This window comes from Helianthus annuus, chromosome 16, assembly GCF_002127325.2.
Source record: "Helianthus annuus cultivar XRQ/B chromosome 16, HanXRQr2.0-SUNRISE, whole genome shotgun sequence".
In the NCBI taxonomy this organism is placed as follows: domain Eukaryota; kingdom Viridiplantae; phylum Streptophyta; class Magnoliopsida; order Asterales; family Asteraceae; genus Helianthus; species Helianthus annuus.
Genome location: NC_035448.2, coordinates 30,835,902 through 30,907,990, shown reverse-complemented (window position 1 = coordinate 30,907,990; position 72,089 = coordinate 30,835,902). Strand labels below are relative to the sequence as shown.

General features: G+C 39.7%; 3 protein-coding genes and 1 non-coding gene across 25 annotated transcripts; 3 read left to right on the top strand and 1 right to left on the bottom strand.

The window, feature by feature from the left end:
• Positions 1-26,600: 26,600 nt before the first annotated feature.
• LOC110919172 lies at positions 26,601-28,097 on the bottom strand. Its single transcript, XM_022163449.1, has one exon. The coding sequence runs from the start codon at positions 28,095-28,097 to the stop codon at positions 26,601-26,603; it is 1,497 nt and encodes a 498-aa protein (XP_022019141.1).
• A 17,568-nt stretch (positions 28,098-45,665) lies between these two features.
• LOC110915562 (CSC1-like protein At3g21620) lies at positions 45,666-54,981 on the top strand. 2 transcript variants are annotated; one of them, XM_022160285.2, is made up of 13 exons: positions 45,666-45,918; positions 46,086-46,131; positions 46,794-47,135; positions 47,510-47,656; positions 47,752-47,887; positions 48,501-48,602; positions 48,691-48,813; positions 48,933-49,013; positions 50,542-50,882; positions 52,107-52,352; positions 52,941-53,265; positions 54,110-54,343; positions 54,442-54,981. In XM_022160285.2, exons 3-13 carry the CDS (start codon positions 46,822-46,824, stop codon positions 54,709-54,711), a joined length of 2,319 nt encoding a protein of 772 aa, XP_022015977.1. In that variant the 5' UTR covers positions 45,666-45,918; positions 46,086-46,131; positions 46,794-46,821; the 3' UTR covers positions 54,712-54,981. The 2 variants fall into 2 exon arrangements, with proteins under 2 accessions (XP_022015977.1, XP_022015976.1); XM_022160284.2 differs by lacking the exon at positions 46,086-46,131.
• Positions 54,982-56,455: 1,474 nt separating this feature from the next.
• Positions 56,456-62,103, top strand: LOC110918157 (uncharacterized membrane protein YuiD). Of its 21 annotated transcripts, none has more exons than XR_004884307.1 (11): positions 56,457-56,849; positions 57,505-57,661; positions 57,757-57,807; positions 57,973-58,065; positions 58,299-58,417; positions 58,897-59,155; positions 59,720-59,821; positions 59,903-59,985; positions 60,813-60,964; positions 61,037-61,195; positions 61,269-62,082. XR_004884307.1 is itself a non-coding variant. In XM_022162516.2 (5 exons), exons 1-5 carry the CDS (start codon positions 56,692-56,694, stop codon positions 58,356-58,358), a joined length of 519 nt encoding a protein of 172 aa, XP_022018208.1. In that variant the 5' UTR covers positions 56,457-56,691; the 3' UTR covers positions 58,359-58,654. The 21 variants fall into 21 exon arrangements, 1 of the variants encoding a protein (XP_022018208.1); XR_002581107.2 differs by adding an exon at positions 60,083-60,120 and having other exon boundaries at positions 60,813-61,195; XR_002581106.2 differs by adding an exon at positions 60,083-60,160 and having other exon boundaries at positions 60,813-61,195.
• A 726-nt stretch (positions 62,104-62,829) lies between these two features.
• Positions 62,830-62,911, top strand: TRNAS-GCU. Its single transcript has one exon. It is a non-coding gene; the product is annotated as a tRNA-Ser (tRNA).
• The last annotated feature ends 9,178 nt before the right edge of the window (positions 62,912-72,089 follow it).

The window sequence follows — 72,089 nt, the reverse complement described above, 5'->3', positions numbered from 1 at the left end:
TTGAAAACCTTTTTGATCATTTCAAATCTAACACTTCTTATTGGGAACTCTTTGTCAGAATATAATTTGTCAGAATCATTCAAAGTATATGCTACTTCGAATGTTTCATCATTCAAATTCGATTTTGATAACAAAAACTCTTTACTGTAAGCCCGTTTAACGGACGGTTTTGGACTGTTGACTGACGAACTTGAACCTCCAGACTCAGACTTAGACTCAGACTCCTCATCTGTATCCAACACCTGATCGACCACCTTTTTTATTAACTCAGACTCAAGATCAGTGTCAGACGATGTGAAAGTGACGTCAATGTTTTCTGGTAATTCATCGGTTATATCAGACTTCAGTGACTGCCTTTTGGACTTGCTCCTCATTTGGTTTTCTGGGAGGATAACCTTCCTAGATCGGAGGCGGACACTTGTTATAGCTAACACTTAGTTTCTTACCAGTATCCTTCTTCTTTAGCATTTCATCCTGAAATGCTTCGAAACCTGCAATAGTTGGATAAATTCGATCAATAAGATAATCAGAACTAGAATAACTTTGTAACAAGCGTCTGATTCTCTCATTCTCAATTTTCTCAGTCTCCAACTCTTGTTTCAGCTTTGCACATTCTTCAATGTAATAGTTTATAGCTTTTTGCTTCGTCATCATTGTTGCATTCATCTTTCTCAAAGCGTCTTCTCTCTCAGAATTTGTCTTTTCGAAGACCAGTTACTGTTCTATTCAATACATCATAAGATTCCTTCACATAATTGAGATTGAACAATAATTGTTCCTTCATCTTCTCAATCTCAGCCAACTTCTCGTCTTTTGCTACACATTCCTTGCAAGATTCTAGACACTTAGAGCAAGGCTTGATGACTTCCATAATTTTTTCTATTTCAATAATTTTTTCAGATTCAACAACTTTTTCAGCTTCAACATTTGCTTTTGTTTCAACAATCTCCTCAGCAACACTTTTAACTTCATCATTTTGTACAGTCTCATCTTCTTGAACAACACTTTCAGACTTCATTTGCTTTTGTTCTTTTGCTGCTCGTCTCTCCTTCAGCTTCTCCAAGCGATCTGCAAAATAAAAATGAAAACTTTCAGGAGATAGATGAGTTTTTGCAACATTAATATGGTTTTCTTCTTCATCATCACCACTGTCATCAGTTGGTGATTGATCAAACTCTATTGACTTCTCAGAACTATCATCTGAAAAACTAGAATCAGATGGTGTTTGATCAAAAACAGTTTCTCTTTCTGAACTTTCATCTGAACTTTGTGAGCTTTCGTTTGATGAAACAAACTTTTCTTCTTCATTCTTCACACTAACACCAATAGCTTTCATCCACTCGGTAAACATATTTGGTTCTTTCACAATTTTAGCAATGAAAGCTTTAAACTCTCCTTTCTCATCCACAAACATATCCCAACTAAAACCTTCAGGTAACCTTTCATCTTCCTGATTGATTAGGCATGCTTTGCTGTCAGATGAAATGTATTTTTCCCAGCTAAAATTATCTTGATTCACTAAACATACTCTCTTTGAATCCTCTATCACTTTTCTACCATGAGCCACTTGTGATTCTTGTTGTTGTTGTTGGCCAACTTGTTGATATATGGCTTTCCGGTAGTAGTCATCTTTAACTAATGGATTCTTTGTTTCGTTTGCTTCTCTATTCTTGCATTCCCTCTTGAAATGACCTTTCTCCCTGCATCGAAAACAAGTAACTTTAGATTTATCAAAACCTAAAGTAGAAACATGTGCATCAAGAAAATCATTTCTTCCAGTAATCATCTTAAACTTTTCAGCTCTTCTCAGGACACTAGCTAGACACCATTTGATGTCCATTAGTTCCAATTCTTCAGCGTCTATCTGATCGTAATCCTCTTTAGTAAGCATAGGATTCCCAATCCTCCCTGCAACCAGACCTTCATAGGATTCCAGCACAGTTGCAAGTAAAGACATATGATCTTTGGCAATTTCTTCAGAAAAACTTTGACCCTCTGGAAGATTTAATGCAATGTTGCACTGTATCACACAACCATTTCCACTTTTTGAGTTTTGAGTATGGAAACTTGATGATGAACTCTTTGGATTGACACTTGGGTATGAAGAGAAGCCACTGCTGCTGTTAGAATTTTGATCAGCATTTTCAGATGAGTTTCCACCACTAAACGCAGTTTGTATTTTCGGACTTCTTTCAACCTCTTGAACACTGCCTTTGTAATACATTTTCACGTCTTGTTGACCACTCAGATTATTCATCCTTGCAATCTTTTGCTGTTCAAGATCTTGACTCTCAATCTTCTCAATAAACTGAGAAATCGTTAGGCCATCATACTATTCGGTGTTCTTTAAGATCATCAAAAATGTACCCCACTCTTTCTGAGGTAACGCATCAGCAAGTTTGTCTACCCATTCTTCTCTATCTTTGGTTATGCTTAACAACGACATAGAACGCACTAAATGGCAATATCTTTCAATCAGCTTCTTTGTATCTTCCCCTGGCAGAATAGTGAAAAGATCAAATTCTTTCTTAAGAAGTGCCTTTTTACTCTTAATCATCTTCTCACTTCCCTCAAATTTGACTTTAAGAGCATCCCAAATTGATTTTGAAGTTTTGTCATGTTGAAGCAATACAAAGATGTCTTCTTTAATAGCTTGCTGAAGTAAACTGATCATCATTTTTCAGCTCTGTACATTTCTCGTTCTTTGTCATTAAACTTAGAGATTTGTTTTTCAGTTTGCAGTTCAGTAAATGGTAAAACATATCTCTTCAAAATACACTCCCGCGATCTTAGATGGTTAGCTTGAACCCAGTTTTCAAATCGATCTTTCCATCCATAATACTCTTCAATGCTCATTAGCTTCGGGGGTTTTTGTGTAGTTCCAGTTTCATTTTCCAATTGATCAATGGAAGCCGGAGTAATCGAAGATGTGGCAAACGCATTGTAAAACTCTTCACTCATGATTCGGTAACACGTTTTTCAAAAACAGACAATTTCAAGCGGAACACCGTCTTCAAGCGGAATCACCTGAAATAACCACTTTAAGCGAGATCAAAGTTTCAAGCGGAATAAGAATTTTAAACGAAATCACTTGATTTCGCTTGAATTTCAAGCGGAATAACGATTGAAGCGAAATCACTGATTTCGCTTGAAACTTTCAAGCGGAATAACGCTATTTCGAGTGGAATCACTGATTTCGCTTGAAAAACTCAAGCGGAATAGCACACTGAAGCGGAATCAGTCAAGTGAAATCTCCAATTCGAGCAGAATCACAGTTGTTCGTTCAAGCGGAATCACAACTTAGGTCCATTTTTATCATTTTTAATTCGAATTTTGTTTTGATTCTTTCAAGGCTTTGTTAAAATGCAGTTTTACACAGTATATGAGAAAATTGGCCGATTTTAACCGTAAAAACTTGTTCAATTTAAGAAAGAAGGTGTAGAAGTAAGAAAACACAATGAAATCAAGCTGAAATCTGCAGAACTCCTCCTCCTGAGCTCTGATACCAGTTGTGGGATCGTGTGATGACCCGAATGAGTCGTTCAGAGGAGTTTTGATCTGTTTCAGATGCGGAAAATAAGAAACAGACTTCTAAACAGCTTGCAATTCACTTTAAACACGTTTCTGATTAATATAACAACGAGTACAATCACTGGAAAAACCGGCAGCACCTCGGTATCCAAGTTCACAACTGTTACTTATGATTTCGCTCGAATGGTATTTATAGAGATGAGATTTCGCTTGAAACCGCTTCAAGCGAAATCAGAAATGTTGTTGATTCCGCTTGAAAGTGACAAATGTCATTTCAAGCGGAATAGCTTCCTTCAAGCGAAATCACATATAATTCAACTATCTCGAACTATTTTCTCGTACAACGTGCCCTAATCTAACATATCTAGAACAAGACTCGATACAAGACGAAGTCGACAGATGCATGCACTAACAAGATTCAACCGGTACGGTGACACTTACATTGTTTGATCATGAGGCGTTGAAGTTTGTTGGTAAAACCGCAAAGGAACTTATACAAATTCAGGACTAGGTAAATATAATAGTTTGTTACATTTTTTTAAAATATTTTTTACATATATATCCTGACCACACATGAGATATTTTCAATATAGATACTCAAGACCAATGAGATTCCAAGAGCGTATCCTATTGAGTTTGAGACATTGCTTAACCTCAAGTGTGCTTTCGTTATTAGAGTAACAGACTTTAATATTACAAATGCTGTTGAGAATTATGGTATATCAGTTGTTACCAATGATGCTGATATCTTGGATCAGCTAAACAAAAAATGGAAAATTGATCAAGTAAGGGATTGTTATATTAAATGCGTTTCACCTTTTTATTCCTTTAAATGATCCTTATAGAAATTGTATTTTAATTTCCATTTTTTTACAGCTTGATGCCTCTGATTTGTTTGCTATGAGTCAGTATGATTTCCAAGATGCTGGCGGTGAAACTGCAAAGGTTTGACCTTTTAAAAACTATAATGATATAAAATTAAAAATACTTTGGTTTTCATTTTTTCTTTTTTTATAAAGGATGGTGTTTCTTACACTGGAGATAACTCTACACCTGTTTCAAAGGATTCTGTTGCTGACTTGAATCAATCATCAACTGATTTGAAGCGTAACCTTGGTGATGTTTATGCGATTGAAGACGGACTGGGATCGTCGGCAAGTAAACCTTGCATAAGTGGTGGTAGCATTTGTTCTGATGAAGATATTGCCAAGAATTGATAAATGAACTAAGTGATTATTACAATAAGAAACATTTGGTCCTTTATGTTTGACAGTTTGCTTTGAATTCTTTTTTTTTTTTTTTTGTGGTGCTTTAAAACATTTATATGGTTTGCGTATTTAATATGACATCTTTAGTTATCTATTGTGTCGTTTGGTTATAAATGATGTTTACTTATGTTTCTTATTGAATTAGATTACATTATTTATTTTTTCATGGTTGGTCGAATGTTGTCATACATTTAACACTCAAAAAAGGATGTTTGGTAGTATTCAATCCTGTAGATTATACTACATTCAAACTAACATATTTCATTGATGGTGTGAGTCGTGTATCTTTCTGGACATCTCTGGTATCTACAACATCTAACCTTATTATAAGATTACTTTTTACTTTCATTTTATTTATGTTAATATTTTTACGTTTTATGAACTGATTACAAAACTAACATTTTTATTATTTTTGTTATTATTCCTACAGGTCATTCCCGAGTCTATCCTGCCCAAGTTCTATGATTATACATCAAATGATATAATTTCCATTATAGATATAGGCAACAAAATCTTTCACGTCAAGATTGAAACGCTTGATGGTAAAGTCGGTTTTTCCATTGGTATTGATGTAATTGTTAGTCTGTTTCAATTGGAGGCCGATTGTTATTTGTTATTCACAAGAGGTATTGGGAATTATTTCCATTTAAGAATTCTTGGTAAAAACGGTGTTTAAATTAATTTTGCTGATGTAGAAGTTGATGAGGTAACTATACATTTGCTTGCTTCTTTATATATTTAATTACTATATTTTTATTCTAATAAATGTTACATGTGATTTTCAGCCTGTAGTTGCACCTATTGATTCAGTTGCAGAGCCAGCTATTGATGAACAACAAGATGGTCGTCTTTATAAGTTTGTTCGTATGGCTTCTACAGATTTCATAAGTTTTAATATTATTTTTGAAACTACTAAATATTAAATATTACATATTTTTTATTCACATAAAAATACATTATTCTTTTTATATTCTTCTTCTTATTAATTTTATTTTAAAAACAATACAGAGGCTGCCTGATAATGTTTCAAGGATGTCTAAACTTGATTCTGATTTAAAACCTATCACCGTCAGACTTCTGCATCTGACTCAGCAAGAGGAGTTTACCAACCGTACCAGATGTGAAAAGAAAGAAAAAGGTTTTCGTTATGCGTTATGCAGATGGTCGAGATTCATGAAACGTGTTGGCATTAAGGTGGGTGACACGGTTCACTTTTCTTTTGATGAAACTCATCAAGTGTTGAATGTTGAATTGGTTGTACCTCACATCAGGCGTACTGATTAGTTCTTTTACATTTAGCTTTGGATATTTGGTTTTCATAGAAATACTTTCATTTTTTAATGTTATTAGTTTTTAACATGGTTAATGGTTTTGAATTTTAAGTTACTACATCTTATCATATCTTAGTTTACTATTAGTGTTCCTTTTAATGGATAACTCAATTTTGACATTATTCACTGTGCAAACTTTGTCGATAATTGTTTCGACTTCGAATGCAGTTTTTGTTATGATATCGATTCATATAATCAGCCACAGACGGTTTTATCATTTATTCATCCACCTTATTCACCATGCAATTTTTCGTTTATTAATATATATATATATATGTATATATTTATTTGTTTAGAAAGATAGATAAACAACCTGTGAGTATTCACGGGTTATAACCTAGTTATCTATATATTAAAAACAATGGTTGGTGCACAATCGTTTGTCCTGGTCTGACCCCTTTTACTTTCTACTTTAGACTTTCAACCCTTATGAACTACAACTTTCCACGTGTTCCCTTTGGTTGTTTTCTTTGAATACCTATTACACACACACAAAACATTTGAAGGAGAAAGCGAGATGGGAATTCTAGTGTCTCCTCCTACGACCGGCAACGGCCTAGTCCGGGCCGTACACAACCCACGACTACAGAAGGGAGATTGGTGAATCTAACGGTGGTGTTCTTACGGTTTAGTGAGTCACGTCGATGGTTTTAATGGAGCAAACAGCTGCGGCAGCTAGGGTTTCTTAATCATTGACGACGACGGTTGATCAACTTAGGGTTAGGCCATATTATTGCAGAAATGGTGGTGGTTTGCTCATGCCCGGCATCTGTGTCGGCGTATCCAATGATGGTGACGGTGGTGTTTCTGGTTTCACTCTAAGAAGTGCATATAAGAGAACTGCTTTTGTTTATCCAAACACTCAAAAGTCCTTACCTAGACAAGCAATTGAAATAAGCAAAAACTAAACATTCCTCATGACTTAAGTGTTAGGAGGATGCTTCACTGCAGAAAAATTTTCCACTTATTTTACTCTAAAAGTTCTAAATAATATTAATGAGCCAATGTTGGGATATCTCCAAAAATACAATCTTTTCTCCTATATTTTAGAACCCGTTATACTGATATTCTAGAATCTTTAGACGACATTGATTTTTGGTTTATCTTTAAAATCTTTAACATGAGTTCATTAGAATCTTTTTTTAATAAATTTTGGTCTTGTTTATTGTATCTTTTCCTGTTCATAGCTATATGACACACTAAATATATATATATGAATTTCTCATTTCCTAATTACCTTTTAGGCAGAGCAACAAATGGAAGAAAATATGTATATGCTGGCAGAGGAATTTCTTTTAATCATGTTCTAGAAGCTGTACCATTTGAGGCTAACGCCGAGTAACGGAGATACTGATCTTTATATTTCCTAGACATCCATTCTTGGTTCCAAAAACCCAACAACATGGACGGTCTAGCCATGATGTGGGTTCAAAGTATTTGGTTCCAGGCTCAAGGGACCACAAAATTCCATGTTGTAGTTCTGTCTGGGCGTCTACGGATTCAAAGGAACCACAAAATTCCATGTTGTAGTTACATTTCAAGATATTTCTAAGTCAAACGTTGGTCAACAAGACAACAACCCATACCATCTTCTTCAAACCATTGGCGAAGCTTCCCCCGGGGCGGAAACGTATATACCTGATGAAACAATGGTTAACCGGGCAGGGTTAACTCACTGGTCTCGTCAAGAAGGGTTAATCCTTTCCTCTCGAGGATCGCTGGCTGGATCACCAGTGGGTTGATCTCCTGCACAAGGAAACAAACCGTGACTCGTAACAAGGAGGATGGGGTGGGGGGTGCTCCTTGTTACCACTCTCCAGCGTGAGAATCAGTAGTCTGCTTGGGAAGCAAAGTATGATAGTAGTAGTAGTGAGAGAGTTGTGAAGAGATACCTCAAACCTAGTTTGGGGTTGGTATTTATAGCCGAGGAATGAAGGAGGAGGTGGATGGATAGACTGACGGCATGCTGCACCTTTGCAGGTGTGTCAGGCATGTCGGTTGTGGAGGTGATGCCACGTCAGTCTGTCGCTTACGTAGACCTGACAGGCGGCTGCCATTGGTGCTACTTGCTCTGTGGTGTCAGTCCCACTTGCTGAGTGTACAGGATGCGGTGCGGGCCGCATCGCTGTTTGCGGTAACTGTAGACGTTCCGGCTTCTCACTCTTTGATCAAGAAATACGCGAGATGCGGTGCCAAGCCGCATCGTCGTCCGTGGTGACTGTTGCTGTTATCCAGCTCCCTTGTATTGATAGAAGTGTTCACTGGATGCGGTGCTAGGCCGCATCGCTGTGGACGCTTCCGTTTTCATACACCAGATGCGGTGCCATGCCGCATCACTATGCCGTTCTCATATTCCACGTAAGTCCTCCTCCATCATTGGGCAGATTGGATTCAACCACTGTGTCGGTGCGTCCCCACATGGACACAGGTAGGTTGTTAGCTAGTGGGGGTTTTGATAAGGGTAATGGTCACTCGCGGTCGATGCTGACGCGAGATCAGGGACCATACCCCATCAAGTCCCCCCCAGTCTAGTGTTGCTGCCATATGCAAGTTGCATGTGCGAGGAGTACTGGACTATGGTGTCTAGAAGGTAGTTTGGAGTCTGGAGAAGATCCTAGGCCATGTAGATGGTCTTTGCTCTTTGTAAATCAAGCTGGAGATCTGGAAGGGTCATGTGATGCCTCTTCCGTACCGGTGAGAATGTTTCGTCTGATGCGAAATTCTCAGCCTCGGGTTGGGTGCCACCTGTTGGTGTGTCGAACCAACCTTGAGATCTTGCTAGGGATGTGCACAAACTTCGAACCAACCTCTGAGACGGTGGTTGAAGATGTGCACAAACTTCGAACCAAGCTTTGAGGTGGTGAATGAAGAAGAGAGTGGTCTTCCGCAATAATTGGACATCTAATGATGATCCCTTTTGTGGGGTGTTCATGTTCTTCCAATTAGCTCTCTAGTAACCGTACGTCCTTTGTGGTTACCTCGTTGCTTGACATTGTTGGCCACGGTTGGGTGAACAATGTTGGATACTTGCGTCATTGTTGGCCATGTTTGGTCGAACAATGTGAATCTGGATAATGGTCAAATAAACATGGTCATAGGCATGGTAATGCCCACCATTGTTTATTCTATCCGTCTTACAAGTAGGGTAACAAAGTCATAAGCAGACTTGTTACCGCTGTTCGGCCGCTTGTTGTTCGACGAGATCTCGTATGAGCATTGGGGATCTCGTCCGCATCTCTTCCTTAGCCACTTTCCTTCACGCTCCAATACCGAGGAGTTTTCCTTGAAGTAGCTTCGTTCATCTGTGTGATGACTTAGTTGTGGCTCTTCCGTAGCAACCATTTGCGGAGCTATGGGTGTGTCCGCAGCGACTCATGAGTGTCTGCGGTTTTGTCACCCCATACTCGCTTGAAACGGGTGTGTTGCTCGGATGTGGCTCTTGAAGGATCAGGAGTCAGGGTTGCTGATGTGCGTGCGCGTACATTCCCCTCCTTCTTTTTGTTGAAGAAGTTGTTTATGCACCCTTTGTGGTTGTGACCCGGACAGGAGGGATTTTAAGCTTGAAGAGAATGAAGGCAATATGGATTACCTGTTTCTGAGATGCGGTTCAGTCCAAAGAACAACGCTGGTTCTGAGTATCTGACACACCTATACGGGCTCGTGTGTGTCATCTCCGCATATTCCACGTGTGCCCGTGGGTATGTGCGGACATGTTTATACCCCCTTAACCATGGAAAGATATAATTTTTTGGCTATTTTATGGGGTATGTAAAAAACGACATGCGGTATGGGTTATGGTGCGGTACACCAGAGAAACCGCATGCCGCTTGTGTTTGGATAATGTTGTCGCTTTTTGTTGTATACGTGGCTGAGCGCACGTGTGAGTTGGTGGAAGTTGGTGAGATTTTCTGGCATGTGCTGAAATGAAAGGAGATTTGCACTGCCCGAGGTCATTAAATGCACTGTAGCAGGAGTGTAAACGTCTCTTTTGTCAGGCGCATGGGCGGCCACGCGCGCGTGGTAACCGTCAGCGGAAACGTCGCTTGACACGTGGTGCCGCATAATTCGCTCTTTTTGGACGTGATGATTCAGTTTCCATGCTGCATTTATTGCGATGAGTATATAAGGGGAAACCGTTCGTGGTTTCCCCTCACTTGTTCGAAATTTCAAAATTTTTCCGGTGAGAGAAACAATTCCTTTGTCTTCTCCGAAAAGATTTTCTGAACTTCCGGTGAGGTTATTTTGAGTTTTTCCACTCACGTTCTTCCCTTCGTCCATATTTCTGATGGATGAACCATCAAATGTACACAATGTGGAGGGTGAAAACCCCGAGCAGCCACTGGGAGGGGCTGAAGAAGATGAAGATGATGATGGTGGTGCCGTCGGTGGTGGTCTACCGGTATTGAAGTGTTCGAAGGGTGGTTTTAAAACCCTGATGACCACTATTCAGATGGCCGACGAGTGGAAAGCCACTTACCCACAAGAGGGTGATACTGGTGCCAATGCTCCGGCCGGCTATATCACCCTGTGGGCTGATTTTTTAACCGAGGGCAACCTTCGATTGCCGGTGACGGTGTTCGTTGCTGAGGTGTTAGAATACTATCATCTCCATATTTCCCAACTAAGTCCATTTGGGATGTTCCGGATTAGGAACTTTGAGTACACCTTTCGTGCCCATGGTTTGGACATTACCGTTGAGAATTTCTGGCGATTTTACCAGTTAACGGTGAACACCGGATTTTTCTCCTTTAATCAACGACATGGGAGTTTGAAGTTGATGACGCCTCCCAAGGGTGTCTCAAAGTGGAAGACGAAGTTTTTTTACGTTAAAGCCTGTGCGGTCTACGCCCACATGACTTTCCGGAACGTAAATGTGGGTGTTACCAATGAGGATATTCCTGTTGCCACCGCGAAGACTGTGGAATGGTTCTCTAGGCTGCGGCCTATTGAACTCAAGAAGTTAGACAACAACCAGCTGTGGGTGTTGCGGATGATGCTTTCCAGGCCGGATAGGAGGGCAATGCCCGTTTTACGGGAAAAGAGTGGTGGTAAGCCCTTTACTCTTGTGTGTTTCCTTGCTTCTTTACACTCTTTATTAATTTGCATGTGTTTTATCAGAGAAAGCGGTTGGCCTGTGGAGGATGTTTGAGCCAGATTTTGAAGGGAGGGTTGATTTGGTTGCATGCGGGCAACTGGAAGGTTTCAATTTAGAGATTGTTGGTAATTTCCGCATTCCCACGCGTGAGATATTGAATGCACCTGTGCGGGGAAACGAAGGTATCTTCTGAGATCTTGTCTTTGCTTAAGAGTTCTCCTTATTAATTTGCTTGCCTGATTATTCAAATGCAGGCACCCTTGGGGATTTAGGGAAGTTTGAAGTTAAAGCTGGCCCTAAAAAGCATGTGGGGAAGAAGCAAGTGAAGAAATCCGCGCGGGGTCGCGGTAAGGAGAAAACTGAGGGTTCTACCGCCCCTCCGTTGGTGTCTCAAGCCGCAGGTACCTATCGTTCTTGTTACCGCAGATATACCGATTACGTGGTAGTATCTGACACCCTTGAGGGTTTGGGTGTTCCAGGTGGTGGTGCGGCCGTAGGTGGGACTGCTGCGGGTTCCACCGTTGCCGGTGAAAAAAGAAAACCGGAGCAGGCAGGTGCTGTTGATGGTGAATTGAAACGTCGGAAGCTGCAGTCTAAAAGGACTGGTCCGACACAAAAGAAACCTGCGGTTACTGCTGGTAAGTGTACAACTTTTGCAAGTGTTTTTGTATGCACAACTTGTTTTCTGATAGTTGGTGCTTTCTTTGTATTGCAGAACCACAAGATGCAGGATTTTCTTTCTTTGATGCTCCCTTGTCTCCCTCACATACCATAGCTGCGGGTGCGGGGTTACCAAAGGAACCCGCGGCACCTTTTGTTAAGGTGGTTCCTGATCCAACCGTACAGGCGGAGAGGACCGTGGAGAAGGTCGCGACCCAGATTTTCGATACCGCTGATTCTTCCAACAATCTGATCTCTCCAAATGATGGTGATAATTTGGATCTACGGTTTTCGGATGCTGGGAAGGAGAAATCGGATGCTGAGCCGCAGAAATCTCCTGCTGGTGAGAAGGTTACTGGTTCTTCTTCTGGTGGCGCGGGTTATGATGGGCCTCCTATTCAGCCTGGGGAGTCTGAATTGGAGTATTATTACCGCACTTACACCCCGGATCGGAGCACGAGTTATCATCGACCCCCCTGGACTGTTATGCAGGGGGATGATATTTCTAATGATCCTTCTGCATGCAAGGAGATTCTGGGTGGTCTGGGCACCCCATTTGAAACTGATCGTGCCCGTTCCGCACCCCGTGAACTGCGCATCAACCAACTTTCCACCATGTTAGTGGGAAGTTCCATAGTGGCCAATGCCATTCTGGAAGATTACAAGGTGCTAGGCCGCAGGGAGGAGGAAGCTGCTCGCTTGCGGGACGAAGCGGAAGAGTTGGTGAAGGCTGCTCGTGCGGGTGCGGAGCAGCTTGAAGAGGATAGGGCTGCTTTCGAGAAGCAGAAACAGACCGCGGAGTGGGCTGCGACTGCTGAGCTGAAACAGGTTCGTACTCTTGCTAAGTTACTTTCTGATGAACGCAAGAATTGGAACGAAAAACTTTCCAATGAGCGCAAGACATGGAAAGAATCTTGGGCTAAACAGAATGAAAATCTGTTTCGTGCTCGTCAGGAGCTGACGAATGCCAAGGCAGCGAATGCTGTTTTGGGCAAGGAGAAGGTTGCGGCTAAGGTGATTGTGGTTAAAGCCCAACAGGCGGAGGCCCGGGCTGTAAAGGCTCTTGAAGAGGCCAAAGAAGTGGGGGCTCGTGCTGCAAAGGCCCTTGAAGAGGCCAAAGAGAGGGAGAGCCGTGCTTCTAAGGCTCTTGAAGAGGCGAATGCTGAGCGCACCCGTTTGAATCAGGTTGTTGGCAGCCTTCAGGTATGATTTGTTTTTCCTGTTTTATCTTTCCTTCTGCCTTTCGAGAATGTTTACTAACTTTGTGCAAACTGCTTCTTGCTTTTGAAAGGTTGAGGTTCAGACTTGCGAGGCTAAGCTCGCAGACACTACTGCCCACGTGACTGTAGCGGAAGAACGGGCAAATGCGGCAGTCGAGGCCAGAGATGCCTTGACCTCTTCGTTTAACCAGCTTGAGGCTGACCGTGAGTGGATGCGGAGTCACGGTATTGCACATATAAGTATTCTGTGCCTTTGTATCAAATGTTTAGCACGTGATGACCTTATTATTCTTGTGTTGCAGATTGTTCAGTCTATCATGGATGCTCCTGAAACCGCAACTGGTTTAGACTTGGTCAAGCAGCGTGCCCGCGATGCTGGTTTTAAAGCTGGTTATAGCCGCTGTATCGGTCATATAAACGTTATGTCTAAAGGCGGTTATACTGAAGAATGGTCCGGGTTTCGTGACGTGGACACCGAAGCTCTTCTTGAGGCGGCCGTTGCATCCTTTTATGATACGTCTCTCTCTTGTGTGGAGAAGCTTGATGAATGCTTAGAGGCCGCGGATTATGTAGACCGGTTGCAGATGTTATATGTCGACGCGGAAGAGGAAAATCCTGCTGGTGCCGGCCAAGATGGTGCGGGTACCAGTGGTACAAAATAGGACTTTGGTTGGCCTGTGTGCCCCCTTTTTTGTTTTCCTCTTGTACATGTTGGAACTTTATGTAAATCCATTGTGCACCGCGTGGGTGCCTGAATTTTTTGAATATAAAGTTTGTTGCTCAATTTGTACAAGTGTTTTTACTTCTTGTATGTTTGAACGTGTGTATGCGGGACTCTACCCATTGTGAATGGGGTTGAGTATACTCCATACCGTTGTCGTATGAGTATGCGTCAATTCCATTGCTTGCCTTGTTAGGTTTTAGGAACTGTGTAAGTGTTGTAAAAACTTGTCCGGAACTCTACCCATTGTGAATGGGGTTGAGTATACTCGATACCTTTGTCGTATGAGTACGAGTCAATTCCATTGTTTGCCTTATTAGGGTTCAGGAATTGTGTTAAGTTTTGTAAAAACTTGTCTATCCGGCCGGATAGACACTTAATATTCTGCCTTTTGCTGGCCTATTACAATATTTGTGTGTGGTTAGCACTTTGTGTGGGTATCGCGAATGAAGATTTTGCCAATCTGTTTTTGCGGATACCGCAAAGTGGAACACGCATTTGTAATAGTAGTAACAAACAATATTGCATTGAATTGCTCGTTTATTTATTTGTAAATGGCCTGCGGCCCGATAGGTTACATGAAAATGTAAAAACATGGCTTACATGTAACAGCGTCGAAGCTGTTGTGCATTCCATGTACGTGCGATAGGTTCGCCTTCTAACGTTTGTAACTTATACGCGCCTTTGCCCAAGACCTCATTGATGAGGTAGGGTCCTTCCCACTTAGGGGCAAGTTTTCCTGGGCGTTCAGCGTTAGATGCTTCGTTGTCGCGGAGGACGTAGTCTCCCGGGTTGAAAGTACAAACGCGGACGCGTGAGTTGTAGTACTTTTCAAGTTTGGATTTGTACTTGGCCTCGTTGATGGCAGCATTTTCACGCCTTTCTTCCAAGAGGTCTAAGTCAATCCTGCGTTCCATACAGTTGTCTATTTTTTCAATAGCCAACATTTTGGGTAAAGGGAGGCCTACTTCCGCGGGGATCACCGCTTCTGAGCCATAAACTAGGCTGAAAGGTGTCTCCCCATTGCTCGTTTTTGGGGTTGTGCGGTGAGCCCATAAGATGCTTGGGAGTTCATCGACCCAGCCACGCCTGGCTGTTCCCAACCTTGCTTTGATGCCTTCGACTAGACTTTTGTTGATACTCTCAACCTGGCCATTCCCTTGCGGATGCGCCACAGATGAGAATATGTGTTCAATGTGTAGTTCTTCTAGCCATTTTTGAAATTCGTCGGCAGCAAAGTTGGTGCTGTTATCGGTAACGGTGCACATTGGTAGACCGAAACGGCAGACGATGTGTTCCCAAATGAATTTCCTTGTTATCATAGCAGGGGTTGAGGCGAGCGGTTTCGCCTCTACCCATTTTGTGAAGTAATCAACCGCTACTATGATAAATTTGACCGCACCTGGTGCGTCTGGGAAGGGTCCGGCCATGTCGATTGCCCATTTCTGAAAGGGCCATGCGGTGGTGACCGGGACCAAGTTGTTCTTGGGGCGCAAAGTTTTTGGAGCATGTCGTTGACAGTTAATACATTTGCGCAACTCTTTGACGGCGTCCAGGTGCATGCCGGGCCAGTAATACCCAGCATTCATGATTTTGGCCACTACCATGCGTGGTCCTGCGTGTATGCCACACATTCCCTCGTGTATCTCTCTGATGAGGTATGTGGCATCCTGGGGGTTGACGCATCGTAGGAGTAGCCCTAGGTATGATTTACGGTATAAGATACCGTCTCCCATTTGATAATGGCACGCTTTGTATTGTAACTTGCGTGCCTCTGACTTGCTTTCGGTAGTCACACCTGATTGCAAATATGCAATAATTGGTGTCATCCAAGATGTTGTGCCGTATTGGATGACATTGACCTGGCGCAGGGGTACCGAAGGATTCTGCAGAATTTCGATGCGTATCTCCTTTGCCAGGTGTTGGAAGCTGGTGGATGCAAGTTTTGATAGTGCATCTGCGAATTTGTTTTCACTTCTGTTGATATGTCGGATTTTGAATGAAGTGAACCTTGATGTTAGTTGCAGGGCTTGCTCGAGGTAGAGGATCATGATATCCCCCTTTGCGGCATAGGCGCCGTGTATCTGCCCTGCAACTAACAAAGAGTCGACGTGTGCTTCCAAATGTTGTACGCCGAGTTTGACTGCTAAACGTAGTCCTGCCAGCAGAGCCTTATATTCTGCCTCGTTATTTGTGCTTTTGAAATCGAGGCGGATTGCATATGTAAGTTCTTGGCCATCAGGGCTGACGAGTCGCAGACCTGCGCCTGCACCTTCCTCGTTGGAGGCACCATCAGTAAAAAGTGCCCAAGTTTCCGAGGAAGATGGTGCTGGTGTAGGATTTTGTGCTTCTTCGCATTCTTGGATGCGATTGGCCGGTACTTCGGCGACGAAATCAGCTAAGACTTGGCCTTTAATCGCGGGGCGCGGTTTATAGTTCAGCGTGTGCGTGCCCAGCTCGATTGATTTCGCTAATCTCCTAGAAATGTCAGGTTTGGATAGGATCGGGCCGATCCTGTAATTGGTTAGCACCGTGATGACATGGTTTGCGAAGTAGCATCGCAACCGTCTTGAAGCGTGTACTAGTGCTAATACCAATTTCTCCATTATTGAATATCTTGTCTCTGGGTCGTTGAGCGTCTTGCTGATGTAATAGATGGGTGTTTGAACCCCCTCCCGCTCCACTATCAGTACCGCACCTACCGCGTTGTCTGCGGCAGATAGGTATAATATGAGTGGTTCATCCTTGCGTGGTGCGGTTAGAGTTGGGAGTTGTATCAAACACTCCTTCATTTCCCGGAAAGCATTTTCGGCCTCTGCGGTCCACTGGAATTGTTCTTTCTTTAAACAGTTCCGCAGGGTCTTGATGAAAGGATATGACTTAGCTGCATGGTTGGCTAAGAATCTATTTAGTGCGGCTAGCCTGCCGGCCAGCCGTTGCATTTCTTTCATCGTTGAAGGCGATGGCATGCGCTCGATCGCCTGAACCTTTTCCGGGTTTACCTTGAATCCATCTTTGGTTACGATGAATCCAAGGAATTTGCCTTCTTCCATTCCAAATGAGCATTTCCCTGGATTGAGCTTTATGTTAACGCTTCACAGAGTTTGGAATGTTCGTTCAATATCAGTGAGCATGGTATCTTCCTCCATGCTCATGACGACTAGATCGTCCATGTAGATTTCGACACTTTTGCTTATTTGCCCGCGGAAAGTGTCATTCATCAGTTTTTGATAGGTTGCGCCCGCGTTGCGCAACCCAAACGGCATTTTTGTATAACAGTAATTCCCGGTGGGAGTGCGGAATGCCGTTTTGTCTTCATCCTCGATTGCCATCTGTACTTGGTGGTAGCCTTTATAACAATCGAGGAAACACTTCCATCTGAAAGGTGCGAGGTTGTCGACTTTTTCGTCGATTTCCGGAAGTGCTAACAATCCTTGGGACAGGCTTTATTGAGGTCTTTGTAATCGACGCACATGCGCCAGCCCCCAGATGGTTTCTCTACCATGACTGGGTTGGATAACCAAGTCTGGTATTTAACTTCCCGCAGGATGCCTGCGGAGAGCAGTTCTTCCACCTGCTCATGCATCGCCTGGTTTTTAGCGGATCCAAGGTGGCGCTGGCCTTGGATCACCGGCTTAATACCTGGCATGGTATTTAAGCAACGTTGCGCGATTTCACGCGGGACCCCAGTCATGTCTGCGGGTGTCCACGCGAAAATGTCTTGGTTCCTGAAGAGAAGCTGCTTTAGGTGCGCTTTGGTGTTAGGGGACAAGGCGTGGCCCAACGTAACCTTTTGTTCTGGGTATCTCGCGTGAGAACCCATTTTTCTGGTTGGTTGTTGGGGGTAGGCCTTGCTATCTTGGTCGGACGTATTTCGTCCGACATCATGACGTCTCTGCGTGCGTAGATTATCGCGACCCCCGTTTCGGTTGGGAAACCGACAGCAGAGTGGGGTACGGACGTAATCATATTGAAATCACCTTGGGATTCTCTCCCAAGGAGCACGTCATATCTGGAGGTATGAGGTAAAACCATAAAGTTTACCTCTTCTGTTCTTGTGTGTCTTCCGCTGGTGAGACGCACAGGAAAAGTGATCTAGCCTAGGGGAAAGACAGTTTCCCCTGCGAACCCGGCCAACGGGTAATCCACTGCTTGCAACCGATCCTTGTCCTCCTGATCGAACTGGTTGAAGCATTGCTCATAGATTATATCAGAAGTACTGCCCGGGTCGATGAATAGACGCTCGGTGCAGTAATGAGCCAGTTGGCCTGTAATAACGACGGCGCGCCTGTCGCGCGGTCCGCCTCGGACTTTTGGAAAGACGACTTGCTCGTCTTTCCAGTCATTGTACGGTCTTCTCGCCGCTTTGTGCAGCCTTCCTTTTCCTCCGTTAATCATGTGGGTCGAGGCCACATACATGGTCCTCTTCCCTGAGGAGGTGCCTTCGCCATGAGGGGTGATGCGCTTGGTGGGTTTCTGCCCACCTGGCAAAAGATGTTGCAGTTTGCCCTCTTTTAAGGCTCGCTCAATCTCCAGCCGGAAACTGATGCAGTTGTTTGTTGTGTGGCCCGAGTCCTTGTGATACTCACAATAGAGAGTGAGATCTTGATTTTTCTTGGACTTCATTGGTTGGGCCGGTCGCAAGAGCTGTGCGTCCGTAAGAAGGACTTCGCTTGGCGACACAGTGATCTCGGTCCAGTTACGGTCTCGAGAATCTTTCTTTGGCGCCCGGTTGTCCCGTTGGGCATTATGGTTCCTTGGGTCAAACGGGTTGGTCCGCGGGAAGTATGGTTTGGAAATGATGTCGCGATTTCCAACGTCCCGGTTGCGTTTATTGTTACGCTTGGACCCCTGGTGGGAGGTTTTGGCTTGGGGCTGTGCCTTTGCCATATGTGGTTCAAGGGACCGCTGCGTCTGGGCGTATGTCTTGACTGCGGCCATGACATCTTCCCATTTTTTAGGCAAGCCCTCCTTGCCAGAGATGGTCATAACCATCTGCTTGTCCCTGACGGCCTTGATGAAGTGGTTCCGTGCCATTTAGTCTGCCACGTCACCTATCTCCAGGCACTCTTTATTGTATCGGACGACGAATGCTTCGAGAGATTCGTCGTCCCTGCGCCAGATATTCATGACGTCTATCGAATCACGTTCGTGACATCGTTGCTGGCTAAAATGAGCGAGGAACTTTGCATGTAAGTCCTCGAATGAGGCCAGTGATCCCACTAGCAAAGAATCGAACCAAGTGGGTTTATCCCACTGGCCGTTGCACCCCGCACCCATGAAAACGTTCATGTGGTCGTCCAGGTCGGACGAACCATTGTATTTCCCAACATTAAATGGGAATTTTGTTGTGGTGACATAGGCGTGGGCAATTCGCAGGGCGAATTTGGAGTTTTCGGCCGCAGCTTTCGGCCTGTAGGGCTGGTTTTCAGGGCGCTTTGCAGCCCTGAGGTATGTGTTGCGGGGATGAGTGGGAGGAATATAGTTGCGTCCTCCCGGTCTGCTGCTGGTGTCATGTGAATCCCCGCAATATGTGTGGTCGTCTGGGTCGGTACGGCCATAACCTTCATACTGGGGCAGCGGTCCCAACCGGCTTTGGATGCCGGAACCGCGGTGGACTGTGGATTGCCGCCTGTTATCGCCTTGGGGGCCCAGGCGGCTTTGTATTGGGCCTCTGGTGCGAGACCCATATGAGGAATCGTCCTCATTTATTGTGCGGACCTCACAGTAAGAGGATCCGTGGTCTTCACGCCTGCTTCTGGAGGCTGGGCGTGAGGGTGCCCTGCCGTCATATTGTAAAATACGACCCGCAGGTGTGTGTGGTGACGGGGTAGGCCCGGCTTGTATTTGCGCTTCAGCGCAAGCTCGGTTATATGTTGCGGCCAGCAGGGCGGCCTGCTGGTCATAACAGGTGTGAGGGTCCATGTCCGGAGGGATCACAGATGCGTACTGTGATAGGTCGTGCCCGAACGTTAGGGATGGACCCCTTTGCGTTGATGTGCCAGTGTGGCCCGGATTTAGGTCTGGGGGAGCAGTCCCCGCATTCCCTGGGTTGGTGGGGACTATATTATCCCCGGTAGTGTTGTTTTGGTGATCAGTCATGATCTTTTGAGAGGAAGAAGGATGGTTGAAAAAGTGCTAAGAGTAGCGGTGGGCGCCAATGATGAAACAATGGTTAACCGGGCAGGGTTAACTCACTGGTCTCGTCAAGAAGGGTTAATCCTTTCCTCTCGAGGATCGCTGGCTGGATCACTAGTGGGTTGATCTCCTGCACAAGGAAACAAACCGTGACTCGTAACAAGGAGGATGGGGTGGGGGGTGCTCCTTGTTACCACTCTCCGGCGTGAGAATCAGTAGTCTGCTTGGGAAGCAAAGTATCATAGTAGTAGTAGTGAGATAGTTGTGAAGAGATACCTCAAACCTGGTTTGGGGTTGGTATTTATAGCCGAGGAGTGAAGGAGGAGGTGGATGGATAGACTGACGGCATGCTGCACCTTTGCAGGTGTGTCAGGCATGTCGGTTGTGGAGGTGATACCACGTTAGTCTGTCGCTTACGTAGACCTGACAGGGGCTGCCATTGGTGCTACTTGCTCTGTGGTGTCAGTCCCACTTGCTGAGTGTACAGGATGCGGTGCGGGCTGCATCGCTGTTTGCGGTAACTGTAGACGTTCCGGCTTCTCACTCTTTGATCAAGAAATACGCGAGATGCGGTGCCAAGCCGCATCGTCGTCCGTGGTGACTGTTGTTGTTATCCAGCTCCCTTGTATTGATAGAAGTGTTCACTGGATGCGGTGCTAGGCCGCATCGCTGTGGACGCTTCCGTTTCATACACCAGATGCGGTGCCATGCCGCATCACTATACCGTTCTCATATTCCAGGTAAGTCCTCTTCCATCATTGGGCAGATTGGATTCAACCACTGTGTCGGTGCGTCCCCGCATGGACACAGGTAGGTTGTTAGCTAGTGGGGGTTTTGATAAGGGTAATGGTCACTCGCGGTCGATGCTAACGCGAGATCTGGGTGTAACACCCCGTGTTTTTGAATGTCAAAGTCAAAGTCAAAGTCCAAGTCAACTTTGACTGTAGATAGTCGATTTTGTGTTTTAGTTGTATTATGTGGAGTAAGTGTTGTAATCAACAAGAATCGAAGTAATCGAACGTGTTTTAATGCGAACCGATCTACGAATGAGAATGATAGGAAGTAACAATGCGATAAAGTTAACCTAATCAGTAATCAAACCGATCTAACAATCAATCAAACTCGAGACTCGAATTATTGAATTGTGGTATTGTTATACATGTGTGTGTGCCTTATGTGTTACTTGTGCGTGTCAACTTTATGTTTGGTATGGTATTCAAGCAAATCAATCGAAAATCGAATCGAAACTCGAAAGGCAAACAAACTCAAATCGAAACCGACATCGAAATGTGACTTATAGAAGATTGTATGTTAGATATAGTGGTTGGGTTTAAAAGTAATTTGACTAGGAACTCTATCGAAATCGTATCATCGGAATCGAAACGTCGAAAATCATCGCAAGATACTCGAAGTGCGTGGCGGATCGAACAGGAAGCATCCTGATCGAACAGGCCAGCCGATCGGCTAGCATCTTGCCAGCCGATCGAGCAGCCCACTCGATCAGATCTCCCAGCCGATCGGCTGCCACTTTCCTCTTTTGGAAGCCTATAAATAGGGCTGTCACTATCATACTTTCCATTTTTGGAAAGCTCTGACCGAACCAGCTATCTTCTTCACCTTTTTCTCAGATTTCTCTCAATCCCGGTAAGTTTTCACTCTAATTCTTGTACATTCTTGATCACTACTTGATTCTACGCCTTTCTATCTTTCAAAACTTGGATTCTAACCGTGAAATCACCAAGATCTAAGTGTTCTTGGGTGATGTCATCATGGTGTTCTTGAAGAACATCATGTTTTGGCCTCATTCCACTATGATTAGCTTAGATCTAACCGATTTCCACATAAACAAGCTAAGATCCATCATAGATCTAAACATTTTCATGATGTGAAGGATTGAAAGAAGGATTTCCGACTTTCTTTCAACTCTTTTACACTCAATGCTTTCAAACCGGTAGAAACGGAGCTTGAACCGGCTAACTAACCATTCAAATAGATTAAAAGGTTCAAGATTCGGGTTTTATGGACAAGGTTCACCGATTTCGGGTTAAACTCTAAACCGACATTCCGAACCGTTCAACCGGCAGGACTTGGGTGATTCCTGTTCAAGCCAAGAGGGAACAGGTAGGAACGAAGGTTATCATAGTTCAACACGTTGTCAAGTTACCTTGAAAGAATGACAAATAAACAAACAACCAAGTGTTAGACGAAAGGTCGACCAGGTCAGAAATGCTGGCCGAACGGCTAGGCTGTCGAACAGCCCAGCCGATCGGACATGCCAGCCGATCGGTTAGCACATGGTCTCACACTTCCAAACTTTTGAAGTATAGTATTGACGAAGTAATGTTCAATCGAATGGGTCACTCGATGGGTAAACATTACTGTTCGGATCATGAGATACTATGCTTCAACACTTAATCGTTTTCACAACTTGTTCGCAGTAGGGAATGCCAGCCGATCGAACAGACTATTCGATCGAGTGACATTCAGTTGAGGACTAATCCTGAAACTCCTAGCCGATCGAGTGAGGTAGCCGATCGAGTGAGCTAGCCGATCGAGCGAACCGCTCGATCGACCGACTTGAAAGGTAGGAACACTTTAGTGTTCTCAAATACTGCAACAAAAACTTCAAAAGTTCAAATCCTCTAACACAACCACACCAGAGGAAGAAACAATCCACTCGAATGGTCCAGCCGATCGAGCCAACCGGCCGATCGAACAGGACTGTCCAATCGGATATACTAGCCGATCGAACAGGTCGTCCGATCGAACCTGCCGTTCGATCGACCAGCCCATTCGATCCATCCATACTTGTTTACTTTTCCGCGTTACTTATCATTATGCTATCGAACTATTCAGGCTAATCTTACTCTCAGCGCTCCCTTCAATCCACAATCAATCACTGTGAATATACTCGATCCATTTTTGCTTTAAGCACTTTTGGGTGTTACATACGTTACCTATCAAATTCACAATCGAACACACTATTCAAACTATTTGAACGCTAACTGATCGCATGTATTACGTGATTAAATGTATGCTTGTTGTTATGTTTACACGTGGAAAGATGTTACTCTTCCCTACCGTCTTCTCCAAAATCCGCTTCACTCCTCGATTCGCGTTCTCCACTTGACCGCTCGTTTGTGGATGATACGCGGTGGACAAGCGGTGCGTAACTCCATATCTCTCCAACGCCTTCTCCATAACCGCATTGCAAAAATGCGTGCCGCGATCACTAATAATGGCTCTAGGCGTACCAAATCGCGTAAACAACTTCTTCAAGAACCTCACCACCACTCGTGCATCATTCGTAGGCGAAGCTTGAGCTTCCACCCACTTCGAAACGTAGTCAATCGCAACGAGGATGTACCGATTTCCACTCGAAGATGGAAATGGTCCCATGAAATCGATGCCCCAAACGTCAAAGACTTCCAACACTTGAATGGGATTCTGGGGCATCTCATCCTTGGATGAGATGTTGCCGGTCCGCTGGCACCGGTCACACTTCCTCACAAACTCGGCCGCATCATCTACCACCGTCGGCCAATAGAAACCACAATCAAACACCTTCTGCGCGGTCACATGTGCACCATGGTGTCCTCCAGTCAAACCCTCATGCACGTGTCTCAGGATCCCCGCACCTTCTTCCCTACTAACACACCTCCTCAGGACTCGATCACCGCCTATCCTGAAGAGATAGAGATCGTCCCAAATGTACTTCCTAGCGTCCCTCGTCAGCTTCCGCTTCTCCTGCAAACTCAACCTCTCCATCACAAACCCGTCGGCCAAATAATTGGCTATATCGCTAAACCACGGGAGGTCCACGGCTCCTGCCGTGACAGCATCGATAGACTCGTGAGGGAATCTATCTCCTATCGCCTCCTCACGAATCTCCTCACGCTTCGGGTCCTCTAAGCGGGACAAGTGGTCCGCCGCCACATTCTCTGCCCCCTTCTTATCCCTAATTTCAATGTCGAACTCGGAAAGAAGCAGAATCCATCGTATAAGACGTGGCTTCGCGTCCTTCTTCTGAAACAAGTGACGCAGAGCAGAATGATCAGTGAACACGACGGTTTTCGAAAGAACGAGATATGATCGGAATTTATCGAACGCGAACACCACCGCCAACAACTCCTTCTCCGTGGTGGTGTAATTCTCCTGGGCATCATTCAGCGTTTTACTCGCGTAGTAAATCGGGTGAAAATGCTTCTCCCGTCTCTGCCCTAACACCGCACCAACTGCGTAGTCACTCGCATCGCACATCAGCTCGAATGGTAAGCTCCAATCAGGCGATACGAGGATCGGTGCACTCACTAACCTCTCCTTCAGAAACTCAAACGCTCGAAGGCACTCCTCGTCAAAGACGAAAGGAACGTCCTTCTCCAACAATCGCGTCATGGGGCGAGTGATTTTGGAAAAATCCCTAATGAAGCGCCTATAAAATCCCGCATGACCGAGAAAACTACGAACCGACTTGACACTAGTCGACGGAGGAAGCTGGCTAATCGTATCTATCTTCGCTCTATCAACCTCAATACCTGCTCGCGAAATCTTGTGCCCTAGCACAATCCTCTCAGTCACCATGAAGTGACACTTCTCCCAGTTCAGCATCAACTTCGTCTCCACACATCTCTTCAACATCCTCTCAAGATTCGTCAAACACTGATCGAAAGAACTACCATACACTGAGAAGTCATCCATAAAAACCTCCATCGAACTCTCGACCATATCCTGAAAGATCGCGATCATACAACGCTGGAATGTAGCAGGAGCGTTACATAATCCAAATGGCATGCGTCGGTACGCGTATGTGCCATATGGACATGTAAAAGTGGTTTTCTCCTGATCCTCTGGTGCAATAGGAATCTGGAAATAACCCGAAAACCCGTCGAGAAAGCAATAGAACTGCTGACCCGCGAGACGCTCAAGCATCTGATCAATGAATGGGAGCGGAAAATGATCTTTACGAGTGGCGTCATTTAACTTTCGATAGTCAATGCACACACGCCAACCCGTAACAGTACGAGACGGAATAAGCTCATTCTTCAAATTCAGAACAACTGTCATCCCCCCGTTCTTCGGGACGACCTGCGTAGGACTCACCCAAGCTGAATCAGAAATGGGATAGATCAACCCAGACTCCAGCAACTTCATCACCTCCTTCTTCACTACCTCCTGCATATTCGGATTCAACCGACGCTGCGGCTGCACTACAGGCTTGAAAACGTCCTCCATCAGAATGCGATGCGTGCAAAAGGTAGGGCTGATGCCCTTGATATCGGATAGCCTCCATGCAATCGCATCACTGTGCTCTCTAAGCACCTCAATCAACCTCGACTTCTCCTCCTCTGTCAACTTCGAAGAAATGATGACAGGCATACTCGGCTTCTCTCCTAGAAACGCGTACTCGAGATGGGATGGAAGAACCTTAAGTTCTAAAGGCGGTGGAATCTCTACAGGAGTACTCTCATCACTAATCGCATCGAGCTCTAATGGCTCAGCACTAACCTCGTCACTCTCATCAAACTGCTCCTCCTCTACCTCATCTACCTCATCCTCAGAATGCTCGTCAACCACTCCCTCACCTACCAGATCGGCTCCACTAATGTACTCGAAGCACGTGTCGACACAAGATATGAATGAATTGAGAAAATAGACGGAATGACACGGCCCACTAACATCATCTCCACAACTAGGATGCTGCATCGCCCTATCGATCTCGAATGTGACAACCTCGTCACCCGCACGAAGAGAAATCTTACCGTCAAAGACGTCAATGATCGCCTTTGCGGTTCGAAGGAATGGACGGCCTAAAATAATCGGAACTCTCTCATCGGCCTCCATATCGAGCACAACGAAGTCTACTGGGAACACAAACCTATCGACCTTCACCAATAAATTCTCTACTATCCCACGAGGATACTTGACTGATCGGTCAGCCAAGGACAATGACATGCGCGTGGGTGTAAGCTCTCCTAGACCAAGACGCTCATACAACGAGAATGGCATCAAGTTGATGCTGGCCCCTAAATCGGCTAAGGCGTGAGAAGGGGTGACGGCTCCCCCAAAGAAACATGGAATCGTGAATGTGCCAGGGTCGGTCAACTTCTCTGGTAGCTTATTCAAGACTACCGCGGAACAACCTCCTGTCAATGGAATATTTGAAAGCTCACCGATTCTCTCCTTACGCTTCAAAAGATCTTTAAGGAATTTCGCATACTTAGGCATAGACTGAAGCGCCTCGATGAACGGAAGATTGATCTTCAACTGAGTAAACATCTCGAGGAATTTCCTGTACTCCTGAGCATATTTCTGCTGCCTGGCACGGGCGGGGAACGGAAGGCGAGAATAATCAATCACCGGTGCCGGCCGACCCCTCGTCGGCTGCTTCTCCACTCTCTGCTCTACTGGCGACTCCTCGGCGTGTGCTGTACTTGCTGGGGCTAGCCTCGTGTGCACCTTGCCTGGAGCCTCCATCTCGATCTCCTCATCGACCTCCTCCTCTACTTCTTCAACCTCTCTTTCTCTCACTACCTCTCCCAAACTCTTCCCACTACCGGTCGTAATCGCCTTTGCTGACTGGTTCGCGGGATTCGTGAAGGTGTTTCCCGAAAACTGACCCGGCGGGTGCTCCTGTAACTACTTAGCAAGCCCGCCTACTGTCCTCTGAAGATCGAGGAGGGCGGCCTGCTGATTCTTGAACTGGAGCTCGTTGTTTTTATTAATTTGCTCCTGATTTTTCGTGAACGCATCGGACCGCGTCATCATCTGGGCGAACATCTCCTCCAACCTGTTCGTGCTAACCTCAGGAGCCTTCCCACTACCCTGACTCTCCTGAGTCGGTCCTCCACTCATAAACTGACCACTCGAACCTGACCCACTAAACTGCCCTGAACCAGAATGCGTGTAAATACCGGGCCCTCTACTCTGATACTGACCAGATGGAAATCCAGGAGGATTTCCATACGAACGATAACCACTCGAATTACCACTACCGCGCCAGTTGGAATTAGAATTATTGAACGGATTCGTGGGACCCCTAGACTGACCGGCTATGTACTCTACCTGCTCAAGAGTGATCGTAGGACAATCTATAGTATCATGTCCCCCTCGACAAACCTCACGCCTATCGACTTTCTTCTTTATCTCATTCAACTCCTGCCTCATCTCTTGCCTCAATTCCTCCTTCGCTCTCTCGACTGCAGCAGCTACCGATGAATCCAAGCCAACTTGGTTTACCCCTCGACCGGCCGAGGTGGTACGCACAGGAATGGAAGTCCTGCTGGTAGTGCTGTAGTCCATATCGGAGTGGGCAAAACTCTCAAATAAATCATTGCACTCCGCCACCGTCTTCTTTCCCATAAGCTGACCTCCTGCTGAAGTATCGAAACGAGCCCTAATCTCAGGAGTAAGTCCATTGTAGAACTTCTCTACTAACGCCCAGTCAGATAGACCATGCTGAGAACAACGGGTAATCAGGGTCTGAAAACGCTCCCAAGCTAAGTGATAAGGCTCATCTGGCTCCATATGAAATGAGTGGATCTGGTCACGAAGGCGAGATGCCTTGGCTGGCGGAAAATACTTGGCTAAGAATGCATCGCGAAGGCCTGCCCAAGTAGTGAAAGTGCCAGCAGGCTGGGAATCGAACCAGACGGCTGCGCGTCCAGCAAGTGAGAACGGAAAAACCTGAAGATACCTAGCATCAAGATTGACACCCTCAATGGAGAAGGTGCTGCAGAGACGAGTGATGTGATTGATATGGGCGAGGGCATCCTCGTCGTCACGACCATGGAACTGGCAGGAATTGGTGATGGCGGTCATAATGTAGGATGGTATCTGCCAAGACCGATCGTTCGGGATCTCGGGAAGGGTGATGGGGGAATTACCACCGGCGAAGCCGGTGGTAGCCTGGTCGTAAAATGTCCTACGGGCCATGTGAGCTATGGGTGGCGGACTAGGTGGGCGGGTGGGTGGCGGGGAATTGTGGGGTGAAGATTTTGGTGTAAAATCGAAAACTGGGGTGGACTGAGAAAATGAAGTAGAGCTAGAAGCACGTACCTCGGACGTAGACGACGAGAAGGAAGACTTGAGTGCAAACGGCAACGGCGGCGGTCCCTGCGAGCGCGTATGGGGCATCCACTGCAAAAACCGAAAACAAACAAGTAAGAAGACTCTACTAAACGACTCGACTAACTATAAAAAGACACTAAATTACTTAGACACCTACGACTCAAACAAAGAAACAAAATAGCACGTAATATGTCAAGTAAGTCCAAACAAAGTAATCAGCGCAATCGCCAAGAGTCCCCGGCAACGGCGCCAAAAACATGATGTGCTGAAAATGGGTCAAATAAAACTAACTAAATTACCCTATTTCTAGACTCTCTAAGCTTTAAATTTATAAAACTAAGACTCGACCTAAACCCTAAAACACGCAACCGGCAAGTGAACCGATCGACGTAGTAAAGCTAAAGTAAGTCCGAGTGTCGAACCCACGAGACTCTACTGACTACGCTACGACTCTATCTAGACTCAAACGGACACGACATACTAAATTGTTTATTAATTTGGGGGGGTTTCTAAAAATCCTAAATAAAATAATAAAATAATATTAGAAAGCTAGACACGAACTCAAACGAAGGGTCTGATCAGTGAGAATGAAGACTACCTAGGCTAGACGCAGGCTAGACTCAGAATGGATTCCTATATGATAATGATGTGGTGTGGAACCGGGATCTTCTAATGCTAAACCTATTAAGATACCACTAAGCCCCTCAAACACTCTCGAGGCGATTCTTGTGGCACTACCTAGGATGTTACGCTCACCGGTTTTCTAGATTTCTTGTCCGTCCTCTAGTTTCTTGAAAGTGCTTATGTAAGACGCTCTACTTTGCCGTGCGAACGTCTAAAGCAACTATGGGTTTAATCTTGGCTTAATAGACAATGGGTGGTTAATTCCTTATAACTACTCCGAGACCTATTAATATCCTCGAGCCTTTCCGCGACGAGTCTAGCAGCACACTTGATTTTAATTAATTACCGAATATTGTTCCTAAGGTTACTAACGCGTTTTCACCCTAAAGAATTAATGACTTATTATGTGATATAGACACTCACCTAAATCAAGAATCCTAATCCGACTCTATCCCGTGATAAAGACCGTCACCAAGAATCGAATGGAACAATAAACAATAATAAAATAATCACAAGCACACATACGCACCAAGACAAACTACCATAGCGTTTACAATACAAGAAAGATCCACAACCACATCAATAATCAAATAAAAATCCAAACTTTATTATGCCATAGTCATCGCCTAGGTAGTTTATGGTTTTAGCCGGAAAACATCATCAAGAACGTAATAAAAAACATTGTATAATCTGAATTCATGGGTAACAAGGTTTAAACAAACGAAGAACGAAAGAAAAAGGTATGTAGAACCCGAATCTTCACTCCCGAATGCTCCAAAGTGCTATCCCAATGATTCCAAGCTTCCAAGTTGCTCCAAACACTTCCACAGCCTTCAATCAGCAGCCAATACTTGCCCTAAGATGCCCCAGTTCGTCTATGGCCGGCTGTGCACGCGTATATGTTATTATATAACCAAAAACCCTAACTTTCCATGCAATCCGCAACCTTCTGCCGACACAGACTCTTCAGGCGGCCCGCGTAAAGAAATGGGTTGAGCTAACGCGGGTCGCCTAAGGGTTTATATCCTGAACTTCTTTTCCAAAGCTCTCGCGGCCCGCCTAAGAGTTATGCTTAAGTTGACGCGGGGCGCGAGAGGTAAAGATTCCCCTAATTCTCCTTTAAGTCCATGCGGGGCGCGTGAGGGTGCCTGTTAAGTCCATGCGGCCTGCCTGGGAGCTCCAGAACTGTAATTTCGCTTCGTTTCAGCTCCCGACTTCCTCGGTTTCCGTGCCAGCCTTCCGCCTTTCCAGATTTCTGCTCGTTTTTACTCCTTTTGGCTGTAAAGACCTGGAAACACAAATAAATCAAAAGTATGTACATTCTAACCTAAACCGACACTAAAACTAACTGACTAACGACTAAAACCGATGCGAATACCGATGTATTTTGCAATACATCAAGCCCATCTAGCAGCTGTAGGTCGTAGCCTACCTAGGGGTCTCTAGAAGCGAATAAACTATAGCCACGGAGCCGTTGGAGTCGTTCGATCAAGCATCTATGGCGTTAGCTGTCTGTAGATCTTGTCTGGATGAGTCTTAATGACTCTGGGCAGTACTTTTAAACATTTGGTTTGTAATAAATTGAATCTGAGTTGTCGAAACAGTACTATTTGTTTAGTTGTATTCTATGATAACTTGTTTATTTATTTGAGATACGGTATGGGACGTATCACTTAACTGAATTTGTAATAATAGTTGTTGTGGAAACTTCTGGACAATCTGTTTCGCTCAGTGCAGCGCCCCGATGATTCCGCCATCGGTTGGGGTGTGACACTGGGACCATACCCCTTCAATACCTAAAAAATTTCTATACGAAAGTACTATTCATAACACTACGCATCGAAAAGTTCGGGGGGCGTACGCCCCCTCGGACTATGCCTAAGCTGCGCCAATGCTTCAAACGGGTCATCATCAACAGCAGATACTGTAGAGCGTGGAAATTATGAACACTATATACCATTGAGAACCATAGCACTTCATGTAGCTTATTGTAGAAGACATAATGTGAGTTGTCAACATACAGGTTGTGGTGTTGATTTGAAGACCGAAGATGTTAAGAATCATATGCATTGTGAGAAACATGGTGATAGGAGTAAAACCCTAAATCACCGGTTTAAATCAAATGATAAAAAGAAAAGGTAGAACTACGTCTCATTTGGATACAGATTCATCATCAAACGAAACCGTAGGGCTGCGATTTCCAACCGAAGATACAGATACACCACTACGGTTAGGGAATCGTGTCTAAGAACACTACACAACGTGCCACGATTGAGCTAGCAAAGACCATTAATTTTAACCCATAATCCAATGAGATAAAATTAACACAAAAGTGTTCATAATCTAAAACTCTACTCCTTTTTTCACTTCATCTGTTCATATATAGAGAACAATTGCAAGAGTATTTTTAGAAACTAAAAACAAACTGACCCACTAACCCATGATCTCTAAATCATGGGTTTTAATTAAATAAAAGAAAAAAGACACATGCATGAAAAATGAAAACAATGTAACTAAATTAACATAAATGGAACATAATGGCCTTCATGAAGATCACGGCTTTTAGGGGAAACCAAAGTAACATAGCAATTTGACTTTGTTGACCTGATGTATAACACATGGGTTGGCTTTTCATGGATTCGAGATGGAAAAACGTACGAAAGTGTTTCATGAGCCTTTATGTTGTTCGTGTGGGGTCGTTCTTGAGAAGACAGACGGTAAGCAGCTGTATTTTCTAATTGTTGTCTAGCGTGCCATTTTTTACTTATTTACTTATGAATATCAATTTGGGCTGCATTTTATCTAAAATAATCAAATCGAAAGATAAAAGGGAAATGGGTTGTAAGTCACAAAAAGCCTTTTTTATGCCTATAATCCTTTTATTTTGTTTTATTTAAAGATTTAGATAATTACTGTAATTTTTATTGCAATTATAATTAAGGGAAAAGATTAAATAGGAAGTTAATTTTCGCTAGAAATGATAGGAAGCCATAGGATTATGACATGTGCCAAATTTTAAAATAAAGAGAAAGGGTATTTTAGTCAATCCAACTCCTTCTTCTTCCTTTTTCAAAACCCAGTAAATTCAAAAACCCACCATTTTCAAAACCCACCATCTTCAACTATTTCTTCACTTTCTATCTCAATAACCACTACATTATAGTGCGATTTTCATCACCAATCAATGATTCAAAACCCGATCAACGTGTTCTTCAGCTTTTTTTGAAGAAAACCCAGTTTTAATTTCATAAAAAAAAATCTCGGTTTCCCGGTGATTTTGGAGATAATCACTCGATTCGTTCGATTCAAGCGTTGATAAGTGTTTCTATCATTCAAATTTTCGTCAATTGATGAAGAAATCGGCTTCAATCCATGTAAGAAATTCTTTATATTCATTTTCATGATCTGGGTTTTTGATTTAGTCATTGCGTTTTACGATCTTTGCGGGGGTCCGTGGGCGGCAACCCCCGGTAGCGGGGTCCCAGGGGCGGCAGCCCCTGGCAGGGTCCAAGGGGCAGAGCCCCTGGTTTTTTTTTATTAAATTGCTGTACTAAAAACGCATCAGAAAAATTAATTTTCCGGAAATTGGCTCATTTCGAAGACAGTAATTCGTAGACAATTCAGACAGTTCACAGTGACAGACAGTTTTATGTGTCCATTGCGTTTTAGAAATAAGAGAGTTTTATGTGGTTTCTGGCTATTGCGTTTTAGAAAAAAAAACACATTTTTAAGTGTTTTTAGTCATTGCGTTTTAGGTAAAACACATTTTTTAGGTGTTTTCAGTCCATTGCGTTTTAGAATGAGTCATTTTTAAGTGTTTTCTGGCCATTACGTTTTACATATAAGACATTACATATAAGACATTTCTTTGTGTTTTTGGTGCATTGCGTTTTAGGTAAAACACTTTTTTATGTGTTTTCAGTCCATTGCGTTTTAGAAAACAGACATTTTAAGTGTATTCTGGTCATTGCGTTTTACAAATAAATCATTTCTTTGTGTTTTTGGTGCATTGCGTTTTAGGTAAAACACTTTTTTATGTGTTTTCTGGCCATTGCGTTTTACAAATAAGACATTTCTATGTGTTTTCTGGCCATTGCGTTTTACAAATAAGTCATTTCTTTGTGTTTTTGGTGCATTGCGTTTTAGAAAAATGTCATTTTTTAGGTTTTTTTTTCATTGCGTTTTACGTGGTTTTTCTATTGCGTTTTACGCAACTGGGTTTAAAATTTTTTTTTAAAATATAGCAATAGTATACTCGTTTTAAAGATAAAAAAACGCTCGTTTTTTTGGTGCAATTTTTATTAAAAAAAATAATGTCGTATGAAAGAGTTATTAACGTTTAAAAAATGGGGGGAATTGGAGGAGAGAGAAACTATTGGCTTGGATTGACTAGAATGCCCTTGAACAAACTCACGCGCCTCTTTTCTTCCTTTCAATTTCCCTGATTTAATCTTAGCCCTTGATTAACTTAATGGATGGTCAAGATCACTTCCTATCCTTCCTAGCCAAATAAACTTCCTATTATATCTCCACCCTTATAATTAATACACCTAGCTTTTTATAAAGGTTTGACTAAAAGTGTTTGTACTTAACCTGTCCCGGTCCATTTTCTGACCAGCGGTGTGCAAAACTCGGTCCAAACTACTGAAGCTAGCAAACCGGAGGGTGATATTAGAAGCTAACGGTCTAGTAGTCAGTTCAAAATATTTTCGAATAAACAGAATTTCTGTTTATGTCCGGTCTGATTTTGGACTTTTGCGCTCACCTAGAACCTATCTTGACCCGCTATCCAATCAGTCCTTTTGCCACCTCTAGTCTTTATTGATTGGTGTATAGAAATTTTTGTTTCAGTAAAGTAATGATGAGTATATGTTTATCTTGGTAACTTGTGGTGCAACACTGGTCGTTAGAGTGCCCATTACGGCTGGTGGCATGTCGGTTTTGTGGGGACATGGTCCAAGCCGGTTCAATAGCAGTTGACGACTGTGACTGGGTTTAGAGGACTCTCTGAATATGAGAGTCTTTGTGGGTTGAGAACTACCTCGTGTGACTCTTGTGGTCGGGCAGTTATGTTGAAAGAAATGGACATTCATCAAGTAGTTGTTCATCAAAAGATTTGACGCAATTGTTGTTGGAAATTTTGTTAGGAAAATGATTTTTTCCTAATTTTGGACTAAAAATAAATATAATAAAATGAGCGGGTTTTATATATTTATTTGTGGGTTTATACATTCATCAAGGGGTATTTAAGTAGGATCTCTCCATCCTTATTGTTTCATGGAAGCACACACTAGTGTCCTCGCGAAGGGTGCGGAGCACCCTAACTCGCACTCGCACACGCTCGCGCGCGTGGCGTGGGCGATGAGGCGCATGTGGCGCTTTGATGGCGCACTTTGCACTTCGCACGCTCGCATCGCCGCGAGCCGCTTGAGAGCCGCCTTTTTATTTTTGACCGCGCGCGCGTGGTGGAGCACAAGGGTTGCAAGGACTAAGTGGTAGGTTTTGCGGCGCATGACGTGGCAGTCATGCGCATGCGCGCGCGAGTACACATGGCACGGAGTCGCGCGGTTGCGCGCATGGTGCATGGGTCCTGTTGTGTCGTGCGCGGCGCACCAGAGTGAGCCAATACGACGCGACTGTGTGGCGCGCTCGTATAGGCTCACAGGTGACGTGGCGCACGCGCGCATGGACTTGAGCCAAGTGGACGCACCGCGCATGCGGGTGCAAACCTACGCGCGCACCAGTGTGTCTTGCGCGCATGGACCTGAGTGAGTATGGTGCACGCGCGCATGGCAGTGAGCCAAGTGGACGCACCGCGCGTGAGGTTGCAGACCTGCGCGCGCAGCAGTGTGTCTTGCGCGCGCCGCGCACGCGGAAGCTTCCTGCTGCAGTTAATGCTAGTGCAGTTACATTCAGCATTTGAAACTGACGAAGTTAATGCGTTTGACTGAGAATTAAATGACGAATTAAAGTGCATTAAAGACGTTTAATGCAGTTTAATTCACCCATTTAATTCATTTTCAGTTTCTTCAAGACTTGCAACTATAAATACGAGCATCCTATTGAAGACAAAGACACACCGGATTACACAAGCTTCTACAATCTTCTCTCTACAGAATTTATCATCTTCTCTCAAGGCGCAAGGTACTTGTTCGGGTTGAAGTCAAGACCGGCAGTGCAACTGCTTGAGGCTGTTGTATCCCGGAAACAAACGTGTTCTCCTGGGAGAAACGAAATTTGTTTTAAGGGACCCGTGTCTAACACGATCCTCAGCCAAGAACAGTTTCGTCTGTTCGAGTTTTCTGTCTTTGTTTTTCGCTTTTTCAGTTGTAATTGTATTTCTTTTCAGTTGTAATTCTGTTATTGTTCTTGTATTTCAAGTTAATAAATTATTTTATTTATTTTATACGAACGGATTCCTACAATCTTAAAACAAATTTTAAAACACCGTTCGTGTAGAATCACAAACTTCTCTGCTGTGAATTCAAATTTTTTTTCTCTCACAGCAGGTTGTGTTTTAAAAGGTTTTCCTCTGTTTTGATTCAAAGTAGCGACTTTGTCAAAACAGAACTCTGTTCTTCTACTCCTTCTTCGTCTTTGGGTTCTAAGATCTTCTCTTGTAGTCTTCAAAGTTGGACTTAGAAGCTACGAGGCTGATTTTGTTACTCATCGATCTTGTTAGTAAAATAATAAATCAGCACATTTATTATTCTAACAGTTTTATTAACTTGGTTTTGTGGAATTTTTCAGAATGTCGACTGAAAATACCAACGTCAACGTTATTGTCGGTACCCCAGCCAACACTGTGGGAGCGTCCACAGTGGCGAATCATGCTGAACGACCCGAGAAGTTCTCGGGTCTCCACTTCAAAAGGTGGCAACAGAAGATGTTCTTCTACTTGACCACCATGAACCTTGCGAGGTTCTTGACGGAGACCGTTCCCCAACCTGCGGAAGGGGAGACCGATGCTCAGGCTCTGAGCGCGGTAGAGGCGTGGAAGCACTCGGACTTTATATGTCGAGGCTATGTACTCAACGGTCTCTTGGATGCGCTGTATAATGTGTACTATAATATCAAAACTTCCAAAGAATTATGGGAGTCTTTGGAGAAAAAGTACAAAACGGAGGATGCGGGAACAAAGAAATTTGTTGTCGCCCGTTTCTTGGACTTCAAAATGGTTGATAACAAGAGTGTTATGAACCAAGTCCAAGAGTTGCAAATTATACTAAATGACATCCACGCTGAGGGAATGGTACTTAGCGAAACATTTCAAGTGGCAGCCATGATCGAAAAATTACCTCCTGCTTGGTTGGATTTTAAGAATTATCTTAAACACAAGCGAAAGGAAATGTCGGTTGAGGACCTTGTTCTTCGTCTTCGTATAGAAGAAGAAAACAGGGTGGCCCAAAAACGCACCATTTTGCAAGCTTCGGCTAAGGCAAACATGGTGGAAGTTGGGGAGTCCTCAAAGGGCAAGAAAGGCAAGGGTAAAAAGGACAACAAAGGGAAAGCAAAGGTTAACAACCTTGGACCTAAAAAGGGGGCTGTGAAAAAGAAGTCTGCGCCTTTCCAAGGTACTTGTTACAATTGTAACGAGACGGGGCACCGTGCTAACCAATGCAAGAAACCTAAGCGTGAGCGTGCGCACATGGTTGATGAGGATGGTATGCCTATAATCGCAATGATAACCGAAGAAGCGGCTATGATTGAAGAAGTCAACGCAATGGGTGAAAACCCAAAAGGATGGTTCGTTGACACGGGTGCAACCCGCCATGTTTGTGGAGACAAGGTTCTTTTCTCTACATTCAAGGAAGCTTCAGGTGAAGAAAAGCTTTATATGGGAAATAAAGCTACCGCAAGCATCAAGGGGGAAGGCACGGTCGTCTTGAAGATGACTTCAGGCAAGGAGCTTACCTTGACAAATGTGCTTTATGTCCCAGAGATACGAAAGAATCTCGTGTCGGGATGGATGCTCAACAAGTTTGGATTTCGTCTAGTGTTTGAATCGGACAATTTTGTTCTTTCTAGACGTGGAATGTTTGTTGGAAAGGGCTATGCCCTTAATGGTATGTTTAAAATGAATGTAATGGTTGTAAACCAAAACAAAAGTTTGAATGAAACTTCTACTTCTACTTACATGGTTGAGTCTTCTAATGTTTGGCATGGTAGACTAGGACATGTAAATTTTAATTCATTACGACGTTTAATTAAATTACACTTAATACCAACATTCCATATCGAGTCCAATCACAAATGCGAGACATGTGTTGAATCCAAACTTACGAGATCATCGTTTAAATCGGTTGAACGAATAACCGAACCCCTTGATTTAATTCATACCGATGTGTGTGATTTAAAAGCGATTCCCACGCGTGGAGGAAATAAGTACTTCATCACGTTTATTGACGATTGTACTAAATATTGCTATGTGTATTTACTTAAGAGTAAAGACGAAGCAATAGAGAAGTTTATCTTGTACAAAAATGAAGTTGAGAATCAACTTAAAAAGAAGATAAAAGCTTTGAGAAGCGATCGAGGATGTGAATATGTTGCACCTTTTGCCGATTTGTGCGCAAAAAGTGGCATTATACATGAGTGTACACCTCCTTATTCTCCACAGTCAAATGGCGTGGCGGAACGAAAGAACCGCACATTGAAAGAATTGATGAACGCCATGTTGATAAGCTCGGGAGTGAACCGAGAAATGTGGGGGGACGCCATTCTCTCAGCAAACTATCTTTTGAACAAGATACCTTTGAAAAATAGGGACGAAACTCCATATGAGTTATAGAGGAAAAAGAAGCCATCGTACAAATACTTGAAAGTGTGGGGGTGTCTAGCTAAGGTGATTGTACCACCTCCTAAGGCTCTTAGGATAGGACCCAAAACTGTTGATTGCATTTTCATTGGATATGCACATCAAAGTAGTGCACATCGTTTTCTTGTATATGAATCCAAGAATCCCGATGTACACAAACACACTATCATGGAGGCAAATTCTAATATCGTCTCATATTTTGAAAATGTGTTTCCTATGTTAGGACAAACACATGCACCTTCATCAAGAGCGGTTGATGAAGCCGGTCCAAGTTCGTCTACATGGTTAGATGAACCAGGACCAAGTTCATCTACTAGGTTAGATGAAACTCATGAACGACCTGAGGTCGAGGAGGGTGAGCTTAGACGAAATAAACGACAAAGGGTTGAAAAATCCTTTGGTCCTGACTTCATGAGCTACATGGTTGAGGGTGAGCCCAATACCTACCGCGAGGCGGTTACCTCTGCAGAAAGACCTCAATGGCAAGAAGCAATTAAGAATGAAATTGATTCTATATTGCAAAATCATACTTGGGAGTTAGTAGATCTTCCACCTGGTTGTAAACCACTTGGATATCGTTGGATATTCAAAAGGAAGATGAAAGTTGACGGAAGTATTGATAAATACAAGGCAACGTTAGTAATCAAAGGATTTAGACAAAAGGAGGGTCTAGACTACTTTGATACTTACTCGCCTGTGACGCGAATAACCTCTATACGGTTGGTTCTTGCAATTGCGGCTCTAAGAAATTTGGAAGTTCACCAAATGGATGTAAAGACCGCATTTCTAAATGGCGATTTAGAAGAAGAAATTTACATGGAACAACCTGAGGGTTTTTCCGCCCCTGGAAACAAGGGTAAAGTATGTAAATTAGTCAAGTCTTTGTACGGCTTGAAGCAAGCTCCAAAACAATGGCACCAAAAGTTTGATCATGTCATGATTGACAATGGTTTCAAAATAAATGAGTGCGACAAGTGTGTTTATTTTAAAGACACACCAAGAGGTTATGTGATTTTATGTCTTTATGTAGATGATATGCTTATCATTGGGAGTGATGATAAGATGATCAACTCAACGAAAGACATGTTGAAAGCGAGGTTTGACATGAAAGACATAGGTCTCGCGGATGTGATTCTTGGAGTTAAAATCACTATAACCCAAAATGGTCTTGTGTTGAGTCAATCTCACTACGTGGACAAGATCCTTGGGAAATTCAATTCGGATGATACGAGTGTAGCTCGATCTCCAATTGATAATACCCAACGCCTAAGGAAGAATAGAGGCGAGAGTGTTTCTCAGTTAGAGTACTCAAGGATCATTGGTAGTCTAATGTATCTAATGACATGTACTAGACCCGACTTAGCGTATGCTGTGAGCAGGCTAAGTAGATACACCAGTAATCCGAGCGAGGATCATTGGAAAGCTATCACGAGGGTGCTCAGATACATAAGATACACGAGAGACTATGGATTGCATTATACCCGTGATCCAGCAGTGATCGAAGGATACACTGACGCGAACTGGATATTGGATATAAAAGATCATAGATCGACAAGTGGATATGTGTTTACACTTGCTGGCGCAGTTATAGCTTGGAAGTCTTCCAAGCAAACGGTTATAGCTAGATCTACGATGGAATCCGAATTCGTCGCTTTAGATAAAAGTGGGGAAGAGGCGGAGTGGCTACGTCAATTTGTGAAAGACATTCCAAGATGGCCAAAGCCGTTGACGGCGATCTTCATACATTGTGACAATCAGTCTGCTCTTGCTAGAGCACAAAGCATGATGTACAATGGCAGATCAAGGCACATTCGACGTAGACACAACACGGTACGACAACTTATCTCAACGGGTGTTATCTCAGTTGACTATGTGAGGTCAAATGAGAACATTGCGGACCCGTTAACAAAAGGCTTAAGCACAGATAAGGTGTATAGGTTGTCAAGAGGAATGGGACTAAAGCCCATAGATGAAGGGAATATGAGGGAAACCTAACCTAGTTGACTGGAGATCCCAAGATCTAGGTTCAATAGGCAAACTTAATCATAAACCCAAAGGGAGTCACTGTGGGGGGTGCCCCAAAAATCAATAAAGGGAGTTTGTATACTTCCTAGTCCATTCCAATCAGTGACATGAAGGAAAGGTTAAGCATGTTGAGGTTAAGGATTTTGAGGAAATCCAAATTAACCATGATGCTTTTAATGATTCAGAGGAATCACCTATGTTAGAGAGAAGTGGGGTCGCTTCGAATGGATTTGTGGGGAGGCGCAAATCCTAGAGCTCTCGCAGAACCAGGAACGTGTTCCATGACCATAAACGGACACAACCATGAGGTCTTGACTCGACTAGGGAGAGTATTGTGTGAATGTATATTGTCGCCTACATAAATGGGGGATTGTTCAAGGACACCGCGTCTACAAGACCCTAGGAGGCTAAGTATGCTTCACAAAAGGAGGTTCAAAGGTTACACCTACCTATCTTGCAATGCTCAACTGTTGAACGTGTATCGTTGAAACTTGATAGATCGATTTCTATTCATGTGGGGGATTGTTGGAAATTTTGTTAGGAAAATGATTTTTTCCTAATTTTGGACTAAAAATAAATATAATAAAATGAGCGGGGTTTATATATTTATTTGTGGGTTTGTGTTCTACATTGGAAGGGCTTCGCAACGAACTAAACCACGTCCAAAACGGAGCTAAGATGAATGAGATATCGATGCTCAAAGTTTGGTGTTTGAAACTTGAATGCTGAAATAAGGGGGAAAGTGGCACCTTGTCCCACATAGGATGAGAGATGGAACTTAAAGGGGTATTTAAGTAGGATCTCTCCATCCTTATTGTTTCATGGAAGCACACACTAGTGTCCTCGCGAAGGGTGCGGAGCACCCTAACTCGCACTCGCACACGCTCGCGCGCGCGCGCGCGTGGCGTGGGCGATGAGGCGCAATGTGGCGCTTTGATGGCGCACTTTGCACTTCGCATCGCCGCGAGCCGCTTGAGAGCCGCCTTTGTATTTTTGACCGCGCGCGCGTGGTGGAGCACAAGGGTTGCAAGGACCAAGTGGTAGGTGATGCGGCGCACGCGCGCATGGCAGTGAGCCAAGTGGACGCACCGCGCGTGAGGTTTGCAGACCTGCGCGCGCGGCAGTGTGTCTTGCGCGCGCCGCGCACGCGGAAGCTTCCTGCTGCAGTTAATGCTAGTGCAGTTACATTCAGCATTTGAAACTGACGAAGTTAATGCGTTTGACTGAGAATTAAATGACGGATTAAAGTGCATTAAAGACGTTTAATGCAGTTTAATTCACCCATTTAATTCATTTTCAGTTTCTTCAAGACTTGCAACTATAAATAGGAGCATCCTATCGAAGACAAAGACACACCGGATTACACAAGCTTCTACAATCTTCTCTCTACAGAATTTATCATCTTCTCTCAAGGCGCAAGGTACTTGTTCGGGTTGAAGTCAAGACCGGCAGTGCAACTGCTTGAGGCTGTTGTATCCTGGAAACAAACGTGTTCTCCTGGGAGATACGAAATTTGTTTTAAGGGACCCGTGTCTAACACGATCCTCGGCCAAGAACAGTTTCGTCTGTTCGAGTTTTCTGTCTTTGTTTTTCCCTTTTTCAGTTGTAATTGTATTTCTTTTCAGTTGTAATTCTGTTATTGTTCTTGTATTTCAAGTTAATAAATTATTTTATTTATTTTACACGAACGGATTCCTACAATTGTGTCTATGATTATCGTTGTTTATGTGGCTACTGTTATTGATGTTGTAGCTCTTTTCGATTGACGATTGTATTAAGGCGTTATGAGTTGTGTAAATGGGTGTTAATAATTGTGGTATGTTCTTTTGGTTTCATAATCAATGCTTTATTCATGAAGTGTTATGGATTATGGATTTTTTTAAAGGCAAATGAAACCCATTCCGGTTCTAATATTAGAATTCATTTGACTTAAAAATGTGTTTGCTTGATTAAAATACATTTTGGGTTACATCTCACACCTTTCAGAACAGGTCGATTTACAAAAAATCAATCAATCATACCTAGTAAATCACACAAATAGCAAAGTTACTTATAGGGTCTGGGGAGGGTGGATGTAGACATACCTTTCCTTTATCCCTAAGACCATGTGTAGTGGTAGAACCTTATAATGCCCCCACCATGGGGCATTATACGACACGTGGCGTCCTAGTCAGCAAGGGGGCATTATAGCAAAAGTGGTGTAGTGGGTATAATGCCCCATAATGCCCATTCAATCATAAAAAAAAAGGGGAAATCAAAAGTGGCTACACAATCACATGCAAAAGTTAGAGTGTGTCAGCCCACTTGGTCCCTTTCCATTGGTCCATCAAAGTTCTCATATCCATCCAATTTGTAGTGTGGGCGTTTTGAAGAAAACGCCGAAACCATTTTTTTTCAAAATTTTTGCAATAAAACGCCCCATGTAGTGGTAGTGGGGGCGTTTTAGGGCGTTATTTTTCAATTTTTTTTAAAAATCGCGCCCCACTACACATGGTCTAAGGATAGAGAGGCTGCTTCCAGAGAGACCCCCGGCTCCAAAACGAACAACATACCAAAACATCAAGTCAAAGAATATAGAAAAATAAGTCATCTATATCAAGAAAGTGATCAGAGTGGCACAGTATAATGTAAATCATGTATAATGGCATACAACAACATTTGGGCATAACACAAGAGGTCAATCACCGTTAAAGTCCCTTAAAGAATAAGAAAAACCTGCGTCCCTAAAATACACCTAAGACCTTACTGCAATATCCTCTAGAAGTCCTTAACCCTAATCCTACGCCTCCACGAAGTCCTATCTTGGACCATGTCCTCAGACATATGCAACTCTAGGTGTATTTTTTTTTTTTTTTTGTAAATCGACAACTCATCCAAGACAGGTAGGTTGTCTTGGATGAGTTGTCGATTTACAAAAAATATATATATATTACTTTGGTTCAGAATCATTCAGAACGGGTCTATTTACAAAAGAAAGTTTGCTTTGGTTCGGAATCAAAATGGGTTCGTTGAAAGTCAAAACGGCTTGTGACCAAAACAGATTCTTTAAAAAAAAGTACCGAATGAGTTAATGACAAAATTATCAAAGTACGATCTGAAATTTACAAAATTTATCCAACTCCAAATAATTATGGATCTATATTAGTTACTGTTTGTAGTCATATTGAATATAACATATACGTATCAAATTTAGAGAAAAAAAGGATAATTTATTCGTGTATTTTTAAAAGTTTTTATTTTTACTCTTAACAAATTATATGAATTGTTTTTGTGTGAAGACCATATTACAGTTTTGTCCCAAGTTTTTAGAAATTATACTCAGACCCCATTATTGATTCATTCGAAACACATTTTGTGAACTTTTTGTAAAGTTATCATTCTATTTAACATGTTATATTTATTCTTAAAAGAAAAGTGTTTGCATTAGGTATAACATTACCAAATATTCACTTGGAACACTTGTAAATAATTACTATATATTACGTTTTAAAAATTAAAAGAAACAAAAGTAAAACTTTATATATGCAAATTGATGCATAATTTCATTCACAAGCACGAGTAAGGGAGTTCATTGGAAGGAAGATACCCACTCCCAATACCTTTTTGTTAATGATAGTATCTGATTGAATTGATAATCTATTTTATATTACATAGGTTATTTGATATAATATTTTATATTACATAGGTTATTTGAATTGTTAATGTTTAGACTAACTAATTTAGCATATAGTATTTTACATTACATAGGCTATTTGATATAATAATTCATAAACTAACTTAGATAGGTTTTTTTATATAACCATTCATAAACTAACTTTTGGATGGTTGTAATTTTGTCAGTGGATATATATTTGGGCTAAGAAAAGGCATGTCATAGTACACAAAACAATAAAAATATAACAAATATTTTCCTTATATAAATGACATAAAATAAATTAACTTAATTATAATGGAAAATCAGCAAATGACTTATTTTTTTTTAATATCAAAGTGGTCATAAGTCTATAAAATTTTCACGTTTTTCACCATGAATCTTATATTATCGTTTTTTATATTTTCCTAAATTTCATGCTTTAAAGCTCTTTTGTGATTAACTTTTTGAACGTTTTGTACACCTAGAGAAAACTTTAAATTTTTGTTTTTTTTGTTATCAAGCCTCATCATGAATTTCATATGATATCTAAATGCAAAAGACACTTGACAGACAATGTCATTAGACACCGTCATCCTAAAGGCGTGTGCCTCATGTGTAGACCAGTGGAAGAAGCATGATCTCACACGGGTATAAAAGTTGATTATTATGTCTTTTTTTTATTTCAAACAAGAATTTCATGACCAGCTCAATGATATTGCCGGCAACATAGTTCGAAAAACATAACACACATGAAAAAATATATAAAAACCTTTTCTGAAAACATGATAAAGTTTGCCATAGTACAGAAAACAAGAAAAATGTAACAAATAATTTTCCTTATATAAATGACATAAAAAATTAACTTAATTATAATGGAAAATCAGCAAATGACTTATTTTTTTTAATATCAAAGTGGTTATAAGTCTATAAAATTTTCACGTTTTTCACCATGAATCTTATATTATATTTTTTATATTTTCCTAAATTTCATGCTTCGAAGCTCTTTTGTGATTAACTTTTTGAACATTTTGCACACCTAGAGGAAACTTTAATTTTTTGTTTCTTTGTTATCAAGCCTCACCGTGAGTTTCATATGATATCTAAACGCAAAAAATACTTGACAGACAATGTCATTATACACCGTCATTCTAAAGGCGCGTGCCTCATGTGTAGACCAGTGGAAGAAGCATGATCTCACAAGGGCATGAAAGTTGATTGTTATGTCTTTTTTTTTTTTTTCAAACAATAATTTCATGACCAGTTCAATGATGTTGTCAGCAACATAGTTTGAAAAACATAACACACATGAAAAAAATATAAAAACCTAGGGCTGCAAACGAACCGAACGTTCAGCGGACAGTTCGTGAACCGTTCGGTGGGAAGTTCGTTTATGTTCGTTCGTTTAATAAACGAACGAACATGAACAAGAAATTTCGTTCGATTAGCTAAATGAACGAACATGAACAGAGGTCTCGTTCGTTCAATTGTGTTCGTGAACGTTCGGTAAGGTGTTCGTGAACGTGTTCGTGAACATTCGTTGATCTGCGTTCGTTTATGTTCGTATGTTTGTGTTTTAATTGAAGATCTTTGTACTTTCTTATATTTTATTTGTACTTTTTATATTATTAAACTTTTATTTATTTTATTTCCCTAACAATTAAACTATAATACCCACTTTCACCTTGTTTATGCATCAATTCCCTTTCATTTCTCATTATTTACCTCCACGAATATGATCAACCTCCATTCCACAATAAGAGATTTAAGTTCGAGTGCTACTCTCTGGGCCATCTATCATTATCATTCGTCACGTTCGCCAAATTTATTTATGTTCGTTTGTGTTCGTGAACCGTTCGCGAACACATTCATTTCCTTAATGAACGAACACGAACATAAAATCTCGTTCGGTAAGTGTTCATGAACCGTTCATGAACACATTTATTTCCTTAACGAACGAACACGAACAAGGCCGTGTTCGTGTTCGTTCGGTTCGTTTACAGCCCTATAAAAACCTTTTCTGAAAACATGATAAAGTTTTCAAAAGCTAAAAAGTATAGCTAGATTCATGTAAAAAAGTAGAAGAGCCAGAAAGAATGTGACATCCAAACAAAAAAATAAAAGAATTTAAAAAACGAATCAAAATAAGTTACGTTTGTCACACATCATGATAACGCCGGTTATCAATTATTTTGCTTTGAAAATAGTCTTTGGAATATAAACATTTCCCATTGTAAAGAAAACTACATAAGAAGGGTACGTAAACGAACATCAAACTGCGTCATAACTCTTTTTTTAAATAGAAAAAAAATCCAATTTTGATGGCATCTATCATAGTAAAAATTACTTTGAAACAAACAATAAAAATAAGAAATTAAAACTCATTTCTTAAAAACATGATTCATATATTTTTAAAGGCATATTTCAAAAAACTATTTCATTGTATAAAAATTTATTTAAAAATTAATTAAAAAATATAGCCGTTACCACGATCCAATGCCCACACGCCTTTACAAGTTTCAAAACGCAAAGTGAAATACACACCACACCACACCACACCACACGACACCGCCTTCATCAACACACACACACACACTGAAGTCACTCACACATTTGTATCTATATCTCCAACGGCTTCATACTCTTTATTCATCTTCTTCAATAACCTCCAATCGAACTGAAAACCTAGACTCTTTATCCGGCATCTGAAGCAGCGAGTTCCGTTAGGGTTTTATATGTACAGTTCGTACTGCTTGCAGTACAATTTTAGCAGATTCTGAACTCAATTGGTACGTATTTACGGTTTTTCTCAATGTTTTGTTTGATTGTTGTGATTTGGATTCGTTGATTGTTCAATTGAGTCAATCAGAGTGCTCGATTGTGCTGATTAGATCTACAACGTTTCTGTAGGTACATTATATTGATTACTGTTAACTAGAGTGCTTTTTTTGTATAGTATTTACTGATTGGAGTGGAGTTTTAGCAGATTTTGAAGTTAATTAGTATGTATCCATGATTTTCCCCATTTTTTTGTTCGGTTGCTGTGATTTGGATTCGTTTGATTGTTCAATTGAGTCAGTCAGAGTGCTCAATTGGACTTATTAGAAGCAAAACTTTGTGTAGGTAGATTATATTGATTTTATTTTAGGTTTTCACTGATTGGTAGAACTACAATGAATTTAGCTATTGTTTAGATGCTATTAGCAGGTGTTACATCAGAATTCAGATTTTGATATTATATGTTCTAATGAAATCAACATTCTGTAGGTAGATTATATTGATTTGTTTAGTTTTTCACCAGTCATAATTGATTGGTAGAACTACAATGAATTAAGCTATTGTTTATATGTTATTAGCAGGTTTTAGATCAGATTTAGATGTATTATGTTGATTTTTTTAAAATTTTACTGATCATGATTCATTGGTATAACTACATCGAATTTAGCTATCGTTTATATTAGCAGGTGTTAAATCAGATTTCGTTGTAACATGTTCTACTGATATCAACATTCTATAGGTATTATATATTGATTTTATGTTAAATTTTCATTGATCATAACTGATTGATAAAACTACAACGAATTTAGCTATATCTTATATATTATTAGCAGGTGTTAGTTCAGATTTTGATGTAATATGTTCTAATGAAATTAACATTCTGCAGGAGTAAACGGTTTTATCGAAGCAAATCTATGGCTTCAAGTTCCGAAATAGGGCTTGCTGCAGGGATGAATATCCTTACCGCAATTGCATTTTTGGTAGCATTTGCTATTCTTCGGATTCAGCCTCTAAATGATAGGGTTTATTTTCCAAAATGGTATTTAAAGGGGTTAAGGAATGATCCACTTCAATCAGGTGCATTTGTGCAAAAGTTTGTAAACTTGGATTTTAGGTCGTACTTAAGGTTTCTGAATTGGATGCCTGCCGCACTACACATGCCGGAGCCTGAGCTTATCGATCATGCAGGATTGGACTCTGTTGTTTACTTGAGAATTTATTTAACAGGGTTCGTAATAATCCTCGTATTCCTCCTGTTTTTCTTATGTTGTTTGTTATATTTAACAATTTTACCAATGAAATTTTAGGTTCACTAGACTTTAAGGGGTGTTTGGATGTGTTTTTCAGTCTGGTCTTAGGGTGTTTGGAGAAAGCTGATTATGATTTTATTGTTTAGGGCTCACCCAATAAGCATATTTGGAGAAATTATTTGCTCAAATAAAATAGATTATTGTGATATATGTAAAATTATTTGATGTTTGATTTTGAGCTATGCTTAATATCGGTTACCGCATTAACCGCTTAGCTTGTATAAAAAGTTTGGTTTCAATCATAATGATGTTTCGTTTTCTTAACCTGTTCTTGATTCCTCCCGTGTAACAGACTCAAAATATTTGTTCCAATTGCATGCCTTGCGTTCACAGTCATGGTGCCAGTGAATTGGACTAATCGGACTTTGGAACAGTCTAAATTGACATTCACTGAAATCGATAAACTTTCAATATCCAACATTCCCACCGGATCAAACAGGTATTTACCAAAAAGCATTCGGGTCGTGTTTGGGATTCGTAAACCCTAACCGTTAACATTGGTTCGTAAACCCTAACCGTTAACATTGGTTGCAGGTTCTGGACTCATTTAGTCATGGCTTACACTTTTACCTTTTGGACATGCTATGTTTTAAAAAGAGAGTATGAAATAATTGCAGCAATGAGGTTGCATTTTATCGCTTCAGAACAACGGCGACCTGATCAGTTTACTGTAAGATTTATGTTTTTGCTTCTAATTAGGGCTGCAAACGAACCAACGAACACGAACAAGACCTGAGGAAATGTGTGAGTTCAGGAACTGTTCATGAACACTTAGCGAACAAGATTTTCTGTTCATGTTCATTTGTTAAGGAAATGATGTGTTCATGTTCGTTTGTTAACTTTAGGTAACGAACGTTCATGAACACAAACGAACACAAACCAAGCGTTCATGAATAGAATATATAACACACTGATACTTATTTAATTATTTTGTTTGTCGGAAATTTAAAGTATTTAAATAAAATACAAAAATTAAAAACACTAATGAACTATCGAACATCAACGAACACGTTATCGAACGTTCATGAACATAACAAACACGGCCTCTGTTCATGTTCGTTCATTTAACTAAAAGAATGGAATTTCTTGTTCGTGTTCGTTCATTTATTAAAACGAATGAACGAACACATACGAACTTCTTGCCGAACGGTTCACAAGCTGTTCGCTGAATGTTTGGTTCATTTGCAGCCCTACTTCTAATATTTTGTATAAACTGCTACAAAAGAAAAGAAAATAAAATAGTTTTGTAGAGCTTAACAAATTTGTATACGCTAACGTTTTAGGTGCTTGTGAGAAATGTGCCACCGGACCCTGATGAGACGGTCAACGAACTTGTGGAGCACTTTTTTCTTGTTAACCATCCAGATCATTATTTATCTCATCAGGTTCTATCACCACTAATGATGTTGATATTTTTATTATTGTGTTATCTTATATTCTTATCCATATCTTATCGATAAATCTTCATTGCAGGTTGTTTATGATGCAAATTTTCTATCCAATTTGGTAAATGAGAGGAAAACAAAGCAGAATTGGCTTGACTATTATCAACTGAAATATAATAGAAATAACCAGTCAAAAAGACCATCAATGAAGGTATTCTTAATTTGAGATTGATCCATTAAACCATCGAAACAGAAATAACCAGTCAAAAAGACCATCAATGAAGTTTAATGGATCTTTTTTTTTTTGTTTTCTTTTTGTTAATGGAGCAGACTGGATATCTTGGCCTGTGCGGGAAGCGTGTGGATGCTATTGATTATTATCAATCTGAGATCGATAAACTATCGAAAGAGGTAAGTAGCAATAACACGTCTTCTCTACCGCTACAAAATATGTGAAGAATTGTGAAATACACACTTCCACTCGTTGGAAGACTTAATTATGGAGATTACGGGTGTTCAAGATCGGATTATCCGGTTTTCGGATATCCGAAAATTTCGGATAGTGAATATTAATATCCGAATCCGTATTCGAAAATTCGGATATCCAAAATCCGAAATTTCGGATACGGATTCGGATATCCAAACGGATATCTGAATTTATAAAAAAAAATCCATTTCGTGCATAGATTAAAGCTAAACATATATTCGATTTTCCAAATTTCCAACATTGAAAACTAAAAACATTCGTAAATCCACATCCGGATCCGATTATTTACTAAGTTTTACTATATTTTACCATATTTCAAACTAAATATAATGCTCATATACTATATATATTTATATAAAGAAATAGTTTTCGGATATCGGATTATCCGAAATTTTTGAAATTCATATTCGAATCCAAATCCGAAAATTCATATTATCTTGTTTTCGGATATCTGAAATTTCAGATATTTCGGATACGGATTTTCGGTTTCGGATACAGATTTTTTTGAACACCGGAGATTACTCACACGTAAATTCTGAAAACAAGTTGCTTAAATGTCTAAACACATAAGTGGAGAAAAATCGGTTTACTTTTCAAATGAACTTTTCTGTACATCTACGATTTTATGCAGTCTTGTTTACAATCCATGTAGTATTTTTGAAATTTTGTTGGTAGTATTTCCATGTATGGGTGGAAATTCCGTTTACTTATGAATGGGGTAATTCCTAATGGGTCAAATGGGTTGATTCCTAATGGGTCAAATGGGTTGAAAGTCACCGGAAGTGTCTTTTCAATGCATACACTTTTGTAGATTTCTTTATTTTATGACTTTTTACACTTTGTAGGAAAAATGGACTTTGTAGCCAACTCCCACCCTTATTATCTATATGTTTATAAATGCTGCTACAACAAGCAAGTAAAAAATACATACTTTTTAGGTACTTCCATACACTTAAAAGTGTGTAAAACTATGAACAAGCGTAGATCAATGTGCCATGAGTCCATGACAATTGCTTCTAAACCAAAATTTCCACACTATTACATGTCAGTATTTTCGTTCTTTAACGTTTTTATACACACTTGCGGATACCTTTTATAGTACACTTAGGGGCTGTTTGTTTCGGTTCTTAATGGGCTCTTAATGGTTCAAACCTCTTACTCGTTCAGCTCTTAATGGTTCAAACCTCTTACATGTATTTTTAAGTTTCAAGAATAACAAATATGTATTCTTACATGTCTAAGAAATCTCTCATAGATGCTGTAGTGTGTGAACATTTTTTTGCGCATTTATGAGTGCGGAATAAATTTATTATCTTGTACATGTTTTTAAGAACCTTGAATACAATAAAATGAAGAGTCATGTATATATTTGTTGCAGAAGAGTATATGTTGCTTGCACTCTCTTAGTCTCTTGTTCATCTGTTCTAATTGTTTAAACTTCTTAATTGCTAGATATGTAAAGAGAGGGAAAAGATTACAAAAAGCTCCAAGTATGTTATGCCAGCTGCATTTGTTTCTTTTAAAACACGTTGGGGGGCTGCCGTATGTGCACAAACAGAACAATCAAGAAACCCAACTATTTGGTTAACTGAGTGGGCCCCAGAACCCCGTGACGTCTACTGGGATAATCTTGCGATTCCGTTCGTGTCACTCACCATCAGAAGACTTATAATTGCAGTTGCTTTTTTCTTCCTTACATTCTTCTTCATGATCCCAATAGCATTTGTACAGTCACTTGCAAATATTGATGGGATAGTGAAAGCAGCTCCTTTCATGAAGGGACTTTTGGAAGTGTAAGTTATTTTCTAAACTAAATTTTTGGAGTAAAGTACACGGATGGTCCCTGTGCTTTATCAAAATTTTGGATTTGGTCCCTAGCTTTCCAAAAGTACACAGATGGTCCTTGTGGTTTGCATTTTGTAACGTATTTAGTACCTAGCTTTTTCCAAAAGTACATGGATGGTCCCTGTGGTTTGCACTTTGTAACGCATTTAGTCCCTAACTTGGACCTGCTAAAACCTTTAGATTTGTTGGCTGGGGGCTAAATGCGTTAAAAAGTGCAAACCACAAGGACCATTCATGTTTTTTTGAAAAAGTAGGGACCAAACCCAAATATTTAGTAAACCACAGGGACCATCCATGTACTTTACTCTACATTTTTGCTTTGTTGATTTCTTTAGAGTCCAATATTTTGAATACATATTCAGTCTTCTTCTTTGTATGGACTATTAGGTTTTAGGATGTTCTTTTTCAAAATGGTTATTTCAGTCGAATGTTAAAAAAATGAGATAAGCGGTTGTAATAAAAATGTGTTGCAAATTCTGATTTTTTAAGGACATAACTACCAACCATCACTAAAAGAAGTGAAAAATGATTAGGCCAGAGAGAAAATAGAAGGTGGCCAGTGGTTATGCTTGAAACTTAGATATTAGAGTAAAATATCAGTTTCGACCCTGAGGTTTGGCCAATTTTGCGACTTTCATTCAAAGGTTTGTTTTTCCGCATCTAGATCCAAAAGATTTGAAATCTTGCCATTTTCATCCGACAAGTAAACTCCATCCACTCTTCTCTATTAAGTTAGGAGTATTTCCGTCTTTTTTGCAAACTTAAAGGGCAATTAGGTCTTTTTCACTCTTTATGTAAAAAGACATAATACCCCTGAAAAAGACCGAATTGTCCTTTAAGTTAACAAAAAAACCCTGAAATACCACCGACTTAACGGAGAAAAATGGATGGAGTTAACTTGCCGGATGAAAATGACAAGATTTCAAATCTTTTGGATCCAGATGCGGAAAAACGAACCTTTGGACGAAAGTAGGAGTAAAAGTCTTCTAAATTAGGCTCAATAAAAGGTTAAACAAGTAATATTTTTTACCCCTGTATAATTAATTTTGTTTGCCGCGCAGAATCTGTTATTCACACATTAATAACTAATTATGGAGACCTGCAAATCCACACACTTCCTATAGTTGCCATGACATTAATATTTTGTTTTTTAACTTTCTGTTTTCCTGCAGGAAATTTGTAACATCTGTTATTCAAGGTGTTCTTCCAGGAATTGCGTTGAAGATTTTCCTCATCATTCTACCTTCAATCTTGATGATGATGTCAAAGTTTGAAGGATTTATCTCAATATCTACTTTAGAGCGAAGATCTGCAACGAGATATTATATTTTCCAATTTATTAATGTTTTTCTTGGAAGCATAATTACCGGGACTGCATTCCAACAGCTAAATAACTTCATTCACCAGTCCGCAAACGAGTAAGATTTTCCTCAACCCACACTAGTTGTATCAAAATGCTTTGCTTTTTGAAACGTCCCTAGAGAATTGCAATATTTCTAGAGTAAAATATCATTTTCGTCCTTGAGGTTTGGCCACTTTTGTGACTTCCGTCCAAAGTTTGTTTTTCCGCATCCGGATCCAAAAGGTTTAAAATCTTGTCATTTTCATTCGACTCGTTAACTCCATCCATTTTCCCCGTTAAATGAGGGGCAGTTCCGTCTTTTTACACATTTTTATTAAAATAAAAAAAACAGTATAAGAAAGAAAGATCCACTTCTATTGACTTTCTCCCCACCTAAACCCTTTAATTATCACAAAAAAATGTCTGAAAAGACGAAAATACCCCTGGCTTAACATTAAAAAATGGATAGAGTTAACATATCGGATGAAAATGGCAAGATTTCAAACCTTTTGGATCCAGATGCGGAAAAACAAACCTTTGGACGAAAGTCGCAAAAGTAGCCAAACCTCATGGACGAAAATGGCATTTTACTCATATTTCTATTATATAGATATCATCCTATACGTCGCTCATCATTTGTATGATTTGTTTTATATATCTACAGAATCCCAGTGACAATTGGAGCATCTATACCGATGAAAGCAACTTTCTTTATAACATATATCATGGTAGATGGATGGGCTGGAGTTGCAGGAGAAATATTGAGAATAAAACCATTAATATTTTATCACCTAAAGAATTTTTTTCTAGTGAAAACTGAAAAAGACAGAGAAGAAGCAATGAATCCTGGGAGTTTGACTTTTAACACGGGTGAACCGCAAATCCAGCTGTACTTCTTACTCGGGCTTGTTTATGCTGCTGTCACCCCGATTCTGCTTCCTTTCATAGTTGTGTTCTTTGGACTTGCTTATGTCGTGTATCGCCATCAGGTAATAAAGTTTTCAAAAATTTTGGTTCTGAATAGACGCTGCTAAACGGTTGGGTAGTTTGGTTAAAAATGGGTTTGGAAAGTGGTCAAATGGGTAATTTTTGTTACGCGTTGAAATTGAAACAAGTCGGATTGGGTTGAACTGAAACACTTTTTGCTCAATTTTATTCATTATATATATAGTCAGTATGTTCTGGTTAGAAATTTTTTTAACAAGGGTGAGCAAAAACCGAACTGTTAACTGAAGAACGGTTATCGGTTATTTTTTGTAACCTTGGTTAACCGAAATTAACCAAACCTAATCGAACCATTCATATTTATATATATCTTGCTTTTATACCCCTATTTCATGTATTTATGTTTTATACATCCATTTCATATATTTATACATCCACTTTATGTATTTATACCTCAATTTTTATGTATTTATACTACCATTTCATGTATTTAGACCTCTATTCCATGTATATCTAAGTAAAAATTTTGGGCCAAGTTTGGTTTGGTTTGGTTGAACTGAAAACCGACAAATTAACCGAATAAACTGAACCGATTAACTGAAACCGAAGGATTAATAAAATAGATTAACCGATGACTTCGGTTAAGGCTAATAACCAAACCATGCACACCCCTACTTTTTAACAGGTTTGGCAAATTGGGTTATTCTTTTGTACGACATTAAACGGTGGTTGACCCGAAACACTTAATGTGTTGCATCAAGTTGCAAGAAAACTCAAATCACCCACTTTATTCGAACCTGCCCCTTATATTTCTAAATTTGAATTTTGTTTAGATTTTTGAATACTAACTTAATCATCTTTTTTTTTCTTCTTTTCTTCTGAGTGTAGATTATAAATGTGTATCATCAGCAATACGAGAGTGCCGGAGCTTTTTGGCCCGATGTTCATGGGCGTATCATAACTGCACTGATTGTTTCACAGTTGCTTTTGATGGGTTTGCTTAGCACAAAAGAAGCTACTCAATCAACTCCATTGCTTATTGTACTCCCGGTTTTGACCATTTGGTTTCATAGATTCTGCAAGGGCCGGTATGAACCCGCTTTTGTTAGGTACCCTTTACAGGTTAGTCGATTTATCATTTGGGGTACATTTACTTGTGAATGTGTTTATTGTTAAGCACAACCCATATTCAAAGAAAAGTGTGTTCTTTATCTTTACAGGAGGCTATGATGAAAGATACGCTAGAACGCGCACGTGAGCCATGTTTAAATGTCAAGAACTATTTAGAAAACGCGTATGTTCACCCGGTCTTTAATAACGCAAACAGATGGGACGGGATTGATGATGGAGTTAGTGATGATGAGTGGCCTAAAGAGCCCACTTTGGTTGCCACAAAGCGTTCGTCAAGAACAACCACACCAGCCCAAAGTCAACGGAGCGAGTCAACGCGGACATTGTTATGTGTTACAGACGAAAGATCGTGTCCCTAAGATGGATTTTGGTTTTTAAATATGGTTATGGAGGGTTAAAATGAGGCGTAGTATCATGTATATAAATGTTGAAAAGCGTTTTCGGCTGATTAAAGTATGGAGTTTGTTTTGGTATTGGGCAATTAGTGTTGTCCCTTTCTAATTGAATCAATTCTTATCAAAGCAAATATGTCGGTGTCTGGACTATGGGTTGATATGTTAGATATGCCGTCAGATTAACATGTTTAACCTATTCAGTTAACCTGTTATGTCTATTTATAATTTAATGAAGTTTGTATCTACACAACATGATTTATAAGGTTTTAGCTTGTCATCCATAATATGTTTAAGTAAACACGCCGTGTTTGGGTTTTATATGTCAGACACGTCCAATTAAGCAAAGTCGTTTAGATTGAGATGTTTAATCCATTTGATTAAAATGATCAACTTGTTAACCATTCAAAATTAGAAGAAAAAACCTTATTTTATATTAGGTCAACCTACCAAGTTCTTTACAACATTTTTAGCCTACTTTTTGAAATCCCTAAACCATTATGCTCCATTTACAACATGATTACCGATTGCGACCTATTTACAATCCACCAACTCATTCCCAACTTGCAGTCTTGCACTCATCCAGGTAAACAAGTTGCATAATTTTAATAAATCTAGGATAAGGTTATGCTTTTGATACAACTTATACAAATGATATTCGGGCTTATAACTCTACTCATTAAGGGTACTGGGGGCACAACCCAAAGTATCAAAGTACTCTCTCATGACACCAAAGGACAACCATCTCATTTTCAAGAAAATCCATGAAAAATTACTCAAATGACACCAACCAATGATGAACGGCCACCTTATCCACACTTCAACATTCACAATCGGTTTCCCCACATACCCAAGTCGATTTTATTCTAACTACCTGTCGCCCAAACTGAATTGCATGCGGCGCAGCGGCGGTCAGTGACAGACCCATGATTTTTTTCCAATGGGGTCCACTTTTTTCGGCGTTCAAAATTTTCACAACAAAACGTTAAAATTTTTGGGTCGGTTGTCGGCACGAGGAACATGTATTAAAAATATGTAATCATTGCTCTTCATAAACACACAATAAAAATATAATGTAAATTCATAGCATACAAGGGTTATGTTGGTGATTGGGTGCACATGCTTATGTTCTGTATGCTTGCTTCTGCTTGTTTTTTAATAAGAGGTATTGTCACTACACCAGCTTTTATTTTTATTTTTAGGGTGTCCATCTAATTGTTTTTATAAGGTGCTTAGAAAATATAATATATTGGATCAACTAATTTTAAAAAAAATAATTGAGGTATGGAAACCCCGACCCACTCTATATGGGTCCGCCTAATCGTTTTTATAAGATGCTTAGAAAATATAATATACCAGATAAACTAATTTTTAAAAAACATTAAGGTATGTAAACTCTGACCCACTCTATATAGGTCCGTCCCTGGCGAAGCACCCGACCAAACCAAATAGGATCCCCTAGGGTGCTCCGAATACTCTTTTAACAATAAATAATTGGCTCCCCTAAATAACCCATTCGAAAAAAAAATACAATTGAAAATCATCAATTAACATTTTGATCAACAGCGTGGACCAGTTGGAGACACAGAAGCTTCTAGATAATCACATATCGACAAAACAAGATTCCACATTTCCACCAATCAAACTCCACATTTACCTCTGAGTTGTCACTTTTGAACATAACAATTATTACTTGTACACACCGCATCAAAACTAGTACGATTTTCAATGTAAATAATAACGGCCAACTGTAGACGGCCGTCTTATTGTACACGATACGTTGTTTAAACGGTGGCTCCCACCGTCAACGTCGCCGTCCGATTACCTCTGCACAATTCAAACTCTTTCAAATCTGAATTCAATAGTTGATTTCTTCAAATCAATTCTCCAACGTTCTGTGCATTTGTTGAAGAATTTACAGCAATTTCGAGTTTGCGTGAAAAGTCAATGGAGGAGGTGATCACCATCGCCGACGCGGCGTACCACGCTACCACGGCGGCAGTGACACCGTCGTCTTCGGCTCCGGTGCTTCCGTACAGTGTGCCGCTGTTGTCAGCGTTCCTTGCGTTTGCGATTGCTCAATTCCTCAAGGTTATTACTACCTGGTGAGTCAGATCTCAGTCAACGATCTATGTTTGACTGTAGTTTAGATCATGTTTGATTATTCTGTTTAATGTTGAATCGATAATTTGGTTACATATTCAATTTGTGACATCATGCTAAACACCAATAACTTTCAGAATATTGTTATTTATGTATTTGTAAACCCTAGTTTTTTTCAGCATCTAATTCATATGAACTGCAAGTCTTTGAAGTTTGACCTCTAGACTATAGTATCTTATGCTTTGATGATTTCGGTTTCTCAAAATAGTTAACAAGTTTTCCAAATTGTTAAAAAAGATTAAACGTATTAGACCATGTGTTGTGGTAGAAGACCTGTTAGGGTACCGTGGACGCTGTGTTTGCAATCCGATCCTATATCCTGGTTGCAGCCCGTGGATGTAGGTCAGCTTAGACCGTGGACGCTGCCCCCTATCTCTTTCTTTTGGAGCCAATCAGCAAGCCCCATTACACCTCCATGTGCATTTTACTTTTAATTTTTTTTATTACGCTTCACCTCTCCATAACACATATTGGTGGACTTGAAATGTGAAACACTACCTGTGTGGCGTTTTTTTCTTTTTTGCACATTTCGCATTCAGCACAACACAGTAGTCTTATCACTAACCTCTACATTTTGTGTAATCCTCTGAATTTCAGGTATAAGGAAAAGAAATGGGATCCTAAAAAGATTGTGGGCTCAGGTGGAATGCCTTCATCTCATTCTTCAACTGTTGTGGCACTTGCAGTATCCATTGGTCTACATGATGGCGTTGAATCATCATCATTTGCAATTGCTGTTGTTATGGCTTTTATCGTACGTAATCTCAGACATAATTCATTGCCACCACAAATAACTTTGTTCACGGGATTATAACTTTGTATACTTATTTGTATTTTGAAATAATGCAGGTTATGTATGATGCATCTGGAGTCAGACTCCATGCCGGTCGCCAGGCTGAAGTAAGAATTTTTTACCCAATATTTACATTTTTATTTTATTTAACATTTGATTGATTGTATTCCTGGATGATCATATAAATTTTTTGACGTATCAAGTAAGAGGAAAATGACCTTTTTACCCTTACATCGCTTTAAATATTGTCTACTTGTGTTAAACTTGTGCAGGTGTTAAACCAGATCGTCTGTGAATTTCCTCCGGAGCACCCGTTATCCACATCCAGACCTCTACGTGATTCTCTTGGGCATACTCCATTACAGGTTCCTCTTTCATCTGAAATATATATATTTTTTTAGTGTCGAATATGATTATAAGCATTATATTATTTTAATAACAATCTCTCCATGAAACTTACACTTTGAATGAATTGTGACAACATTATATGAAGAATTTATATTTTAGCGAGTGTAAAACGATTATTGAAAATATATTAAATGCTCAATATATAAGTATTATCTTTTTGGTTAATTTTACATAAATGTTTTTGGAACAGGTGATTGCAGGGGCCATGTTAGGAATCATAGTGGCACTTATGATGAAAGCATCTGAGTAGCACTATATGTGTTGGCCAAGGTGGATGATGCAAGCGTTCAATTGCTTTTGGCTTTTGAGGTGGTTTTCATGACCTCCAACATGTATAAAAATTGTTATTTTGTGAAGTGTCATTTCTACCATTTGTAGAAGTGACAAGCCATTGCTGTTATGGCATTCATTTATATGATGTAATTATGAAAATGAACTAAAATGGGTTTATTATTGTGATTTCATATTTAAAATCCAGGATTATGGTGAAATGTTCACGAGTACGTGTGGCATGTTTGTAGTATAGCGAAGTGGATTTTAAGTCGATTTGATCGTGTTAACGTAGTACTACAAGTGTGTATGTATCTGCGTGCTATTATTAATTCAAACTCACTGAAAGGTGTTGAATTTTTTTTAATCTTTATATATAATAAAAGAACAAGGTTGGGACACTTGTCCCCTCCATATTCAATTAAGACACATGTCAACCCCACCTTTAATTTACTAACGTGTTTATCATCTAGACTATCCACGCTATCCACACTCCTCAACCAGGTTTTCTTTTGTAGAGAGAGACAAGAAAGGCAGAAAACCTCATCCCCAAATACCCATTTCATCGCCTCCCTTTTAGATCTGAGACCTACAACGCTCTCTCCTTCAAATTCATGTCCGCCACCGCTACAATAACCACCGCTGAAACCAGTTGCAACCATCTTCCATCGATCTTGCCGCTAGGGTTCAACCATTTCCCACCGCTGAAACAGTTGCAACCATCTTCCATGGAAAAAAATGATGTTCGTACCCCAAGCATGTGCTGCTTATGTGAAGGTTTGATTTAGTTTATTTAAGTTGTTACATTTTTTTTCTATATTTTTATTATGATATCAAGCAATTTGCCTTGAAGTTCAATTTTAGGGTTTAATTTCTTTGCGTATTGTATCCATACTGCCATTTTGCTTTATGTTTTCTTTGAAGTTAGATATAAGTTTGTAGTTTCATTTTTTTTCTTATATTCATTTACTATTTTTTTATTATGCAAATTGGAACTGCTTAAGTCCTTGAGCAACTTTGTGGAAAGTACTGATCGATTTTGAATTTGAGTAAATTCGTTGTGTTTGTGTTTTTTAGGGGGAATTTTTTTTTTGTTGTCATGTCTTTAAATATAATCATCATTAACTTTTATATAAAAGGAAAAGCTAGATAACTGAAAGATGTATATAAATGGTTAAATGAGGTAGATTGAAACAAAGGAAAACACCATGTGGTTCTAAATGAACAGAATGAAAGAAAGAGTAAGGCATAATGTAGTAGAAAAGGGAATTTCAAGAAGAATGGAAATACTTCTACATGATTTAAAAGTGTTCTCATAATAAGCCTGGTATAATTGAACAGGACAATTGGGTCCTAACAAATTTTAGCCAAAACAGGAATCGGTAGTTGGTGGTGTACAAACAATGCATAGAATAGTAGAGGACAAGTTTCACGATGGATATGGTAAGTTCTCCATGGACATTATTATGTAATAAGAGGTTTCATGGGTCACTTTATTAACAGTTTTTTTTCCAAGTTATGCAGGGAAAACTTTACATATACGACTTTTGGATGACGTTATAAGCTCCATCAATGGATGGTATATGGAGCGTGGCCTTTTTGGCTTGGTTAGTGTTTGATCCCATTGTTATTTGCTCTTTCTGTAATTGCAGTTTTGTTTGACTCTACACCATTAATCATGTAAATGTATTTTGAGTTCATTAGGTTTCAGGGGTTGAGTTTCATTGTGGGGGAATTTTGAGGTTAGGCTAACAATATATCCATATGCTTTCTCAATAAAACGTACGAGTAAATCTTTGTTTATGCTATTTATTTAGACATTGTGTTTGTTTTCTTAATTACATTTTGTTTGTAATTTTTTACTAAGTTTTTAGCATGTTTATTAACCAACTATATATTAGAGGAAGCGATTTTATCTGCCAACGCCTTCTCTAGAGGTGACAAGATTTTGCAATTTGGGTAATGAGTCAGAACACGTTGTTCGGCTGGTTCGACCCACAAATTTGTATGTTTTTTAGATAAATAACTGATGTGTACTTATGATCCCAAATACTATATTTCATACAATAATGATGTATGTATTATAAGTAGACCTCACACTATTTTCAACCCTATTATCTGCCAGCGCCTTCTCTAGAGGTGACAAGATTTTGCAATTTGGGTAATTTCGGCTGGTTCGACCCACAAATTTGTATGTTTTTTAGATAAATAACTGATGTGTACTTATGATCCCAAATACGATATTTCATACAATAATGATGTATGTATTATAAGTAGACCTCACACTATTTTCAACCATTTTTAACCCATTCATTCTATCTAAGAAATAGATGTGACTTGTAACCCTTAATTCTAGCATTTAATCTTTTTTCTACAAGCCTTTATTAAAAAAAAATTACTTTATTCGCTTTTCGTGATTTCGGTTTATGCTTAGGTATTTCTAGGGCTAGCTGTTTAAGGTTCATATAACCTTATGAATCTTGAATGACTCAATTTGGTTAAAGTCTATCGGGAACAAGTTAGGAATGGCGCCTTCGACTGAAGAACGGGCCGCTGAAGCCAAGTTTAACGAGGATGGAAATACAGGTTTGAAGAATCAGGCTAAGTAAGGTTAGGCCTTTTAGTTGTTCCACCTCTTATATATGCGTTCATTGGTAGCTCGAGAGATATTGCAATGGGCCCTGTGGCAGTGGTCTCTCTGTTGCTTGGAACTTTGTTACGAGATGAGGTTGAGCCAAAAACACCTGAATATTTATGTCTTGCTTTCACTGCAACATTCTTTGCTGGAGTCACTCAAGCTGCACTCGGGTTTTTCAGGTAATATAACTTTAACAAAAACTGTCGTTTTGATCCGAATCTTATATAGTTTTGAGAGTTGCTCTTTTTACAGATTGGGTTTTCTGATCGATTTTCTGTCACATGCTGCGATTGTGGGGTTCATGGGAGGAGTGGTTGTTACCATTGCGCTTCAGCAACTTAAAGGGTTGTTAGGGAACAAGGATTTAAAAAAAAGACTGATTTAGTTCATGACCAACTTACTAAACTAAAACTTGTGTTCATAAAATAGAAAATGGAAAATAGTACTGACAAGTGTGAAAACATTATTATTTTAAATTATTTGGTTTCATGTTATTTGGATTTTTTTTTTTTAAATCATACATCATATTTTTTTATATATTTTAAATTTAACTTTTTTAAGCCCGTGTGTCACACGGGATATAAGCTAGTTAAGTATATAAAGTCTACGTTGTGCTTTAGTGGTCAATCTAATATATAAGTTGGTACATGTTTTTGTTATTTTCGTTTTTTTTTTCTAGATTCGTTAAGAAGGATCGTGCTTGGAAGCTTTGATGCCCCGTTTTGTCTTTGTGGTTGATGAGTCTACATCATACCCCCCACCAGAACAAACATTTTTGAAGATCTTGTGAGCATAAAAAAAAAACATTTTTGGAAGGTTGTGTATTGAAGGGTATTCGGTCGGTAAGGGTGGCTCTTAAGCCGTCTAACACTTATCCAATAATCCACACGTCTTGAAATACGCCCAGTACTCTTCAGAGCAAATATAAAGAGATGTCATATGTGGTCAATGAATGCTCTGAGTGACGCCTCTATGTGTTGAATCATATTACCACGTTAATAATGAGTGCAATTCAAATAGTTTTTATCATATGTATATGTTTCAAGTTCAAGTGATAAGTATATAATGAAGATGTTGAAAAAACTAATCTAATGAACGTTTAGATATAAGCCCCTAACTTAGTAATAAGAAATTAGAAATTGTTATGCATTAAAAATAAAGAGTGAATTTTAAGGATTGTCCTTTATCTTTATACTCATTTTCAGACGCTGTTCTTTATGTTTTAAATTGACGAGTTTTGTCCTTTATGTTTAAAATTGACGAGTTTTGTCCTTTATGTTTTCATATCATACACGTTTTGTCCTTTATGCCTAACCCAGATAGTTTTTTTAGTTAAATTTGGTCATGTGCTTTGCACATAAGGGCATTTTTGTCAATTCAAAGGTTGCAGAAGCTTTGAGCTGTAAATTTGCCGTTGAACTTACCTTTGAATTGACAAAAATGCCCTCATGTGCAAAGCATATGACCAAATTTAACTTAAAAAACTAACTGGGTTAGGCCTAAAGGACAAAACGTGTATGATAAGAAAACATAAAGGACAAAACTCGTCAATTTTGAACATAAAGGACATCACCTGAAAATGGATATAAAGATAAAGGACAGTCCATAAAATTCACCCAAAAATAAATAATAAACCCCAACGAACAAAATTATTATATCATTAACTTTTATGATCCCAAGAAGAATGAGTTTTGCAAAAAAATTACAAACTGAGTTAGAATTAAGAATTTTAAAGCGATATGAAATTGAAAAAGAAAAAAAAAATACATTCCGTTTTTCTATAAGAAGAATACAATTAAACGTATAACATGTCGACGCTTTGGCCGAGTGGTTAAGGCGTGTGCCTGCTAAGTACATGGGGTTTCCCCGCGAGAGTTCGAATCTCTCAGGCGTCGAATTTTTTTTTATCGCTTTTTTAAGAAAAAGAAGATGAATTATTTCCATTTTCAAATACTAATAAGAAACACAAACAACGATTTTTTTATTTTTTTTATAAAGCATAATTGTTGCAAATTTTAAAAGAGTTGGAATTTGAATTGCATTTTTAACCTGTTTGTTTTGAACCGAAGTCAAATGACAAAATATTTGGTTGGAGAATGAACGAATTCACACAGGTAAATAAATTATTCCTTTCAGATTGTAATGACATTAAACAAATCACGGTTCTTTGATCTTAAATTCCAATTCCATTAAATAATTCGGTGAAAATGAAGAATCCAACAAATTGTTGCCATAGTGTTATTTTAAACAATCAATATACAATGCAAAAAATCTACCTTCTAAGTGGTCAAAATACACATGTATATCAGATGTGTAAATGCTAATTAGTGTGATAATCTACATTGCTCTTGTTGCCTCTTGTAAAGCTGTATTTGGAACCACGTTTTATGTCGTATACATCCATTAAATGTCAAATAGGATGGGCTGAGTTATATGTCAAAACGGATAAATTATAGACTTACCGATCCAGTCTTACAAAAAAAACTACCCACCGTACTGAGGTAATATGCTATTGAGTTTAAAAGACCCTGCATGGTGGTTATGAAACAACTTAATCAAGGATCAAATAATGATCCTTGATCTATTGTAGTGTATTTGAGAGTGTGAGAAGGATAACACAAGTTTTGTAAAAAAGGAAATACTTATGATTTCTTGGTGATGTTCATTGTTGCAAACCATCCCTATATATTTCTTGATTGACATTTTGGAGGTATAAAGCGAACTTCATATTTAGGGCCTTTTAGAAAGAAAGAAAGAAAAGTGAATTATTTTGCCTTAGAACCTAAATTGTTTTTGCAACAATTACATACTAAGCTGATATACTAGTAGCACACATTACCTGGTTCACAAATAAAGTAATGAAGTTGCAAAATTTAAATATGTGCAAAAGAAATACCACTAAACGGCTTACCTTGTTTTTGGGCATAACGGAGACCTCAGTTGAAAATCATCGTGTCATCTTTGCTGGTCCGAGACAACCGAACGAAAGACAAAATGGTGGTTTAAGATTGTACGGTGTGAAGGGGTTTGAAAATAAAGTGTTATGTGACATGTGGACAATACGTAAGCACACGTCAAAAATGGGGCGTGGTAAAAAAACGGGGGTTGTGGGACGAGGCGTGGAAGAATGGCGTTATTTATTTAACACGTGGCACTCAATTCTTGTTATATTTTATTATTCAAAACTATATAAAAATGACAAATTAGATTTAAATAATCCCAGCTTTCTTAATTTGGACGATAATAATCCGAACTGATCCACTTTTGGCCGATAATAGTCTGCGTTAAATATAGTTTAACGGAGTTAAGTTTTTTTTTTCTGAATTACAAACTGATGTTTTAGGGCTTTTGATTAGAACGAGGATACGATTTGATTGATGTAAAATTTACCTCGAAATACTGCCCAAAACAACGAGAACGGTGCTTCAATACGGGTGTTTAAACTTTTAATTAACAAAAATCAAACCGTTTGAAGCATCGTTTCGAGGTACGTTTTACATAAATCGACTCGTATCCTCGTTCTGATCAAAATCCCTAAAACATCAGTTTGTAATTCGGAAAAAAGCTTAACTCCTTTAAGCTATTTTTAGCGGCGGACTATTATCGGTCAAATGTGGACCAGTTCGAATTATTATCGGCCAAATTGAGAACGCTGGGATTATTTAAATCCAATTTGCCTATAAAAATATATTTAATAGTTTTAAATACCTATGTAATGATTGAGGTTCCTGTAAAAAAGACCAAAAGTGTGAGAAAGGTAAGAAAGAATATCAGACATTAGATCTTTGATCTAATGGTTGAGATCAATAGGGACCAAATTGTAAAATGTGTTTTATTTTTTGGATTGATTTGAAAATTATAGGTGTAATAAAGTCTTTTATATTCACTTTGAAATAGGAAACTATAAATCAAATCCCTACAATTTCGAATCCTTTCTCTTCTTTCCAGATTTTTCGAACAACAGCTTCAAATAACGATATGTTGCTTCAATTAAAACCCTAACACTTCAAATTTCGACAACCTGTTCGAATAACAGCTCCAAACAACGATCGAATCAATGAATATGCTTCAAACTTCAACAATCAGTTCCATTAACAGCTTCTCCGACGAATGTAGCGATTAATTTCAACCTTTCTTCTTCCAGATCTGTGTATTCGAATCCTCCTTCTTCACCAGATCAAAGATCTCGAATCATCATCATCATCAATCCATCTAGAATCATCATCATCATCGATACAGCAGATTCATCATTCCTTCATCATCATCATCATCAATACTGTAGTGTCTTTAATAGTGTTATATACTTATTGACTGGTGTTATATAATTATTGAATGGTGTTATATACTTATTGAATGATGTTATATATGTGCTGAATGGTGGTTTGCAGTGTTATTCCTAGTGTTTTTTATAGAGATCTTTAAAATAGTGTTATATAGTTATTGAATGGTGTTATATACTTATTGAATGGTGTTATATAATTATTGAATGGTGTTATATATGTGCTGAATGGTGGTTGCAGTGTTATATATATATATATATATATATATATATATATATATATATATATATACAGGGTTAGGGTGGTGTTTTAACATCTGAAAGAACTGTAATAAGATCCAAGCGTGGTGTTTTAAACAGTAGGAAACATTGTATTTGTGATTCAAGCCATAGTATTTTAACATGTTATGAATTTGTTCTGATGTTTGTGAATGATGGAAAACACCATACGCGATTAAAACATCATACCAAGAGCAGCTTCTGTAACGCATGTTGTAAAAACACCATGAATTGAACTATGAATTTATTTAAAACACCATGTCATGAACATGCTCTGATTTTGTGAATGATGCAAAAAAAAATTGAAATGAAGTAGGAATGATGTTATGGACAGTTATCAAGTCCTTAAATCAAAGATTTTCTCTCTCCAAATTCATAACTGGAGATTCCTTACCATATTTGAATTGTTGATGCATTTACAATTATACCCTTAAGTCTTAATTTTAATTAGTGCCACATGTCCTCACCATATTCCTTCTTACACTTCTCACAAAAACCACATTTTTTACAACAACATCACCCCCTATGTAATAATTAACAATAACAAAAAATGATTGCATAATTAAAAAAAGATTATATAAATAAAAAAATGAAAGCTAAAAAACCCGAAGCTCAAATAAAAAAAACGAAATTAAGTACAATATTTTGCCTTTAGTTCTTCTTTCATTTTCTCGTACATTTCCCTCTCTACGTCGTCAATGTGATCGATCTTCATAGCGAGGAATTTTATATCTGATTTCCTTTCCTTTCGCTCGTACTAGGTTGGTTTTAACCTCTCTTCATTGGACCATCAAAATTACAATAACCTTGTGAGGAAAAACACGTGAAATGATTTAAACTTGGGAACAAAATCCAGTTCTTGCGTCCACAATTAAGGCCCCAAGATTCGAGGCTGATGCCAAACAACTTATGTGTAAACTTTTGGCGATTTCATGTTGTTACACCTGCAAAGAACCAAGACCACAATGTGTTAAGCTTCCCCAAAACAATATTAATAAATATAAATATAAAAATGGCTTGTTCTAATAATAGTCGCAACTTCTCTTATGCAGTTCCTTGGAAGCATATCATTAAAATCGAGTCCGACTTGAACTGTGCGGGTTTGGACTTGAGAAGTATTATCAAAGCGTTTGTTGGGAACGCCTCCACAATCTTATTTTGACTCGACAGATGGGTTGGGTCATCGCCCATGGCCTCGGCTTTCCTAACTCTGTTTTGCCTCAAAAAGGACAAATTCTGCACCATTTCAGGTCGGGGTCTATGGAGTATGGGGGTGTCTCAAATGTGGGCTTGGAAAAGGCAGCCGGCTCTGTTTGCTGAGCTTTCTGAGCTTCAGAATTTGCAGTCCACTCCCTAGCCGAGGTTGTTACTATTTCTCTGGCCTCTGACTCCTGGGTGCGGAATCTTCCATCCTCAAGTAGTTTTTCTGTTCAAAGTATAAAAATAACACTTGTTAGTAGGCCTGTAAAGAACCGAACGAACACGAACATAGGCATGTTCGTGTTCATTCATTTGACTTTAACCGAACACGAACATATAATCGAACAAATTTTTTTGTTCGTGTTCGTTCATTAAGAAATCGGGCATTTTCATGTTCGTTTAAAGCCTAAACGAACAGTTCACGAACATAAAAAAATTAACTAAACATATTTGAATAAACATAAATTAACATGATTGAAGAAACAAGTCTAATATATTACATTTTATCCGAAAACACATCTAAATAAGGGTTCATAGATATACTAATTAGTTATATTTATATAAGTAGTTAGAAAACCTAATATTTATATAAATATAACTATTTATGTATTTATTAAAAGAGTAAATTACAAGTTTTGTCCTTTATGTTTGTACCAAATTACAGGGGGTGTCCTTTGCCTTTAAATTTGATGAGTTTTGTCCTTAACATTTCAAAATCCTACATGTTATGTCCTTTAGCCCTAACTTAGTCAGATTTTTTTTGTTAAATATGGTCATGTGCCTTGCACACAAGGGTATTCTTGTCATTTTACTCTCCAGGGACTATTGAGTAAATAATTCAGATCAAGGGACTAAATGTTAAACCCCCCTCTCTCTCTATCTATGGAACTTTCTTCTTCAACTAGCCACTGCCACAACTACCCACCCCCACCTGCCACCAATCTCCACCACCGTAAACACCATCACAACCACCATAAGCAACCACCAATATCCACCACCGTCAACCAAATCTGAACTAAGGGACTCCTAAACACCCCTCGTTGTTTCCCCCCTCCTAAACGTGGTGGTTGTTGCAGCGTGAAGCCACCACCGTCACCACCATACAATTACCAAAGCGTTCCCAAATCAAGTGAATAATTCTCCCTATGATACTAATCCTCATACCCCGGATTAAAGAAAACCACCAGAAATCCATATTTTGACCCTTATGACATGCAGGAAACCACAAGAAAACACTCAACTTCAGTGTTCAGAAGATGCAGTAATGATAAAAACGGAACTCACAATCGAAGCCTATCTCGATTTGAGAGTACTGTCCTAGTTAATGATAAAGATATCTTATTATTCCATTGCCGGAGATTCTCCGGAGGATTGTACACACTCAAATCCCAATTCTACCACAAACCCATGATAAAGACAACTTTTACAAAACCCACACCAGAAAAAGTAAAAAGAAAAACAACAAAACCAGTATGAAATTGAGGTCAATAATCCCAATTTTTCTACAAACCTTTCAGCCCTACACCTCCGCACCCGAATACCCTTACCCCATCACAAGCCCCAAACGCTACCCAAACATCGGAAAAATCAGCATTCAACGGACTGGAGGGAGGTGTCCTGACCGCAGGGAATTCAAAATTATTTGGGGTTAGGGTTCCGATGGGGGTGGATGTTGGTTGCAGGGGGAGGCGGCGGTGGAGTTGGTATGTGCAGTGGAGGAAGCAGTGGTGGTGGCAGCATATGGTGGTGGTGGCGAAGATGGCGGTGGTGGCAGCATATGATGGTGTACATGAAGACGGTGGTGGTGGTGGCGGCATATGATTTTGTTGAGTCTGTTGACATGTGAAATGAGGAAGGAGATATAAATTGGGTTCTTTTTATATATAAATGGTTTTTACACATTAGTCCTTTAATATAAATTGTTTTACACAATAGTCATCGGGTAAGTAAAATGACAAGAATGCCCTTGTGTGCATGGCACATGCCTATACTTAACAGAAAAATCTAACAAAGTTAGGGCTAAAGGACATAATGTGTAGGATTTTGAAACGTTAAGGACAAAACTCGTCAAATTTAAAGACAAAGGACACCGCCTGTAATTTGGTACAAACATAAAGGACAAAAGTTGTAATTTACTCTTATTAAAATTTAAACGAACATAAACGAACGTTCACGAACATAAAAGAATGTTCATGAACATAAATGAACGAACACAAGGTGTCTTCATGTTCGTTTATTTAATTAAACGAACAAATTTTTTTGTTCGTGCCCGTTCGTTTATTAAATAAACGAACATAAACAAACTTCCCGCCAAACAAGTTCATGAATAATTCATGAACGCTCGGTTCGTTTTACAAGTTAGTAAACACAGTATAAGACCACATGTTCATTTGGTTATTTCTAACATCTCCCTTGGATAAGTTAAATGCTCATACACCACTACTAATTAACACACTGACTAATGATGTCATCTAACTCAACTAACTTGCTAATCTAACATTTGCCTCATTCACATCTTCTATTCTTTCAAACACTTCACAATAAATCTACCAAAATAATCAAGAATCATAACCTAGGTTTATAAAGGTAAAAACCTAATTTGTTTATTTATTTTTTTTAAATGTTGGTTTACATGTTTGTGTGTTCGAAAAATACAGGTAAAACCATAATGTTTTAAGGTAAAAATGCAATTGTAGCTGTGAATAATTGTAGGGGATTCGATATCTACATGTATCTTCTTCTTATTTTTTTTATTTTTTTTTATAGATATTCATGAATTCTTTTATGGGCCCTAAAATTGATCTATATTTGTATGTGCGTTCTGTGAAGTATATATTGTATATGATTTTTATCAAATATATTTCAAGCATATATGGAACTTGTGTTCACCGTTCAAATGGTGTATGTATTTGTTTCATTGTTTAGTAAATATGGTGATTAATCAATTGTATACCTCTAGTGTAAGTTAGGAAAGCTAGGGTTTCTAGTATTTGGAACTTGGTTTGTTCAAACTTCAAAAACATGTAATTAATTACAACAACTAGGTTAAGAATTCAGGAAAAAATTTAAAAAGTTGAAAATGGATTATCTTCCTCAAAATGATTCTGGCCCATTAAGAACACTAGTTTTTTTTAGTACTTTTTAGGGTTCATGTTTTTAGGCTTACTGTGTAGGGTAGAAGATACTAGTAACCTAATTTGATTATTGGAATATTGGTTTCTTTATTTTGCTTATGTTGATAAGGGGAGTTCTTTATATATGGTTTTGCCTTGTTGTGCATCTAGTATTTGGAACTTGGTTTGTTCAAACTTCAAAAACATGTGGAATGTTAAAGATTATGGAAGTGAATGCTGATAGAAATAAATGGCGAGTGGAGGAAGAGATTGAACCCTAATGCACGAGACAACCCGGCTGGATAACCTTTGTGTTACCCAGTGTTTCATCATTGGCGCCCACAGTGTTTCAATTTATTGCGATTTCAATCCAAATGACTAACTTCCATCCACTTTCATGTTAGGTCTAGGTCACATGCCAAACATGTGATGGGTAATATGGTAATTGCCAATCTCTATAGAATAATAAAATCTTTAGATATATGTTTTCAATAAAATCTTTAAATATAGACAAATACAAATAAACTGGGATTTACACATTGTAAAAGACCATTGATTACTAAAATTAGTGAATGAAGAATTCCCCTTAAAAAATATTGATTTTGTACAAATATATGTTAAAAAAATAAACACAGAAAGCACAAATTACATGTCAAAAGACGATTTTAATTCTTGAAGCACGTTTTCTGGCTTTTGACACTATAAGATTGCTTCTTGAATTTTATATTCCGTGATCATAATCAAACACAACATACGCATAAGTTTTTCAAACATGTTTTCATTTTGAATCATCTCGGATATTAAAAAGACATTGAATCTAAGGAACACAAAACAATTGTTTGTGTAAACTACATCTCCCTCTCGACATTTAAAAAGACCTTGTGTTGGTTCAGTTCTGTTTATTCATAATGGAAAACATGAAAACATACATGTCACAGCAGACAATGCAGTGGAGAATCCAGTCAGAGAAGATGACATCTAGTTCGACATAGTTGTCAGTGTGATCTGGTTCCTCCTTAGGGTGCTGACTGATGATGGTGATGATGAGAACCGAATAGGGGATTCGGTTATGGAGAAGAGGTCGATTGATGTTATGCTAATAGGGTATGTCTAATTGTATAACTGAGTAACCCCTTAACCTCTACATAAGTCTCCTTATATAAGCACCCAGGAGGAAACCTAATTAGTTAGTAAGGGTAATATGGTCCATCAACGATTACCAACTAATTATTTAATAGGTTATTATATATTTTGATCTATATAATGTAAATGATTATAATGGCTACTAGATTAAATATTAATACGTAATATATTTAATCTTACATTCTCCCACTTAGCCGAGTAATCATTTACTATGAGTATTAGATAAGCCTGATCAGGAGTTAACACTCATTTTAGCCTTAAACAAGTACTATAGCAGAGAATACAGCCGTTGAATCATTATGCGACTCAGGACCCCCATTAGTCATACTATAGCCTTAATTTAAAACCTAATCGTCATGATCAAAATACGCTTAAGCCCTTTGTTTGATTTGTAACTTTATTTGTCTATATGCCATTATACCGGTTGAACATATTCTAAGAGACATACAAAATCAAACTGAGGAAATTTCATTAACATAAAACGTAAGCTAGGACAATATGCTCAAATAAGGTCTTTACTAAATCCCATATTCCGAACATGTTCTTAGGAGGGAAACCTTTAGTCATCGGATCCGCAAGCATATCTTTAGTACTAATATACTCGATGCAAAGATTATTTTTCTCAACTCGTTCACGTACGAACAGATATTTTGTATCGAGATATAAACCAGCTCCAGTCGAACTGTTACTGTTCGAGAAACTAACGGCAGCTGAGTTATCACAATAAAGCTTCAATGGTCTGGAAATGGAATTAACGATTTTGAGTCCAGTGATCAGATTTCTAAGCAACATTCCATGACAGGTTGCGTTATAAACAGCAATGTACTCTGCCATCATTGTGGAAGTTGTGGTCAACTGTTGTTTATGACTCTTCCAAGAGATAGGGCCGCCTGCTAACATAAAGATATAGTCCGAAGTGGATTTCTTATCATCTTTGCATTTGGCAAAATCAGAATCAGAATAGCCCACCACTTCTAAATGATCACTTCTTCTATAAGTCAGTTTATAGTCTTTCGTCCCTTGCAGATATCGAAGTACCTTCTTAGCTGCTTTCCAGTG

Bases quoted from the DNA above. Each gene is read 5' to 3' on its own strand.
- LOC110915562 (XM_022160284.2), top strand. From the start codon at position 46,822: ATGGCTTCAAGTTCCGAAATAGGGCTTGCTGCAGGGATGAATATCCTT. The intron at 48,814-48,932 runs GTATTCTTAATT...TTAATGGAGCAG, and splicing joins CAAAAAGACCATCAATGAAG to ACTGGATATCTTGGCCTGTG. The intron at 50,883-52,106 runs GTAAGTTATTTT...GTTTTCCTGCAG, and splicing joins ATGAAGGGACTTTTGGAAGT to GAAATTTGTAACATCTGTTA.
- LOC110918157 (XM_022162516.2), top strand. From the start codon at position 56,692: ATGGAGGAGGTGATCACCATCGCCGACGCGGCGTACCACGCTACCACG. The intron at 57,808-57,972 runs GTAAGAATTTTT...AAACTTGTGCAG, and splicing joins ATGCCGGTCGCCAGGCTGAA to GTGTTAAACCAGATCGTCTG. The intron at 58,066-58,298 runs GTTCCTCTTTCA...TTTTTGGAACAG, and splicing joins TTGGGCATACTCCATTACAG to GTGATTGCAGGGGCCATGTT.
- LOC110919172 (XM_022163449.1), bottom strand. From the start codon at position 28,097: ATGCCCCATACGCGCTCGCAGGGACCGCCGCCGTTGCCGTTTGCACTC.